The 53,684-nt window shown below is 33.1% G+C and overlaps 6 protein-coding genes and 2 non-coding genes across 9 annotated transcripts; 3 read left to right on the forward strand and 5 right to left on the reverse strand.

Moving 5' to 3' along the window:
* Positions 1-3,256: 3,256 nt before the first annotated feature.
* LOC149497025 (uncharacterized) lies at positions 3,257-4,163 on the reverse strand. The gene is made up of 2 exons (XM_089719995.1): positions 3,522-4,163; positions 3,257-3,436 (listed from the first exon to the last, which is right to left on the reverse strand). The coding sequence occupies exons 1-2, from the start codon at positions 4,161-4,163 to the stop codon at positions 3,257-3,259; spliced, it is 822 nt and encodes a 273-aa protein (XP_089576121.1).
* A 5,656-nt stretch (positions 4,164-9,819) lies between these two features.
* Positions 9,820-15,171, forward strand: LOC105636144 (WD repeat-containing protein PCN). The gene is made up of 11 exons (XM_012219326.4): positions 9,820-10,181; positions 10,272-10,415; positions 10,578-10,884; positions 10,967-11,030; positions 11,207-11,320; positions 11,430-11,592; positions 11,847-11,997; positions 12,162-12,757; positions 13,637-13,818; positions 14,124-14,384; positions 14,564-15,171. The coding sequence occupies exons 1-11, from the start codon at positions 10,017-10,019 to the stop codon at positions 14,871-14,873; spliced, it is 2,457 nt and encodes an 818-aa protein (XP_012074716.1). The 5' UTR covers positions 9,820-10,016; the 3' UTR covers positions 14,874-15,171.
* A 1,310-nt stretch (positions 15,172-16,481) lies between these two features.
* LOC105636145 (putative glutathione S-transferase parC) lies at positions 16,482-18,653 on the reverse strand. Its single transcript, XM_012219327.3, has 2 exons — positions 18,321-18,653; positions 16,482-17,025 (listed from the first exon to the last, which is right to left on the reverse strand). The coding sequence occupies exons 1-2, from the start codon at positions 18,642-18,644 to the stop codon at positions 16,681-16,683; spliced, it is 669 nt and encodes a 222-aa protein (XP_012074717.1). The 5' UTR covers positions 18,645-18,653; the 3' UTR covers positions 16,482-16,680.
* A 1,213-nt stretch (positions 18,654-19,866) lies between these two features.
* LOC119370770 (small nucleolar RNA snoR2/U65) lies at positions 19,867-19,989 on the reverse strand. The gene has a single exon (XR_005178321.1). It is a non-coding gene; the product is annotated as a small nucleolar RNA snoR2/U65 (small nucleolar RNA).
* An 83-nt stretch (positions 19,990-20,072) lies between these two features.
* On the forward strand, positions 20,073-25,577 carry AUG2 (HAUS augmin-like complex subunit). Its single transcript, XM_012219329.4, has 6 exons — positions 20,073-20,654; positions 21,623-21,748; positions 21,893-21,997; positions 22,954-23,022; positions 24,286-24,399; positions 25,053-25,577. The coding sequence occupies exons 1-6, from the start codon at positions 20,532-20,534 to the stop codon at positions 25,422-25,424; spliced, it is 909 nt and encodes a 302-aa protein (XP_012074719.1). The 5' UTR covers positions 20,073-20,531; the 3' UTR covers positions 25,425-25,577.
* Positions 20,207-20,272, reverse strand: LOC119370771 (small nucleolar RNA U49). The gene has a single exon (XR_005178322.1). It is a non-coding gene; the product is annotated as a small nucleolar RNA U49 (small nucleolar RNA).
* A 6,303-nt stretch (positions 25,578-31,880) lies between the features above and the next one.
* Positions 31,881-33,328, forward strand: LOC105636183 (polygalacturonase). Its single transcript, XM_012219382.3, has 4 exons — positions 31,881-32,315; positions 32,406-32,695; positions 32,781-33,009; positions 33,098-33,328. The coding sequence occupies exons 1-4, from the start codon at positions 32,058-32,060 to the stop codon at positions 33,314-33,316; spliced, it is 996 nt and encodes a 331-aa protein (XP_012074772.3). The 5' UTR covers positions 31,881-32,057; the 3' UTR covers positions 33,317-33,328.
* Positions 33,329-34,015: 687 nt separating this feature from the next.
* On the reverse strand, positions 34,016-38,047 carry PYR4 (pyrimidin 4). Of its 2 annotated transcripts, none has more exons than XM_012219330.4 (8): positions 37,705-38,047; positions 37,453-37,610; positions 37,200-37,381; positions 36,360-36,496; positions 35,571-35,736; positions 35,338-35,454; positions 34,807-34,967; positions 34,016-34,348 (listed from the first exon to the last, which is right to left on the reverse strand). In XM_012219330.4, the coding sequence occupies exons 1-8, from the start codon at positions 37,732-37,734 to the stop codon at positions 34,154-34,156; spliced, it is 1,146 nt and encodes a 381-aa protein (XP_012074720.1). In that variant the 5' UTR covers positions 37,735-38,047; the 3' UTR covers positions 34,016-34,153. The 2 variants fall into 2 exon arrangements, with proteins under 2 accessions (XP_012074720.1, XP_012074721.1); XM_012219331.4 differs by having other exon boundaries at positions 37,453-37,572; positions 37,705-38,046.
* Positions 38,048-53,684: the final 15,637 nt, after the last annotated feature.

A 53,684-nucleotide genomic window follows, 5' to 3' on the forward strand; every position in this document is an offset into this window, starting at 1 on the left:
GGCATCTGCCGTCTGGTTCTCCGGGATTGGTCGGTGGGTGTTACAAATTAAAAACAGAAAATGGCTGAAAATATTGAGAAAATGGAAAAAAGTTAAAAAGAAAGAAAGTAATTATATTTATTATTTGATCACCATGAAGTCATCCAAAATTTTTTGTAGTTGCTGTATTTTTCTAACCCCAAAACTTTGATGAAGTAATTATTAAAACTATTTAAATTATCTTTATGACCTTTCTATATGGGTGACACCGTTGCTTTTTCATGGACCTAAAATATAAAAATTGCATAAGATATCAAATATCAAATTAATAATAAATCACCTTAAAAAAAGATAAAAAAATAAAAAATATATAGTTTTTATCTTATCAATTAGAAACAATTTAGTTAAAATAAAACACAATTGTGAAAAATTATCAATTCACACAAAAATAAAAAAAGATAAAAACCAATGAAACCTAAATGAATAAATAAAATATGACAATAAAATTAAAATGAGAAAAAAAATATAATTGGATAGATTATGATTCAAAAATTTATCAACAATTTCAAGCAATCAAAAAAAAAAAAAAAAAAACATAAATTGAGAAAGAGTTTACCTCAAAGAAAGAGAGAGATAATAATCAGAAAGCAGAAGTAGAGAGATAGTTAGTAGGAGATTAAAAATTTTCAAAAGCCTAATTATCTTTAAAATATTTAAAAAAAATTCTAAAAAAAATGCTAAATAGATTATATTAGCTAATTAAATAAGATAAAATTTCAAATTTTATTTTTATCATTACTAAATATTAATTAATTATAAATTAAAAGATATTTAATCTTAAAAATAAAAAAATCAAAAATTTCTAGAAAAAGATAAAATAAAATGCTAAATGAATAAAGTGCTAATTCATATTTTTTACTTCAGCTTCTGTGCTTCATATTTTTTACTCTCAGATATTTGATATTGTTTAAATAATTATTATGCTTAGGTTATATTATTATTTATTTAACAAAAAGTTATTTATAATTTTATGTTGAAATCAATAATAAAAATGCTTGGATAGATTTCCTTTTACTATTCTCTCTTATTTTTATTTTATTTAGATATAATATGATTTAAATTTAAATTAAAAATAGAGTTTGAGTATACACTCCGAATGACCAATAAAATAATAAAAAATATTATTATATCCATACTTATCTCATCATCATGAGTTGCTAAACCTCGCCCATTGATGATATAAAATTCTACGTATTTCAAAAATTATTTCACATAATGAAATCAGCATAAGTCATTGCCTAAAATTGATTTATATTATTATTTATTTAACCAAACACATGAACTAAAATTTTGAATTCAGGAAATTCAAATGAGGATGGAAAATATAATTTTAGTTCGGTTCTGTTGTTTGCATTTTTTTTTTTTTCTTATGATGTGCATGAATGTAAAGGAAAAAGAAAGAAAAGTGCCAACTTTCAGGGAAATCAAAAGGAAATATTCATCAATTGCAGTAGAAAGAAATGGAAAAAGCGTAGCTATCATCAATTATTAATTTTTTTTTTTGTTTGATTAAGCAAAAATATATTAAAATCGAGTGAAAACCATTAAACTGCTAATCAAATAAGAAATTAAAGAGATATTCTTAATGCATAGGAGAGAAAGAAACGATGTAGAAATATAGACATATATGTAAAGATATAGATAAAAATAAAATTATAACTTATTTTAAATGTAATTATCTAGTTAAATAATTTAAAATTTCCAACTCTTAATCATTTAAACATATCTACCAAAATAATTATAAATAAATTTAATTTTGAAAATATATTTAGGGAAAATTATTATTTAGTCCCTTAGGTTTTACATAATTATCTAACTAATCCCCGACGTTTAAGCTAATATATAACTAGTCCCCGAAATTTAACTCCGTCCAATTAAAAGGTCCTTCCATTTGAAAAGTTGGTGTTTTGCCGTTAAAATCAGTTAAAAACAAAGATAGACATTTTATAATGACGAAGTATGCCCTTACTGAACTGTGCATGAAAATAAAGGAGGTTTGACCAAATTTCATTCTCACAAAACGCAGAGAAAGGAAAAAAGGGAAAAAACAAAAGCTCCTCTCCATTTCATTTGCAGGTAACAAGAGACAGCCTACATGTCTTCTTCAAGCGCAGCCGATGGAGCATGGGAAGGAAGGTATGTGAATATGTATTGCAAGTGTGGGAAAAAAGCAGGCATTAGGATCTCAGAGACACAAAAAAATAAAAATCGACTGTATTATTATTGTATTGAAAATGCATGCGGGTCTTTTCTTGGTTGGTGTAAAGCTATAGATTCATCATATCGATCTCAAGGAAGCGATTTCGAAGTGAGGCAAAGAAGTGTAGCTACTGACTTGTTTGAATTTAAGGAAGAGATGTTGTACATGAAGAGGGAGATGATGAAAATGTACAGTGAGATTGTGACGATTGGAGGAAAGGGAGTGGGAGTCGGAGATTGGCAGCTTGAAGAAGTTGATTTTCATATGCTTGATGGCTATCATGATGCTTTTCACCTTACTTGTAATGTTGTTGTTCAAGGGTAACAGAGGATTGTGAATAATAATTTTTTTTTTATGTATTTAGGGTAGTTTGGTTAGTTTTTAGTAGTTTATGTTGTTTTTGTAGTTGGCTATGTTAATGTGGTGGGTTAGTTGTTGAATGTTAGTAACTCAGCTGGGCATAGCCAATTTGAAGATGATTTGAATGTAATATACTTTCTGCAATAAAATGTGTACTTTTTGTTAAGTATAGCAACTGTAAAGCAAAAATATTTATTCAAACTTGGCTCTCATGCAGAAGAGTGGTTACAAATAGTTCCATTGTCATTAGTCAAATGTTTCTAATTCACAAAAGACAAAAACAACATATTTACATAATGTGCATCACAAAAACCCTACTCAAATCAAACTTGGTCCACACTTGCGTGTTTGCTATCAAGAAAAAGACAGACACAATGGAAAAAAAAATTACACATTTGTTCCTGTGCTTGCTAGAAAATCAAAAGATTCCTTATTCTCCCTAACTGTGCAATCTGTTCTCAGCAGCAGCACCTGTTCCCACAAAATGCACATAGCAGGATATCTATACTGCAACATGTGAAGCCCAAAATACCATCTGCAACACCTCAACAACCCAAAAGAACATCCGCATCATATGAGTCCACAAAAAACCATATTCAACATTTGAACCAAAAAACCAAATCTGCAACATATTAACACAGAACAAAAAATATATATTCAAGACATAGGAGGTCCTCTCCCTCTCAAACCAGAAGCACCTCTCTCTCTTATTGCAGCAACACCTCTCCCTCTGGAACCAATAACACCTCTTCCCATAAAAGCAGCAGCACCTCTTTCCACAATACCAGCAGATCCAGATGAATTTTTTCCTCCTCTTTGCACAAGTTGTTTGTTCCTCTAATAAAACAAATGGTACGTAAATTAAAAACAACATACTATAAAACAACATAGTAAGTATTCAGATTGCAAAAGTGAATCTGACCTGAGATATGGCTAGTGGGGCTTGCTCGCATGTTCTCTTATTATGGCCTAGTTGCTTGCATGTCACACACCTAATTGTGCAAGATCTTTTAGCTGTGCTTGGATGAGCTTCTTCCTCTTGAAGTATTCTCCTTTCTTTTGGTCTGCCAAGCTTCCTTTTAACATTTTGAGGCCTTAGGAATGGAAAGTCAGTTTGTGGTGGGATGTCGTAATTTGGAATTGGATGAATGACTCCTTTGCAGGCCTTTACATACTTCTCTATTGTGAAATACTCGTGACAAAAGTCTTCAAGATTGAATCTCATGTATCCAAGTGCAATGTAAGCATGTTTACATGGAAGACCTGAAATGTCCCAATAATTGCAGGTGCATGTCCTTTTCCCAATGTCAATAGCAAAAGCCACAGGCCCCTCTCTCACCTCAAACTCATTATTGTTACTTGGTAGTATCTTGCATTGTCTATGTTCTTTTATCAATCTGTTCAATGCACTCTTGCATTTTGGAGTTACTCTCCCTTCCCAAGCAGTAGCCATTGCAAACCTTTTATGAAGCCTAACCATACATTTCTGCCTAATAGAGTCTATTAGCTCAACAATTGGTTTGTTCCTCAAGTTTCCAAGCCAGCTGTTGAAACTCTCTGTCATGTTATTTGTCACATCAACGCTTTTAGCTGCTGGATGAAAGGCATGTCTACTCTAATGTGAAAGAGGAATATCCAGTAATCATTTTGCAGCCCTTCTCTCATTCTTAGCCTCAACATTCTTCATATGCTGCTTAAATGCATAACTATGGCTAGACTTAGCTGCCATCCAAAATTCCTTCCTCAACATCACCCCTGGAAAGCGCTTCTTGAAGTTCATTAACAAATGTTGACAACAATATCTGTGGATTGAACCTTCAAACTGTGTACTCACAGCCTCAAGCAATCCCTATGTTCAAAAAGAATTCAACATCATTAGCTAAATAGTTGAAAGTGAATTATGAAATACTTTGGAGGAAGTTACCTTTTGTCTGTTTGAAATGAATGTCCATGGCTTTGAATCACATCCCGGTCCAATGCATTGTCTAAGACAGTCAAGGAAAAAGGTCCATGTTGCAGTGCATTCATTTTGAACAATTGCAAAAGCTAGTGGGAACACTCCCTTATTCCCAACTAGTGTAACAACACTCAGTAAACATCCTCCAAAAGGGCCCTTCAGGAAGCATCCATCCAATCCAATGAGAGGCCTATATCCCTCCGAAAATCCCACTTTCATTGCTTCAAAACATATGAAAATGGAGCTAAAGACAAGTGGCTCATCCAAATTGTTCCTTGGCATTGATTCAAATTTTATAAAAGTTCCAGGGTTTGACATTTGAAGTTGTGCAATGTATTCATGCAACTTATTGTAGCTCTCAACGTGTGAACCTACAACTTGCTCTCTAGCAGCTGTCCTTGCCTTATGAAGTTGCCAATATTCAGTCTCAATGCCCATTTTCCCTTCAACTCAGTTGCATTAAAGCATAGCTCATTCCTGGATCAACAGCCAATTGAGATTCCAGTTTCTTCTTCACCCACTTTGTTGTTGCATTTGGATTCTTGTTGTTTAATGGCCTAGTGCATGTACGCTCAGGTTGTAGAGTTTTTACTACAAAACTCACTAAGTCTGGAGCCACACTAGCATGGAACCTAAATGTGCAGCCCTCCCCCTTACATTTTGCTGTCACTCTTCTACTATCATTCTTGATCATCCTTATTATGAACCCTCCCCTAACAGCATAATCCCTTAAAGCTTCCCCTACAACTATCAACACTTAAGAATGCATGCCCAACTCTGAATTCAATATCACCTTCAATTGGTGTTTCAAATATATTGTCATATATTTTCGTCCAAGGATCGCGTGTTTTCTTTTTAGGTCTTCTCCTTATTGGTGCATCAACCTCCATGTCACTACTTGCAGCTGACTGTTCCTTGTCAGTATCAACATCACTGAGACCAGCATCAACATCATCATTGAAGTCAACTTCCTCTTTTGGATCTATTTCCATTCCCTTAGGTGTTTCAGATTCACTACTCTCATCTTCAGTATCAGAAAAGACATAGTCATCATCTGTGGACTGGCTATCAACAACAGTTTTTGTTTCTCCCCCCTCCCACTCCAATGGTTATTGTTGTTGTACCCTATTTCTAAAGTTGTAAGAGGCTCCAACTGCAATTGCTCTTTTCCCCTTCCTGTTGTCCCTATTCACATTGGCCTCATGAACATTTGCCCTTCCTCTACATCGCCCTCTCCCCCTCCCTTTACCCCTGCCTAACTCGTTTACATAGCCTGAATACTCAGTGTTGTCAGCCAACACAATATCCCACATCTGTGATCCTATCAACATTTCTGCCCCCTTCCCCCTACCACTACCTGTACCCTCTGTATTTCCAATCCCAGCACCTACATTTTCTTGCTCAATAATGATCACATCTCCAACATCCCCACTTATCTCAGTTTGTGACCCAATATTACTTTCTGCCTCCCCAACACCATTGCCTGGAACTTCCCTATTAGGCTGCAAACTTTCATTATGTAAACCCATATTATTTGCCACCTGACTGTGAAACACATTTGGCATAACAACACTCGGTTCACCTTGCTTCCTAAACAAATTCAGTTCAATATAATCAGTGTCCTTGAATCTTTCAAACATTAATGTCACGTCTGCATCGTTCTCTATTCTATAATTTTCAGAACATGTAATATCCACATTCCCATCTTTTATCTTGTGAACTTTGCATACGTTTTGTAAGAGAACAATGTAACTCATTCTGTCAGGTTGTGCATCATACAAATACACTGTATCCCCTTCATATATGACCCCAATGGTGTAACTTTCAGGCAAAGTCATCAAATTCAAGTTTTCCTACATTGTAATTTAACACATGTGTTACAAAAAAGGCTAAACCGTTTGCAAAAATCCTAAATACATTATCATTACACACAAAAGAACTCATAAGCATTTCAATATACCAAAAATCATCATCATAAACATCCTCAATAATATTGATTTTCAATTTTTTTTTAAGCAAAAACTGAAGTGGGTCTGAGTTTGTGGTATTTACCTCAAAACGAAGCTTTAAGATTGTGATTGCATGCAAACGAAGCACTACATGCTACGACCACTCATCTCGTTTCGTCAATAAACATCATTTTCTTCAAAAATTCTTCAACACGTGCACTGGAGATGAAGACGTTTTTTGCGTGAGAGAGTTGGGAGAATAGCAGTCTGACCTTTCGTTTTCCTCGCTTGGAAGGTCATACTGGTCCACGTCAGCGAGGGAGGGGTGTTTTAGTATTTTAGTCTTCAATTAACGGCAAAAAACCAACTTTTCGGACGGAAGAACCTTTTAATTAGACGGAGTTAAATGTCGGGGACTAGTTATATATTAGCTTAAATTTCGGGGATTAGTTAGATAATTATGTAAAACCTGAGGGACTAAATAATAATTTTCCCATATATTTAACAACCAATTACATTGTAGAAAGATAAATTAAAATTTTAAAAATTTCTAAAAAATAAAAATAGAAAATTGAATGGAGAAAGAGGGTCGAATTTTTTCTTTGTTTAGTTTTTATATAGATATATAGATAATGAAATAGACTCAAAATAAAGTTTAACCCAATCCCTAAACTTAATCCTTCAGTTCTTAATTTATACATGTAAATTCTTAAAATCTTAATAGATGCCCAAAAAGAAAATCAAGCATCACTCGATCCCCAACCCCTACCCTTAACCTCAAAAGTAATAACTATATATGGTCATAATAAAAAATAATAATAAATGAGAAGGTGATCTGAATTGATAATAGTAATTATTTTGGCTATAATAGTAGTATTGCTTACTTGATGCATTAGAAAAAGGAATATATTCGAGTCCACACAAATTCTTGAAACCCAATAAGTTCTAGTTTTTTTCCGGTTTCTTAAATATTATTTTCTTTTAAGGTAAACAGATATAAGAGAAAAAAAATATCAAGAAAACTAAAAGTATTTAATTATCAAGAGGCCATCTGTTATTTACTAAATTAAAGTGATAGTAGTTACAAACTAATTCAGAAATTAAAAAAATTATTATTAAGAATAAAACTCTTTGCATAACTCAACATATAACAATAAAAAATTATATTAAACATTTACCAATTTGAATTTTAAAAATCAACTCATTCTTCAACTGATGGAACCGTAATTTAATGAAATTTGATGTTGATAGATAAAAAAAAAAAAAAAACTAAAGCCAAGTCAATAAAAAGAAATTACAAAATAAATCATGCTAGAATCCAATATCGGTCAGTTAATGAGTTTATTCAAGTATTATATTTTGTTCTAAATTGCAAATTTTAAATAAATAAATAAGTTAATTAATTAATTACAAAAATTACATATATAAACATTCTATCCTCTTCAAATACACCTTCAATTTTCTCTATAACTATACAGAAAAAAATTTTCTACAATCATTCTCTAGTTTTTTTACTTGTTATTTATACTCATATTTGTTTTTTATATTAACTATTGATTATAATTTTTGTCTTATATTATTTAGATTTTTATAATGTTAAAACAACATTTAATTAATAACATTTAGACAAAATAAAGTGATAATTTATTTGATTATTTTATAAAATTAATTAATTTTATTCTTATATGAGTATGAGTATTCTACAATTTATTTAAAATAAAATTTATCGATATTTTTTAAATGCATTTTAATATTTTTAAAACAAAAATGTAATATTAGAATTTTTTTTTAAAAAAACATATATTGTCAGAAATCATGATTGGAATTAAAAATAAAAATCTTAATTTTAAAATTATATATTTATACTTACGTTGTTTTGAAACTTTTAATTTTTTTTAGCAAAAAACAAAAATCTTCAACCAATTGAAGTAAGACCAATTTCATATTACGCATAAAAATAAATTTGCAATTTTTAAATATACTGTTACTATCGTGAGTAAGGATAGTCTATTTTTGTTTAATGAATTTATTTTTTTTTCTTTTCAAAGTTCATTCCTTTTTGTTTTTTTTAATAAAGTCTATCAACTAAAAAAGGAGAAAGATATTTTCTATGGTTAAGTTTTGAATAAAAAAAATACATAGTAATTATTAGTGTTATCAATCAAAATAAATAACAACAACATTATTTAAACAATGTTTTATAACCGCCCGTGAAGCACGGATTTACGACTAATTGAATAATTATGTATAATATTAACTATTTATCCAAGTAAAGACGGAAGATAACAATATGAAAGGAAAATTTCTATAATAATACTCTAGAATAATATGAGATATTTCAATATCATATATATTAATCCTATAAACTTACATTTATGACACTTATACATTGCCACAAATTATGCAATAATTCATGCTAAAAATAAAAATGACAAGAATTTTAATTATTGTTAAACTCTCAGAAATCGAAGAGTAAGTATTTTTGTGAATTAGCTTTCTGTCCATCGTTATTATCGCCATTAATATAAATTACATCTTGAGCAATACTAAACAATCTCAAAACATGTTAATATTGATTTAGTGAAAAACAAATTTAATTATTGAGAATGCCTAGTTAAAAATCATCATAAACCAATTCCTAAATCATGTTCCGAGATTGAAACGTCTTCGTTTTAACACAAGTTTTAATTGCTATTCATGAGATTATGTCTTAAATTTGATGAATGGCTGTTAATAAAATGGTCACATTTAACTGCCACTACCTTTATCATTATCTTGTTATTATTCAAAATGTATATTTTTTATTTTTGTTATTTACAAAATGTTATTTTAATTATTTTCCCTTAAATGAAAGTTTACATATGTTATTATAATAAATAAATAAATAAATAAAAGAAAACATGTAATATAAAAATAAGTGAAGTTAAAATGGTAAGTTTACAAAAATAACATTTTCTTTTTTTTTTTTAAATTTCCCTTTTATCCAAACATAAAGAGTAATAACAACTAATAAAGGAAATAAAATTAATTATTCTACCTTATTTTCAAAATTTATTTTACTTATTTTATTATTTTCCTTCTTCCTTGCTCCTAATTCCAAACACAGGATTAAAGGTTTTAGAAATAGAACTTTTGACACGTAAACAATGGCCGGTTGGGGGGGAAAATAAAAAACAGACCTGGGTCCAATAGGGTTATGAAGCTACAAAATCTTTCGTCGTTTCGTGCTTTAACGGGTTTAACCCAAACCCTTAACTATCCGGGTCGAACATCCAATTCGGTTCAAGTTCAATATACGCTCCCATCAAAACAGTCAATCGCCGCGCTTAAACCCTGAAAACATTTTGTCTCTGCAGATGTTCTCTTTCTCTTTCTCTTCTTCTGCGTCTCTCTGTGATCTTCATCTACATTCAAAGGGATTGCCATTCAGTTAACAACTTCAATTTATATAGAAAAGAAACGATCTTTTTTGACATAGCTATTGAAGTATAACAGTAAATAACAAAGCGAAATGCTCGAAGCTGCATATAGAAACAGCTCAATAGAGTGGAACCCATCTCCAGTTATAGCCTTAGCCACCAGCATAGACGAGTCTCAAGTTGCTGCGGCTCGTGATGACGGCTCGCTTGAGATATGGCTTGTTTCTCCTGGTTCCGTTGGTTGGCACTGTCAGCTGGTAATTTAATTCTTTGTAATGGAAACTCTTTTTTTTTTTTTTTTTATTGTTAATTGTTTCTTGTATTGATGATTTCGGTTGATTTTGTAGACTATACATGGGGACTCTAATTCAAGAGTTTCTTCACTTGCCTGGTGTCTTGTTGGTTCCAAAGGGTTGGCCAGTGGAAGGTTGTTTTCGTCAAGTATTGATGGTTCAGTTTCTGAGTGGGATCTTTTTAACTTGAAGCAGAAGGTACAATTTTCCTTTTTATTATTTTGTTTGCATTTAGTTTTAGTTTAAATTAGTGTAAATTCTAGGCTGCAGTAGTAGAGCAATGTTATTTTTTTGAGATTGAAGACCCTTAGTTAACCAAATTAAAAGTTTTAATAATTACTTTTCTTTGTATGGTTGTAGACTGTCCTCGAGTCGATTGGGGTGTCAATTTGGCAGATGGCTGTGGCACCGTCTAGTAATATGCCAATTCAAAAGGATCTTGATACCAAAAAACTTAGAAATGGGTTTTTAAATGATAAGCAGAATGAGATTGATGATTCTCAATCCAGTGAAAGTGAAGATGATTCAGACTCGGATGAACTTCATGAGCAACCTGTTGTTGCAGATCCACATGTAGCAATTGCTTGCGATGATGGTTGTGTGCGGATATATACTATTTCTGACGTAGATGAGTTAATATACAATAAAACGTTGCCCAGGGTCAGTGGTGAGACCTCTTTGCCTCTCTGACTGCTCTTTTCGTGTTGTTTTCCCTTTGAGGAGCTTTTTACTTATATAATTATTTGCAGGGCGCATTTTAAGTGTTACATGGAGTTCTGATTCAAGTAAGATATATTCTGGGAGTAGTGATGGGTGAGAGTTTTCTTTTTTTGTCAGATTGATTGTGTCCATTTGCATGTGAGAATCAATTGTGTAGCTAATTGTTTCAGTTAACTATCAGAAACTTGCAACTCTTGCAGCATGAATCTGCTTGTTTTTCTTCCTTATTTTGAAGTTTATACTGTCTCATGACATCTGCCTTCTTGCAGATTTATAAGGTGCTGGGATGCTAAAGTGGGTTATGAGATTTATCGGATTACAGTTGGGCTTGGTGGCTTGGGTAGCGGACCTGAACTGTGTGTATGGTCTTTACTTGCCCTGAGGTAGAAATGGAAGCATTTCTATACACGTTGTATCTCACTTGTGTGTCAATATTCAGATCACTAATATAGTTCTTCCAACACTTTCATAATTAATCCTTTTCAATTTCAGATGCGGGACCCTTGTTAGTGCAGATAGTACTGGAAGTGTTCAGTTTTGGGACTCCCATCATGGGACACTATTGCAGGCACATTCTTCTCACAAGGGTGATGTGAATGCTTTGGCAGCTGCACCTAGTCATAATAGGGTGTTCTCTGCTGGATCTGATGGCCAGGTACAGGTTTTTGTTATATTTGGAGTTGGGACTTGTTAGGATTTTCTTCCTGCATACTGTTGATTTAAGAAATGCAAATAACAAATTCAAATCCTAGTATATAACTTCCTGCATTCTGTTACCATGGAACGTGCATTTTGTTAGGGAGCAGATATGGGCACACGGTTTCTATTCTAGCTTGTATGCTTACATTTTCATTTTAGTTGGGGATGGAGTTAATGATCCTGCTAACATTGAGTTGCTTCTTTTTGTAGGTTATTCTTTATAAGCTTTCTACTGAGACAGTTGGATCTAATGATGGCATGTCTGTTAAAAAGATGAAGAAATGGGTGTATGTTGGTTATGTAAGGGCTCATACACATGATGTTAGGGCATTGACAGTGGCAGTACCAATCAGTCGGGAAGGTCTGCATAAGACTTAGTTTTGTCTTGATTCTCATTGTGTTGTCTTGTTGCATTAGTAAATTAAAATCTAGCATTGACACATGCATATTTGTACACCTTTTGTTGTCATTGATCCTGCATATAGTTTTTTTAAGTTAGTTAAATTTTGTGCATGTAAATGGCAGATCCATTGCCTGATGAGAAGGCAAAACGAATTCGTAGCAGAAAGAAGCCCCTTGATTTTAGTTATCATAAGTGGGCCCATCAGGGGGTCCCCATGCTTATTTCTGCTGGTGATGACACAAAGCTATTTGCCTATTCTGCCAAGGAATTCACGAAGTTCTCTCCTCATGATATCTGCCCTGCGCCACAGAGAGTGCCTGTTCAGTTGGTTCTGAATACTGTATTCAACCAGATTTCTTTGCTTCTGGTTCAAAGCTCTCATTGGTTAGATATTCTTTATGTTCACACGAAAGGGGGAACCATGCCAGATACCAGTCCTGGTCCTTCAAGAGGCCATGCAAATACAAATTTGCTAGCTCGAATTAAAACTAAAGCGTCTCGGAAGATCTTATGCAGTGCCATTTGTAATTCAGGGAGGCTGTTTGCTTATTCAGACCATGTCAAACCCAATCTTTTTGAGTTGAAGAAGCATAGTGGCAAAACTGCATGGACTGTTAATAAAAAGCAACTTCCTCAGAAGTTGCCATATGCACATTCCATGGTTTTCAGTCCTGATTCTTCTCAATTGATGATAGCAGGGCATGATAGAAAAATATATGTAAGTTCTTTTGACCTTTGGCTTTGAACTTTTAATTGTTATTTAATTGTGCACTCTTTTATGTTTTTTCTTGTTTCATAGTTTTTACTAGGGCTGTGTCTTGAGACAGAAGAAGAATTAACTTCTATGTAGCTGGTTGTATGATTTAGATGTTTTATCTGGATATATCTTAGTTTGCCCCCCTACCTTTGTTTTGTGGTTGATAAGCTGTTTGTTATAGAGTATACAAACATATGAACAAAATTTGGGGAAATGTATGTGGGGTTTTAATTTTTTTCCTCTTCATATTAAGAAAAGTCTCTGTGATTTGTTTTTGTTGCAGGATAGTCTATTGCAATAGATGATCCTGTCATTAATGTAGTTCATAGAAAAATACTCTTTCAAGATTTCTCTCCACCTAGTTAAATTTTTTGAGGGGTTTGTGAAGATTGCTTGAGTTTGTTTTTAGTCTCTTTCAGGGTCCAATGTGGTTGCTTCCATTTGCCATGTTTTTTTGTGGCAGTATTTTGGAAGTGAAATTTGTGATATTGATTGAAGGCCTGCCTACACTGATGCCACCTTTCTGATAGTCTCCTTCCTTTCCCAATCAAAGTGGGAATGATTTTATACCGTTTTTTCTATTTGCTACGATGTTGATTGTTATTTTCCAGTCCAGAAAATTAAAGAACATTTAGGTTATACATTTATCATTGTAAAAATATATTAGTTTTCTGAAAACATAGAGATTGATGCAACAGTCACACATGAAAGTTTTTAGCTTCAGTTGAGGCTTTCTTTTCCTTTAAATTGAAACTGAGGTTAAAGGCATAATAAGGACTCTAGATATTCGCAAATCATAGAGAGTCAGTCTGACAGTCTTATTTTTGTTAATTGCTGCAGGTTGTGGATGTGGGCAGCTTGGAATTAGTACATACCTTTACACCTCAGCATGAACACTATAATGAGGAATTACCATCCAGAGAGACTCCCATAACTAAAATGTTTACCAGCTGTGATGGGCAGTGGTTAGCTGCTATTAATTGCTTTGGAGATATATACATATTTAATACGGAGAGCCAAAGGTATTTATGGATACTCTTAATAGTCTTAGGATGCGCATTATTTTCAAATGAATTTTTTCTTTTTTGTGAACTGAAATAAGTACTGGTAACTAGATCATGTTTCTGAAACTTGGTTATAGGATTTTGCAATATTATCAATGTGTTTATTTTGAGACCAAGAATAATTGCATTGATAAAAATCATTAAGCCTTACTCAAAAAGGCTAATAGTTTGGAAATCTCTTTTGAATATAATGCTTTGTATATATTCATTCCGTTGGTGGTCTTCGTTGATATTATTAATAATGTATTATTCTTCTGGAACAGGCAACATTGGTTTGTATCAAGATTGGACAGTGCCTCTGTCACGGCTGGTGGTTTTCCTCCTCAAAACAACAATGTGCTTGTAATCACCACCTCTTCAAATCATGTCTATGCATTTGACGTGGAAGCAAAGCAATTGGGAGAATGGTCTATGCGAGATACAATAGTTCTGCCCAAGAGATACCAAGAATTTCCTGGAGAGGTTATTGGGCTATCATTTTTACCTTCGTCAAGTCCACCTTCAGCTATTATTTATAGTGCCAGGTACTGCTGTCTCCTTATTTGATTGATTTTTATGTTAATTTCTTCAATGGTCAAAGTAGATGATAAGATATACTTGTAGGTATAAATTTCTCACTATTTTTCAAGAAAGCATTGTCTTTGCTATTTGCTGCCTAATTCAAATCAGAAAATCTGAAGCTTGGATTTTTCTTATGGTGTAGGGTTATGTGCTTGATTAATTTTGGGATGCCTGTGGATCGAGAAGAGGACAGTGATATAATAAATTGTCAGTTTTCTCCATCGAAGAAGTTACAAAATAATCTTATTAATGGGAGATTGAAACGTCGGTTGAAAGAATGTGAAATAGATACTAAACATCGAAAGACTTTTGAATTTCTTGCTTTCCGGGATCCTGTTTTATTTATTGGAAATCTTTGTGAAAATTCTATCTTGATCATAGACAAACCATGGATGGATGTCATTAGAACTTTCGAAGCACCTCCTGTACACAGACATATATATGGGACATAACTGCTACGTTGGTCGTTCTTCACAGCCTCAGATGGAGAATGCTGATGTGGCAATGGCCCACAATTTTGACATTAGATTTAAGTTTTCTTAACATAGAATGGGGTTGGAGAGTTAAAGAGTGATATGAAGATCCAAAGCATGTTGTCAATTGTATTCCTAAATGAATCAATTACCTGTTAAAGTTGCAATTTTGTCTTGCAATATTCTCTTTTACCTTGTTCAAGTTCATGTATTTGATCTGTAGTTGCATCGCAGATTCACTCGGGTGATGCAGTGTATGTTCCCTTCTCATTTTTCATTTGTCAATTCTTGTTACTTATATCTGAAATAACCATATTTCTAAAAAGTCAATTTAGTTAGCACTCCTGAAGCTTCCTTCCAAAATTGAAATGGAGACTTTGTCATAGTTTATACCTATATCTGCACGCAATTGTGATTGGTTGTCTTTATATGCTTTTAGTTTGCAGGTATGCTAAATGTGCATTCCCTTTTCACTTCAAAGTGATTATTTCAATGAGATAATTGTCGGGTCATAGCTTGCTTTACTGAGGTTCCATTAGTATTTGTTGTTTGAGTTGTTGAGAGCAGGGGGGTATAAACGAGCCGAGCTGAGTTCGAAATTACCAAACTCGAAGCTTGGCTTGATAGAATTTAGTTTATCTCGAAACTCGACGATCTCGACAATATTTGAATAAATTTAAAATAAATATTATATATATGTATATATAAAAGGTCGATAGGGCTCAATAAGATTCAATGAATTAAACTGAACATCATTAAACTCGAGCGAACTCTGCTCATTTGCTAACAAGCCGATTCGAACTTGAGCTCGATTCAAGTTGAACTTTTTTGAACTCTTTTTGAGTTAGCTTGACTCGTTTACATCCTAATTGAGAGAAGATTTACATTGAAAATGGTAGTTAAATGCACTAAAATATATAAAATTCATGTTTTAATTTAAGTTAGCTACCGCAATCTCTTTTTTAGATTAATCTAAAAAACTGAAAATAAAATACAAAGAACTAAAAATGAAATGAGGTAATATCAAGATTAGCAAAATCCTTAGTAATTCAAATTATAATGCAAATCAATTAATTAAATTTAAGACACTATGACTTTGGCTTAAAACACGGTATTTTTATTTCTAGCTTGTCATCCACGTTAGTTTTCCGGTGAGATTTAGCTTAGAATTTATTAGGATCCACTTTAAGCCTTAATTAGGGTAATATCATCATTTATTCTTTTACTATCAAAAATAATTTTTTTTTTTTTTTTAACATCAGGTTGTGTCCAACTCTTAAGATTGACTAGCGGATAGACGTAGTTTCTGCTCTCCACCTCAGGTTCATGCAAATCTTTAATACATATGAGATTATGATCCATAAGTATTAGTCAGTTTAAGCTCAAATAGGGATTAATTAACTGCTTAGACACCCTCAAAAATCGAACTCAAAACCACTGAAAGTTTGTCCTGTGTGGTTTCTATTAGGCTAACCCTTCAGGGCTAAAAAAAAATTATTATTGATGATACTAAAACCTTAATCCCATCCTTCCATTAACATCTTCCAATAAAAAAAAAACTCAAAATTAAATAAAAAACATTCTAAATTAAAGCAACAATGTAAACATAATCATATTATTTTCTAGATAATGGAAGGAATCATTTCCTTTCTTATTGGAAATACAAGAAGAAGCAGGGCAAACTCGGAAAATGACAATTTTCCTTCATCTTTCAAGATAAAAAAAAAAAAAAAAAGGACCTTAATGGGATTCTTCAAAAGCAAGTGAAGAAAGTGCATTAACTTGACTAATCAATCCCCATCATCTTCCTCATCATAAGCACAAATTCATAGACCTTTTCTGGGTCTGCAAGAACTTTGGCAACACTTTCTCTTTGCAAACATCTTTTGACCCAAGCCGAAAATTTAGGACAATCGTCTTCAACCTTGAATTTCCCGACATTTTCACTGGCCAAAAGCCAACTGGTTAGGGGTATTGCCAAGATATCAACAAATCCAAAAGTTTTCCCTCCAAAGTAATCTTCTTCTCCAAGAGCTCCTTCAAGCACCTTCAATGTCTCTATCAATTCTTTCTTCAATCCTTCTGTAGCTTCTCCTTTGCTCATTGCAACATTGCGAATTGCATCAAATAGCTGTCAAATAACTCTCTAACCGTCAGTAGGGAGAATTACTATTTAGTGCTTGAGATTCATCCTAATTACTATTTAGTCTCTTTTTTTGGTAAATACATTGAATCATTTTGATATTATTCACTCGTTAAACTGTTTAGTTATTCTGTCAAAAATTACAATTGGCTGTTAAATATTAGTAAAAAAAAAAAGATAAAAATACCTTATAATAGTGGAATATTCGGTCCTTCACATTTAAAATAACATCACAATTACTAATCTATTATTTTCACTTGCACTTAATGGCTAAACTATGCCTTTTTTTTTTAAAGGACTTACTGATTTAACGGTTTTATATACTCACAGTTATGGTTCAATAATGTAATTACAAAAAAAAGACTAATAAATGAATTTGTTCAGCAATATTAGCAGCTGTTAGTTGTTTTAGTGACTTATTAGTCGTTAACTCTTATTTTTTAAAGTCTGTTTGTCAAAATTAATTGTTTGATAATCAGTGGCGGAGCTAAAAATTTTTTTCAATGAGATCATTTATTTATTTTGATTTCTAACGCGGGTCAATTAGATTAGAAACTTTAAAATTTTTCACTTAGTATATACTTTTTTTTTAAAAAATTTTGTTTATCATTTGAACCCTATTTTATAAATATTTTTTTAAAAGTTAAGTGGGTCCCACTATAATATAACGTGGCGCCGCGCTGTTCGTAGCTGTTACATGTTTTAGTTGCGTTTATTTGAGCAGCTTTTTATGAAACGCTAAAATTTAACGTTACATGAGTTTACTTTTTTTATAAAACGTTACTTAACTTCACTATAAAAAATAGCAATTAGCATTTTGACTATTTAAAAAAATTGTTGCCCTACGCAACCTTAGCTAGCAGCTACTTATATAGCAATTTAAATTAGTAGTGTTTTGTAAAATTAGTTGTTTAATTTAAAATGATCAAAAAAGAACATTGGTCGTTTAATTAGCTGAATTCAGAGGAAAAAACAATGGGTATGATTGTCAAAAAAATTATTTAATTAAAAGTTAAATGCTAAACATTTAAAAGTTAAATGCTAAACGTTAAAATATTTAAAGTTTTATAAAAAGAACTCTCAATTTCTAAAATCTATTATAAAAACTATGTTATCAATTGTTGTAATCAATAGAAATAGAACTTTGATTTGGCTAAAATGTTTAAAGCTAGCTCAAAAGTTGTTTCCAAACAATAACAATAACTAAGATCAGACCATAGTAATTAAAGAGTAATTCTCACAAAATAAAGAAAGAAAGAAAGAAAGAAATACTAAAACCGAACCTTTTTGTCAATATAATCAGCCCAGAACCGGGCTTGAGCACGCCCATATGGACAAGAAGGAAGTAGTGAAGGTGAAGGCCATGTCTCATCTATATAGCTAACAATTATAGTTGACTCAATTATAGGCTTTCCATTGTGCAAAAGCACAGGAACCTTTTGGTGAATTGGGTTTGATTTTAGTAACAAGTCACTCTTTCCACCAAACAAATTCTCTTCTGCTCTTTCTTCATATTTCAATCCCTTCTCTTCTAATGCAATTTTTGCCCTCATGCAAAAAGGGCTAGCCCAAAAATCAAGAAGAACTAGCTCATCTCCCTTTGACATTTTTTTAGTTTCTTGAATAATATATATTATTTTATTTTGTTTGATGGTAGGAAAATAACGAAGGAATAGCAATTTATATAGGAGGAGGAGTGACACTATCAAAGTTTGTTTCCAATCTTGTTTTGTAGAAGCCTTGTGATTACCATTGCTTGGCCTATGTTCCCACGCCAATTTATGTAATGTAATCAATGGATACGCATTATTTTATGAATGCAAGTTAACAAGTTTGCTCCTATATGTTTTTTTATGATATGACAAATTTCAGTATATACAAAAATTCGAAACAATATTCTATGTCTATATAATATTTTATAATTTATGGGTTTCAGACGAAAGTGACCCTATTGGCATTGTTTCTATAATCGATCCTTTCTGCGCTTTGTGAATTTCAACTTTTAATTTAAGTCTAATTTCTAGGTGGATGCCAACAAGTTCCATGTGAACTAATATAAGAATAGTCCCATTGCAAAATTAGTTCATTTGAAATGAAGAAAGACTTGTTTGAAATGCTAATTAGTTTACTCCCAACTTTTTGAGTAGTTATAATTTTATTTTAAATCGATTTTTATACTCTTGACACCCTGAACTTATCAACTAGTTGTAGTTACATCTTAATTTCAATTAATATCCAACTCATTATTTTTGCATATTAAAATTGATTCATTTTAAAATTAAATATTCAATCTTGATTTAAATTATTTATTATATGTATTATTGATTGTTTAAATACTTGTGTATTGAGTTCATTATTTTGCATTATTTTAATCAAAATTCCAACCTTAGTTTATTTTAGGATACAATTGCAATAAATTGACAAATTCAGAGTGTTGTAATTCACGTTTAAGGTGTCATTGCAATTAGGGTGATAAGTTCAGGGTGCCCCAGATACAAATATCGATTTAAAATGAAATTGCAATTATTCGAAAAGTTCGATATGAAGATTTCGCGAAATTTTTTCTAATCAAATTCTAAGAGAAAAAAATCCATGAATTTCCTGGCACATATTTCTTATTAAGATCTTACTTGCATGTTATTTATATGTAATTATAATTTTACATTTGCCCCATCTAATTTATAAAGTTTTATCATCAATGTTTCTAATTAATTAATTAATTATTATAATTAGAAGCAAATGTAATCTTCTAAACAATACCCTTCAAATCTTGTCTTTTCTTCTAAAAAATTGAAGATTTAAGATTTATTATATAAATAAATGTAATATAAATGTAATCGCCGAAAACGGCTCCGTGGATCAACAGAAACCAGGCGGAATATGAATTTGATTCCGTCCAATCATACCGTCGCCGGTCAACGCCATTGGCCACCGGCTACGTGGCATCGGACGTTACTATTTTTCAAAATAAATAAATAACCCTTTGAAAAGAAAAAAATAATCACAATCACAATAATACCCCCAGAGAGACCCGTTTCAAATCACCCACACAACGGCACACTGTCACCCACAGATCCCGACCAATCAACAATCGAACCAGAAAACGAAACAACAAAGGGAACGAATCAGAAGGACTGGAATTGGCGGATGTGAAAAGTGAGTTTTGAGTATGACCGCTGCTGATTAAAGTGTCATACGGCACTTCCTATCTAACGGGAATTCTTCCTCATCTGGAAATTAGCAAAATTTCTAAAATCAAACTCCTAAAAACGCAAAATCGATGGATCTGTAGATATAAAGCATAAGAAACTATACTCGAAGCTGCTGAAAATAGTACCTGAGACGTAAGGCCGAGGACGAGAGCTGAGCAAGAGAAAAGACTAACGGTTACAGTCTCCGTCAAGCTTTACAATAACTGATTTCGAAAATTTCAAATTGCCGTCCAACGACACGGTCTTCTCTAAAAAGAATAAGGCCGTGTTTGGGTAAATCAAATGTTGATGGGAAGCGACACAACATGGGTTAGCAAAAAGCCTGTCAGACGCATCGGAGGCATGTCCGATGCCCTCTCCATTGCCGCCGATCTTGGTTTTTCCGTTGCACCTCCTCCTTCTCAGGTCTCTCTTTTATGTCCCCCTTTGATGTGGACTGTGATGGCGTGTTGTTATCGACTGATTACTTTTTCTGTTCTATTGCACGCCTAAATTTATATTCTCAGTGATATTTGTTTCAGTTATTGTTTTACATTGCTTGGATGGATTGTTTTGTTATTTTCCTTTTAGGCTAGGTTTATTTTTGAGCAACTGGGATTATAACCGGGGGTAATCTGATTAAAATATTTCACTTTATATATATATATATATATATATATATGTATAATGAGTGTTTACTGAATGGGAATGGAGAAGAAAAGGCTTAGTAGAGATCATACAAGTCGTCATGCACATGGGAATTCATAATTTCTTGTGAAGGATTAGAGACTGGGAAGTGAAGCAAATAGGCTTTATCTGGATTTGAACCCTTGACCTTCTACACTATTAGAGTGGCACTCCATCACTGTAATGTGACTTGATTTTCTTAACTTAACGGTGCTAACTTTGCTCTAATAGATAAATTACTGAATTTGCTTGTTGCATATCTTTTGAGAAGAAGAAAAAGAAACAAACAAACTGCAAAAGTAAACTTAGGATTAATGTAAATGTTTTGACACAGCTTATATTTGTCAATAAGTAAATTGATGTTGGTGATCATCTATGGCATATTATATTCATTCTATATTAAAATCCGCCAAATTTTTCTGTGATGTAAATCCTTAACTAAGTTTTGGTCAAAACTATATACCATTCCTCTTTTAAATGCTTCTTTTTCTTTTAAAAAAAAGTCATTTGATTTTCTAGTCACTGTTATTGCCATTTTTATTTATGAGTTCCAAGTATATTTTCTTTCATCTTTGCAGTGCCTGTTTATCGGCTTACTCAGTAGGTTACTAAAATGCAGTATATATTTGGCTTTATCAATTATACATGTGTGTGGGTGCTAGAAGATTTATTGAGCTCATAATTTTTGTTCTTTTAATTCTGTGCAGGAAGAAATCCAGAACTTATCCACTACTACTGGTGAAAAAGGTGGTGACTTGATAAGGGTTTTAAGAGAATTAACTACTGTACAAAGAAAAATAGCAGATCTACAAGTGGAACTTCAAGGTCGAAAGGTGAAGCATCTTTATTCATGTTGCTCCCCATATCAGTTTACAATCTACAGAGCATTGATAAGAAGAGGAATTTTTACATTGCTAACGGGCTTATGATTTTGTATGTAGTAGTAATTAACATTAACTTTTGCCATGAAAATTTAGGATGACAAAAATGTGGCACATTTGACACATGTGAGTGAAATGGAAAAGAAGATTGAGACTTTGGCAAGGATTACCACTATACTGAAGGATGTTATTCAGAATAAGGTAAGTTATCTGTGTTGATTACTAAGTTGAAACTTCACATGTCATTTAAGCCTCAAAAGGAAGCTGCATTATTAGAATCATATAAACAGCGCATTCATATGTAGATGTGCATGAATTTACCTGGATTCTGTGTTGATTGCTAAATTGAAACTTCACATGTCATTTAAGCCTTGAGAAAGCTGCATTCTCCAGAATCACATATGCAGCACATTCATGCATAGACTTGCATGAATTTACCTGGATTTTCACTCATGCTGTAATTCAAACTTGCATATCTAAAGAACCATATGCAATTTGATCGATTTTTATTCCCAACAATTTAAATACAAAATGAATTACTTCAGATATATAATATGGTTCTAACATACTCTTGTTGACTTATTGCTATCTATTGTGGAATATCTGATTTGTGACATAGTTTGTTTGAGTGAATTTTAGTATTACACATACTTAATTGTTTTAACCACCTGATTTGGGAGTAGGGGGATGGTGATTGAGGTTTCTGATTGTCAAAAGCATTTTAGGGGGAAAAGAATTACAAGAACCGACAAAGGTTGCCTAGGAGCAACTTTTTTGATGTGTCATATTTGTTTTTGCTGGAAACTATTCCAAAGACATAGACTAAGCCTATTCATGCTGCAGAGACTTTATGCTTAAAGGAGGAAAGTTTTGAAAACATTTTGTAGGATAATTTATCAATAACTTATTTGGGACATCCATGATAGAGGGTTCCTTTGCTCCAAGTATTATGGTTAGAACTAGGTACGTACTGGTTTGTGTTTGTACCAGTTTTGTAATTCAGAGTGATTATGAATTAATTTTGCCTTTATTATCATTTTGCACAACCTTCTTGTCAAAGCAGTAGTCTTTCTTTAGCTGTTTCAATTTTTTTCTGGCAATTCTGTTTGCATTAATGACATTCTTTTTGTATTTTTTGTTCTCCCAAATGTTGGCAGGACCGAATTATAGCTCGTCTCCAACAACCATATTCACTAGATTGTATTCCAGTTGAAGCAGAATACCAGGTTGTTCATCCAATGATAATGTAGTCTTGAGTAAGCATTTAGGTTTTCTATATTGATTTTTCATTTGCATTGTATATCAAAATCCATGTTCACTTGCACTGAGAGTAGAAATGTTTAAACTCTAGTAATTAATATCATGGGCTTGTTGTTTCGAGGGTGCATATTGTGTTTGGTGCTTGGCCTGAAAACCTTGATTATATTGATGATTTGTGGCTTTCAATGGAAAAGCCTTTGAAGTCCATCATCTGCCAATCAAATGTGGGAAATGATGCTTGTCCTTAATCGGTAGTTATAGAGCACATCCAACCATGATGATAAAGAACAGTAATGATGGTTCACATCCAACTGGCATGATTTGCAGTCTAAAAGGCTAGAGTACAGTTTTTTATGTTACTTCTAAGTGCTACATGATTTTTGTATCATTGATTGACTGAACTTTGTCTTAATAATTTCATAGCTGTGACTGTGAGACCATCTAGGAAACTTAAATTGGGATTCAAATGTCAAATTCTTAGGTTAGATGAAACGCTGACACTTTTAATAGGCTTTAAGATTAACCTTTGCTGAATGAATTTTTCAAATTTATCAAGATCCATTACATGAGAACTCCTCTTCTACATATTTCTGGTATTATGTTTTGCTTGTGCTTACAGCTCTAGGTCAAACAGTATTTGTCACTGACATGAAAAATGTGCAAAGTTGATGTTTGGTATACTATGAACTTTCTAGGAATGATTTAAAAAGAAAATAAGTGTACATTAGTATATGCTGCGCAGAATAGGACCAGTTAATAAAATAGCTTTCTTTGACATTGAAATTTATTGCTTAATGGATCTGGCATTTCTCCTTTGAATCATCATAATGCATGTTAACCAAGTTTGAAATAGTGTAATAAATAAAGAATTTGGAGAATGAACAGTAATATTGTATTGCCATATATACCTATCCAGATAAGATGAGGGAAGTAAAGTTAGTAACTACAATGTAGAAATTTTATTAGTTGGAAGGTCATTGGTCCATCAAATATGCAAATAATAAATTCAGCTGCTACTATTGATGAAATATAAAATTAATCACAATACTGCAGATAGTGAATATATGCAAAAAAAGAAAAAAAAAAAATTCAGCTGCTATTATTGATGATATATAAATTAATCACAATACTGCAAACAATGAATTTTGAGTTTAATTTTACATTATACTTCAGTCAGGGCTATTGAATGGTTAATTGGTGTTCCTTGGTCATTCGCATTTAATATGCAGAAGCAATTTTCAGAACTACTGATGAAGGCTGCAAGTGATTATGGTGCCTTGACAGCATCTGTTTCAGATTTCCAATGGAGTCAGAACTTTAAGGAGTCTCCTTCAGTTTGGGGGGTATGCTTGTCGAAACATTGTGCATTATTTTGCATTTATTCATTCTTTTGACATGTTGTATGCCTTTAGCATATGTTTGTGGTGATCTTAGGTTTATTGCCAAATATGTTCTTCCATCAGTTGCACTTTCTTAGTATTAACTAAATCCGACTATATTGCTCTATGTGAGATGATATAATCATGGGAGAAATTGGTATCTTTAAGAAACCATGTAGAACTATTGCATTCTGGTATTCAATAGCCTAAGTGTGAAGTAATTTATAGCATGGAATTGTAAACACAGGAAAAGAGGTGGCCAATTACAATAATTAAGGTCTTTTTATTGTATACTTAGTTTTGCTTTAGATTTTGTAAGTACGAGCTCTATTCATTAAATTTTTTTCAGGATGTCAAACTCAAACTTTATAGTTACTTAAGAGGATTTTCCTGAAGCATTATTAATTATATTTATGTTATTTTAGAGAGGATCTTATTTCTGATATACACAAACTCAACATGTCATGAAATGTCATATCAATATCCTTCTATATATGATAGCAAACTTTTTACAGTGTCACCAAAATTATAATTTTTCATGAAAACATTGAAGTATATGTTATGCATGGAATATTTTGCCTCCCATTTTACATATTCTTTTGGCTGTTTTCATTCAGGAAATGCTACGTCCAATTCCTGTTGCCTTAGCGTCCTGTACCCGTTTCTTCGAAGCAATGTCTGCCATGAGAGAATCATTTGCTACACTGCAAAGTTTAAGAGTTGGCCCTTCAGATTCCTCTTTGCCAACAACACCAGCAAATGATCTCTCGCATAGACTGCCAGGGGATTCAGATTGTATAACTCCACCTCCTTGGAAAAATGAATCTAGTTTTGATGACTTGGCAATCAAAAGCCATAAGAAACAAGAATTTAAGGGGCAAGAAGCAGATGATGAAAGTAGCGAAGTGGGCGACCTTCATCAAGTTGATGGCACAAGTCACAGGAGATTGTCCTGGCCTCCGTCCATTAAAAAGAATGGTACACAGTAAATCCCTTGTCTTTTGTATTATGTTTTCCTTGGATTGAAATTCTCGCATTAGAAGTATTAAATAACTTGAAATCTTCATTTGCTTGTGTAGTTAAGTAGCGGAAATTCTTGTGGGAATTATATATCAATATATATATTGTCACTGTTTGTTGAATGTTGCCAGTGATCATTTTGTAGCAAGCTTTTCTTTTTTTCTGCATATTGATTGTGGTTTACTTTTCTTAGATTTTTTAATGTTATGCTTTATTTTGATTTGAAACATTAGTTCAGTAGCATGGTGCGGATAGAGATGAGAGAAGTGATTCTAAGGGGACATTTTTTTGGTCATTGCTTTCTTGCCTGGCCTGTTCTAAACGGCATGAAAAGAAAGGCATATGATATTTTTAGCTATTTGTTTGATAAAATATGGGTATAAAATGCCATTTCCAGCTTAACAGTCAGTTGTTTTGCTCGTTGGATTATTTTTTAATGCAGCCAGTAGTATCTGGAGTAATCATTCAGTACTGTTAATTTGGGTTAAATCATTAAAAAAAAAAATCCTAAAATAGTTTTCATTGTATTATAAATTCAATTTTTTTCTCTTAATACTCTGAATTTAACTCTAATTTCAAATTGCATCCAATTTAACGAGTAAAATATTATTTTGTACCTAATATTAAAATAAAAAATAATTTATTCTTCTTGAAAATAAAATATTTATTTATTTATATAATATTGACAACAAGTAATGATTCAATATGAATAAAATTACGCTGTAATGAATAACATTTATTTTTATAAGAGATCTCATTGCAATATAATTTTAATAAATCCTAACTACAATTCCATGCGTAAAAAATGACAAAATAAAAAGTTAAATTAATATTCTATACTGATAACTAACTAAAATTTATTATTTTACTGGACTTTTTATCAATTTTAAAAGAATTACTGAGGAATATTTATCAAATTCTAATTAATTGCAGAAGCTTGCTTCGACAGTCACAAATGTCTTTTACTCCACAATATTTCATCTGCAATTATGAGGAATTCTATTTAGGCCTTAAACTACATATTCACGGTTTTGCTTTGGTAGGAATCATTATCCATCCAATACTGCAAAAACTTCTTCGCAGTAAGCATCCTGCTAAACCAACGATCTAACAACTATTATACAAGGAGATTTTAGAAAATAAATGCAAATGAATTTTCAACAGTGAATTTATTCCAAACATAAAAATTTTTTTTACAAATGAATTCTATATTTTGAATTCATTTTAGAGTTTTGAAAACTAAAATTTCTCAATATGATAGAACATATTTGGATGTGTTGTGGATGACTGTAAGTCATTTCTTAGAGAATTATTGCAAATTTGCAATGTTCTGTGTGTTTTATCTCCAAGTCAGAACAACACGTACTTATTCCATTCCTGACCTTAAAGAATGGGTCCTATCTAAGTATGGCCAACGGTTGATTTTGAACCGAAATTGAACCGTATTGTAGATGAACTAGAACCGTCGATTTAAAGTTTTGAACTGGAACCGACGGTTCAAGGGCGGTTAAAGTTTATGTGAATGTTAAAATCTGAATCTAAACTGACCCTGAATCGGCGGTTCCGGTCCGGTTCGAATCGAAAATTTTCTATTTTTATTTTCAAAATGATAATCAGTTAACCTATTTTATACATCTCTAAAAGTCTCAATAATATTTTAATACATGATATACTTTATGTAATATACTTTTTTAAATACACTTTACTTTAAAAGTTAAAAATCTAAAAACTAAAATGGTAAAAAAAGAGATAAATATTTAGTCTAAACTTATATTAATTTTAACTTTTTTTTTACCCTTTTAAATTGTTTACTAAGTTTAAAATTACATTCGTTTGAAGCATTTTTCAAAATTTTCTTATAATTTATTTAATTAATAACATTTAAACAAAATAAAGTGATAATGTATTTGATTATTTTGTAAAATTAATTAATTTTATTCTTATATGAGTATGAGCATTCTAAAATTTATTTAAAATAAAATTTACCAATATTTTTTAAACTCATATTCAAAGAAAGATGTAACGTTTGAACCAATTTTTTTTTTTTTAAAAAAAAAAATATATTGTAGGAAATCGTAATCGGAACCGTCGGTTCAATAGAACCCCACCGGAATCGGCTGGAACCGGAGTCGGACAGGAACCGGCAAGGGTTTGTTCAGGTTCAACATTTTAAAAATTTTGATCTGTCGGTTCTGTTAACCGGAACCGGTGATTCAATGAATCGGTCAGGCCGCTATCCCTCCCTATTTCATTTTAAATACTTTCTTTCTTGATTCTCTTTAATGCAATTTGGTATGTTCCCTTCAATAAAAAATTGTACATTGTTTTTGTTAATGGTGTCTGAAAATTTTTAATTAGTAAAAAAAAAGTATTAAGAACAATTTTTTTTTTTTTAGAAAAGAAAAAATTTGATGAGCTATGAACTCTAACACCATTAGAGCTAACCAACCTAATTTTATTTTGGTTTTGTCTGAGCATATTTTTGTTGAACCATATAGTTTCATTTCATTTAATTGTTGAATTACATTAAAGTATAAAATGAAGATTAAGAATATAATTATTTTTATATATTATATTGTATAATATATTTTTTAATTTTTAAAGTGATAATATTCTTTATTATTTTAATGTGTTATAAAACTGAAAATACTAATTAAATTTGAAAATAGTATTAATACTTTCTTATGTTCTAAAATTATAGTTTCAATTTCTTTTTTGCATATCCCAAAATAATAATCTCATTTGTATTTTTAGAAATATTTTTTTTTTTCACTTTCCCATAATATCTTTATATAATAATCCATATAAATATTTGATGTTGATGATATATACTTTTCAGACAGTGGAAAAAGAGTCTTAAAACAATTAATTATGAAATTTTGATATACTAACCACCTATCCTATTTTAAAAGTCTTAAAGAATCATTAATATATGATATTTAGAATCTCTAAGGGACATATAAAAAGATAAGGAAAAAAATTATAGCTAAAATAATTATTCTTAAAATGTGTAATAAAATTGGGTTTATTATTTTTGGGAGGAGTAGAAATTTATTACTTTTAACTAATTATAAATAAATTAAACTTGAAAAAGATAATTTTATTAATAATTATTTTATAAAATTAAAAAAGTCAAATAGTCTTTCCGTCTCAAAATATAAGACATTTTGAATTTTTTAAGAAATAATAAATAAATGTATGTTTTTAAAAAATGCTTTTTGCCCGTCTTTCTACAGGATATATATATATATATGGTCAACAAGAGGAGATTAGAAGGAAGTTGGGGGTCAAAGCCGTTGCTCAACATTTGAAGTATTTAGGGCTACCAAAAATTATTGGGAGAAAAAAGAAGTAGATGTTTAGCAACCTTGTTGATAGAGTTGCCAAAAAAAATTTAAGAGCTAGAAGGAAAAAACTCTTTCAAGAGTAGCAAGGAAATTTTGCTCAAAGCGGTAATCCAGGCAATCCTACTTATATTATGAGCCGTTTTTTACTTCCTAACGATATTTTGCTCAAAGGGCTACTTTTTATTGCTGGAATTTCAAGGAAGTAAGGAGAGCTTAAGCCAGACCCAGCAAAGGAAATCCAATCAGATTCTGCAGTGGCAACCGCCGGAGGAAGGCTTATATAAGATTAATACTAATGCTGCAGCCAGGCTTGATGAGTGTGGGGTTGGTATGGTTGTGCGAAATAATCATGGGGAGGTTATGGCCTCAGGTTGTGCTTTGTGACCAATGTCCCTTTCGGAGGAAAATGCTGAGGCAGAATCTATTCTTTTTGGACTAAGACGAGCCAGGGATCTTGGTTTTGCGGCTGTGAATATTGAATCCGACTGTCAGAGTGTGGTAAAGCTTCTTCGAGAGAGGGACACTCCTTTGTCTGAGCTAGGTACCCGCATTCTCCAAATTCATGCTGTCGCAGCTGAATTTCCTTCTTTTTCATATAGTTTTATTAGTAGGACATGCAATTGGCCTATGGATTGACACAATATGCTCTCTCTTCTACTGTGTTAGAGCAAATTTGGATTGAAGATATTCCTTAACCTTTTCATCAACTTGTATTGGCTGATTTAGCCCCTTATTTCTCATAATGAGATTCAGTTTTTATCCAATATATATATATATATATATATATAAAGAAAGAAAGAAAAAGGAAACCAAAAATTTTACTTTCCTTTTTTTTTACATAGTCTGTCTTCTTTTTTCTTTTTTTTTTTTAACTTTATTACTTTCTTGAGTTTCTATTGCTTTGTATGTTCATTCAAAGAGGGGCCCGCAGATCCATCCGGTTCGGCCCAGTCCGCACGAGCTTTGGTTAAAAATGGACCAGGTAAAAAAAAGCTCATTTTAAAAACGAGTCTCAATTCCTCTATTTAGATTCATAAAAATTACGGATAATTCCGGACAATTTACGAGTTTAGGCCCATTTTAATAGTAGTAATTTTGATATGAATGATAATTTGTTCAATTACCATTGATTTTGTTATAATTTAAAAGAATTAATTAATTCCTTAATTGCCATTAAAAAATTTTAAATGATTTATATTTGGAGACTGAGACTATGATATAAATATAGATTAGCTACCACCAAATACTAAAGTTTTACCAAATACCTGCAACATACAAACTTATAAATTAGCTAATTTTAGTTATCAAGTACTGATTAAAATTCTTATCAAATCTCTATAACCTTGTTATTGAATACAAATCAGTTATCAGCTATATGAATCAGTCAAAATGATGTTGGACGTATCAACTAATTTAACAATGAAGAATTTAGTAGTAGATATAAAATAGCAGTGGATTTAGTAATGGATTCTCATTCAGTAGTATATTTAGCTACAGATTTAGAAATGGATTTCTTCAAATTAATAATCACGGTTCACATTCACAACATATTTTCGGTTGCTAACTAGTACAAAAATTAATAATGGAAAAATACGTTTTAAACTGTTTTTTTTTTAGTCATATCATCATTATCATCATATATATATATATATATATATATATAAAAAGAGAATCATGATCACTCTCACGTGTGCTTATGTGACATCTCCACTAAACAGAGAGTTTATAGAATTTGAGTATTTAATTTTTAGTTGGGTAGGAAAAATTTGGCTCTTAAAATTAAATTGCATAAGTGGTAAATTAGAAAATGAAACTCCCTTATTTAAGATAATATGTCTTTTTTAAGATATATATCACTAAAATTAAAATTCAAATAAGAAAAATATGCCTTCATCAAATTAAAAATTAACTAAAACCTTTCTTTTTATGATCTGTTTACAAATTAGCTTCTATAAATATTTTAATTTATAATTTCTCTACTCGTAATTTTCCCACATTTCATTTTTTTGTCTTGCTTGAATATATAAACTCTCTTTTCTTTATCTATCACGTTTTTTTACCTTACATTGATTATCGGTTCAATTTATTTTTCTAAATAAAGCATACTTTTATTTTTTTTATTGTGTATTATGTTTTATTATATTACTATATTTTTCGTGTTGTTTGAAATCTTTAAAATTTGATTTTCAAGTTATAGAATTTGAATGAATTCTTCTCCGAACAAATAAGAAATTAAGTAATATATATATATATTCTTAAAAAAAAGTAATTTACATATAAAAAAATGCAGTGTTAGATTATTAGTAGTTCATTTTATTGTTTTTTTTTAAATAATTATTATTATTAATATTTATATTTTCTTATTACATATTTTATAATTCAAATAAAATAAAAATATCACACGAGTTCCCGTGTAGTTCATATCAAAACTCATGAAGATAGAAGTGCAAGTTTGGGTTCCTAGAAGTTTGAAGTTTTGCATTAAAATTTAAAATAGTCTGAAACTGATAAATGTGAATACAAAGTTTCTTTGCAAGCTGGACTTAAAAACTTTATTTTCCATCGTTACCCTCACATCCTTTGCAACTCAGGAAGCTTGATTTGTAAGTGATGATGAGGGCTCTGTATCTATTACACACGTACGCTTATGTACTAATTATCAACATTAATTTAACTTTTATATTGTCCAATCGGATAATGATGATTAGATTAAAAAACTTAGCTTTTAATTAGTATTTGTATATTTAACCTAATTAAGTTGACTTTTATTAACGCTGTCAATTTAAAAACAAGCAATACATGTACGGTCACCGGAGTTTACCTGTGTTATATTCCGGCGCTGCTTTCTTGCACTTTAATTCCATTTTTAATAATACTCTCTCTCTTAAATTCTACTTTATTTATAATTTATTTTATTATATATAAATACCCTATTAAGCATTAAACCTCCACACAAACTCTCTTTCTTTCAACTTCCCACCACTTCCTGTCATTAACCGTTACCGTTAATTACTATACCAATTAGCTTATTCGAATTTCCTTTCTCATTTACCAAATAATTAATTAATCATGGCAAAACTAATCTACTGCTTCTTCTTCTTCTTCATTTTCTTTGCCCTGCTGAATATCAACCCGTCATTTGCCAGAACCAGCTTTAACGTTTTAAGCTATGGAGCCAAACCTAATGGCGTAACAGACTCCACCAATGCTTTTCTTGATGCATGGACTGCAGCCTGTGGCTCTAATGATTCAACTATGATATATATACCTAAAGGGAGGTATTTGGTCGGCGCTATGGTTTTTAAAGGTTCCTGCAAAAGCTCTGATATCACCATTCGCATTGATGGGACACTGGTGGCTCCAGGAGATTATCGCATTCTAGGTCAAGTTGATGACTGGCTTAGCTTTAAAGGAGCCAATGGTGTTTCCATTGTTGGTGGAGCATTGGATGCTAACGGGTCACCTTTGTGGGCTTGCAAAGCCAAAGGCAGTAACTGCCCTGATGGCGCTACGGTAGGTTTATATCTTTTTTTGTTTGAATCATTACTATCCAGATTTAAGATTATATTTTTGTTTAATGGGTTTCTGAATTAATTCTTGCAGACACTGAGGTTTACAAACTCCAACAATATAAAGATCAGTGGGTTGTTATCATTAAACAGCCAAATGTTCCACATAGCCATTAATGGCTGCCAAAATGTGAGTGTTGAAGGAGTTAAAGTGATAGCTTCTGGAGATAGCCCAAACACAGATGGCATTCATGTTCAACACTCCACCAATGTTGTGATCATCAACTCTGTAATTAAAACTGGTGATGACTGTATCTCCATTGGCCCTGGCGCTAAGAACTTGTACATTGAACGGATTAGATGCGGACCTGGTCATGGCATTAGGTCCGTCAGATACATTATTATACACGTATAGTTAATTTTATATACTATTTATAAAAATTAATATTATTTTTCATTATATTTACAGCATTGGAAGCTTAGGTTGGGACTTGGAAGAAGAAGGGGTTCGAAATGTGACTGTTAACAGTACCATTTTTGCAGACACTCAAAATGGATTTAGGATAAAGTCTTGGGCTAGACCAAGCAATGGATTTGTTCAAGGAGTTCAGTTCGTTGGTGCCATTATGCGTAATGTCCAAAATCCCATTGTCATCGATCAACATTATTGTCCTCACAATATAGATTGTCCTACTCAGGTTAATAAATAAGAAATATTATAGTATGATCTCAATAAATATAATCTTTTTATATTTTCTTACGAATATAACTTTTTGTTATATGCAGGTGTCAGGAATAAAAATTAGCGATGTACTATATCAAGGCATTCGGGGAACTTCAGCTAAATCAGTTGCTATAAAATTTGATTGCAGCTCTAAATTTCCATGTAATGGGATAAGATTGCATGATGTGAATTTGACTTACTCAAATCAGGTAGCTCAATCGTTTTGTGCTAATGTGATTGGAAAGACAGTTGGTCTAGTTCAACCCGACGGTTGTTTGTGATTAAAAAATATATATGTAAATATAAATGTAATTTACATTTATTTATTTATTGTATTAATTCTCATTAGTTTATAAGCTAATATTGATTATTCTTTTTTTTTTTTTTCTTCCCACAATTATATGCCTAGGATTAGTGCATTACTCGATTAAAATAAAATAAAAACAAAAAATCAAACTGAATACTAAACATTTTATGTTCTAGCAAGGTGTTTGCTGAGTGAGAAAAGAGACAAAATGAGTTAAATTATAGAGAGAACGGAAGATATAGAAAGAAAAAGATTTATTTGTTCTATTTCTATTGCTTAATGGCTAATACATCTCTTATATATTTAATTATTTATGAATTGAACCATTAACAAACTCTTAGCACATTATTGAACTAATAACGTTCCAACTTCGCCTAACTATAGTGTAGTTGATAACCTACGAATGCACACACATGATTGCATCTCTTTCAAACAACAGCAAACACTTATATCATCTCTTTCAAATGATAGGACATGCTTGAATTCCGCAGACAATTTTTGTGAAGGTAGGTAAGTTTGATTCGAGGAACGAATTCCAAAATAAAATTAGTCTCAAATACAAACAGGGCGAACGTATCATCATTATGGTCTAACATGATTGTATTTTGTTATTGTTATTAAAATGGGAACTTATGTTAATCCACGATGAAAATAAATCAGGTAATAGTCAATGTTTGTGCTTTCCATCACAGTATAAATTTATATTGAATGGAACATTCATGAAACTACAAAAAGCCATCTATCAATTTATGCAATAAGATTGACAAGGAACAAAAACAGAGACTACTTTTCTTACTGTAAACAATGTAAATCAGATAGATTCTGGCTGCCAATCAAGTGTCTCTCCTGCAGACATTGGAACGATATCTCCGAACGGAAATGAGAAAGACTCTGGCACCTTCCACTGGGCCTTGGTCAACTTGATCTTTGATATGTTCCTTGGAAGTCCGTAAAAGTCTGGTCCGTTAAAGCTTGTAAATGCCTCTAACTTATCAAGTGCGCCAGCCTAGAACAAGCAAACTACCATATAAGATACTGTGAAGACAGAATGTTTAAGACAAAACTTGTTGATATGGACGTGAAAATAGCTGGAGTTATGTATGTAATATGGCATAAAAAGGCAAGGAAGCAGTAAAATATTTGGTCCATGACATGACAAGTTATGATAATAACAGACAGAATAAAAGATAAAATTTTCTGTCAATAACAACAGCAAATTTAATGCACTGGTTAGGTCTAAATATTAGATGATTCCTCTCAGCATTGTTAGAACATCCATTGTTTCCTTCACCAGAAACGAGAACTGAAAGAAATCAAATATTGGTTTTATATTGGGATGCATCCATAAAAAGTTGAGGTTGAATAGCTTCTAATGCATAAGCTCACACTGATGCAGCTAAGAGAAAAGGAAGGTACCATTAACAACGGGCACTTGGTAAGCAGATGGATAACAAAAGAAGTTACCTCTTCAAAAACCTTGGTATATAGTGACAAGGCAACAGGGGCATTATAAATTCCAGCACATCCACAAGGACATTCCTTTCTCTTTCTTTCATGAGGAGCACTATCGGTCCCAAGAAAAAATCTTTTACTTCCACTAGTAACAGCTGAAACAATTGCTTGTCCTAGAAAAGACAAACAAATAAGCTCACAACAAAGAGGAAACATAATGGCGATAACTCGTTACGGACTCCTCTGTATACTATTTATTAATAATAACTAAATGAAATGTATATTCCTATATCAAAACAGATAAAAAATAATTTCAGGAACAATCATTCTCAGGGTTTTTTTTTTAATTCAGAAAACTTACTGAATGCATGGTCTATGAGTGCTAATTGCTAAATACCCTATCAGCCTCAACATTGTTTAATATTTAGAAAACTATCAACTTTAAATTGTCAGGGTGAATTGACGATAAAGAAAGAGATTAACTATGGGTTCTTTTCATTGTAAAGGGCAATTCATATTCTAAAAGATGGTAATAAGACCTACTGTGGGTTTCTCTTTTGAGTACTGGAAGGCAATAACTGTGTGGTTGCAGTCCTCCTTGGAATAGAGCATTTCTATTCAGAACAAGATGCTGAGGAGTAACAGTTGCTGCCACAGATCCTAAAAGATTAAAATAAGTTAGATATGAATCTAAATATAATATGTAAGAAGCTAAAAGAAAATGAATACTGGGAAGGAAAATGGCAACACTTCTCCATGGGAGACATTAACAGTACCATTATCACAAGACTCGACAAACCTAACAGCATCCATTGTAGTGATATGCTCCATCACAACCTTTAGTTGTGGAAGCCTTTGGATTAAGGGTTGCAAAACAGTGTCAATGAAGACCTTCTCACGATCAAATATGTCAACATTTGGATCTGTAACCTCCCCATGTACCTGTAGCAAGAATTCCGTATGTATATGAAAGATATGAGTGAACACAATAAGTAATATTCTACCAAAAGCCATGTTAGGCTAGTTATGGCTCATTAGCATAAATGGAAAATTTAAGAGCAAATTTGTTTTGGGTTCTAGAAATACATTTTTGAGTCATGAAGCATTTCTTTCCAAAAATAAGTAATGTAATGAAGCATTTAACTTGTTGAGCTACAATGCCAATAGTGAGCCAAATAGTAACATTTATCCACTTTACCAGTACATACATTGCCGGACCACCTTTATTATTAACTATTTTTACTGAAACAGTATAATTAAATCCTAAATTCATTAATACAATTTGCTATTCCATCATTTACTATTCAAGCTTTAATAATCCATTTACAACTACTAAATTATTAAGTACCAGAATTATCCAGATAATAAATTTTGAGTTTCATCAAATTCCACAATTGTTTAGCCCAAATAGTTTGGAAAATTTACCTGCAAAGAATTATCAAATTCATCATGCTCTTATTAAAGTGTACAGAAAAAAAAGGATTCCATGAAATTTTAACACTCCTAACACAAGGAAAGGGAGAACAAAAGGAAATTTGAATGCCAAACCAATATGGTAAAATTACCAGTAAAGGCATATTTTGCTCAACCATCTCCTCAAGCACCGGGAGACATTTCCCAAAAAGATCAGTAACACCAGCTTGAGAATTTGTTGTAGCACCAGCTGGGTACAACTTAACAGCAAAAACGACTCCACTCTTTCCTGTTTATGTAATCAGCCTTAACTTTGACATGATAAAATTCAAAAAAAGAGGATATAGGGAAAAGTTATTTTTTGAAAAAAAATGACAAAAAACTGAATCAAAGGAATCTTCCCCATCAATTATAATTTACTTCATGCTAATCCAACAAATGCCAAGGAAAAACTGGCCCATCCAAAGAATCCAAACCAAGTCAATCAAACCTTTATAGAGAATAATTTCTCAACAAAGAGACGTTTATTACAATTTACAAAATATTAGTAAGGTGGACCAAAAACCAATTCCTATCTTTTTTCAAAATTTTGAAATTGCTAGTCTCACAACCAACATTCTACCATGGAAAATAAAAACTTTATTCCCCATCAACATTTTAAGTCATTCCATGATCAGGCAATTCTGAACCATCAAACAAGTCATCAAGAAAAATAGGCTACTTTGATAGTTCAAAATTTAGAATTCTTTCACGAAATTTTAACTGTGATTTTAGCCATTTAGTGGCACATTCGTTAGAGTTCTAGGCTTCAAATAAAACAGGAGAAACCAGTACTTATAGTTATAGCAGCCCAACTATATGCATATTAGTTTATTCAGTCAGACCATAAACCAATAGAAAAAAAAACTAAATAAAAAGGATGGTGTTATCTTATCTTCTAAATGTGCAGCAATAAAAAAGTATCCTAGATCCTTCTTCTAACTTGGACTTACTTGCAAGCTTGATCTCTTCCGGACTTGTTGAATCTGTCAAATAAAGTGTCATAAGTGGAGTAAAGTTGCTATTGGCAGGCAGTGCCTTCAATATAGATTCTCGGTAAGCCACAGCAGCAGCAGTAGTGGTAATAGGAGGTTTCAAATTTGGCATCACAATTGCCCTTTCAAAATGACTTGCACTGCAGGCAAAACAAGCATTAGAAAGCAAAATATACAAATCTCAGACTCCAGAGTTGCGAGAGAATATTACCTGTGAGGAACAACGGCTTCAAGAAGGTCACCATCGCGAAGGTGAAGATGCCAATCATCAGGACGCGTTAGAGTAAGCTCCATATCCATAGTAGATGCTTTGCACTTTAATCGCCTAACTCTTCGAATATTAGAAGATGGGAATGGGAGAGGCAATGTCTAATTAAGAAACCAAAAAAAAAAAAAAAAAAAAAAAAAAAGATATAAATCTGGATCAAGAAAGTGGACGCCGATAACAGAGAAAGAGACACACCTTGCAAAGAAGAACTGAAGTCTTTATCATTGCCGAATCCAGAAGATTTCTTTAGCTTTTTTTTTTTTTTTTTTATTCGGACAATTTGTCGAACAGGTTGTACGCATTAACTGCACGTATATGTTTTTCACATACCGAGTTATTATTTAGTTCGTCATTACAGTGAACTACAACTCAGTGATTAAATAAAAATCTATCCTTTCCATAATATATATATCCTCTTTAATATGATTGATAAATTATAAATTTCTGAAGAGCATCAGATTCGAAGCTGCCTGTTGTTTGATTCAACATGTGTGTGCCCACTTGTTTCTTTGATTCCTGCCAATCAAATAAAGTATCCCTTCATTGCGGCTTCTGTGAACTGCCGTAGATAAAATTGGGGAAAATTATTATTTAGTCCCTCAGGTTTTATATAATTATCTAAGTAATTGCCGACGTTTAATATAATATATAACTAGTCCCCGACATTTTACTCATTCTAATTAAAAGGTCCTTCCACCCAAAAACTCGGTGTTTTGCCGTTAAAATCAGTTAAAAATAAAGAGAAACATTTTATAAGGACACAATATGCCCTTATTGTACTGTGCATGAAAATAAAGGAGGTTTGACCATATTTTATTCTTACAAAACGCAGAGAAAGGAACAAAAAGGGGAAAACACCCAAACCCAAAAAAGGATTTGCAGGTAACTAGAGAAAGACAACCTACATGTCTTCTTCAAGCACAGACGATGGAGCATGGGAAGGAAGGTATGTGAATATGTATTGCAAGTGTGGGAAAAAAGCATGCATTAGGATCTCAGAGACACAAAAAAATAAAAATCGACTGTATTATTACTGTATTGAAAATGCATGCAGGTCTTTCCTTGGATGGTGTAAAGCTATAGATTCATCAGATTGATCTCAAGGAAGCGATTTGGAAGTGAGGCAAAGAAGTGTAGCTACTGACTTGTTTGAATTGAAGGAAGAGATGTTGTATCTGAAGAGGGAGATGATGAAAATGTACAGTGAGATTGTGACGATTGGAGGAAAAAAGGAGTGCTTGGAGTTGGAGATTGGCAGCTTGAAGAAGTTAATTTTGCTCTACAAGGGTAATTAAGGATTGTGATTATTTTTTTTTATTATTTTTTATTTTTTTTTGTATTTAGGGTAGTTTGGATAGTTTTTGTAGTGGGATGTGTTAATGTGGTGGGTTAGTTGTTGAATGTTAGTAACTCAGGTGGGCACAGCCAATTTGCAGATGATTTGAATGTAATATACTTTCTGCAATAAAATTTGTACTTATTAACTCCAAAGTCATTTGGTGTTAAGTATAACAACTGCAAAGCAAAAATAATATAGAATATTTTTCTAGTTTTAAATATTTCCAATACAGAAAAGACAAAAGACAAAAACATTAACGTCTACATAATGTGCATTACGAAAAAATATGAATTCAAACTTGGCTCCCATGCAGAAGAGTGGTTACAAATAGTTCCATTGTCATTAGTCAAATGTTTCCAATTCACAAAAGACAAAAATAATATATTTACATAATGTGCATCACAAAAAAGAACTCAAATCAAACTTGGTACACATGCAATGGAGTGTTTTCTATAACACACTTGTGTGTTTGCTGTTAAGAAAAAGACAGACATAAAGAGGAAAAAAAAAAGTGACACATTTGTTCCTGTGCTTGCTAGAAAATCAAAAGATTCCTTATTCTCCCTAACTGTGCAATATGTTCTCAGCAGCAGCACCTGTTCCTAGAAAATGCACATAGCATGATCTCCATACTACAACATGTGAAGCCCAAAATACTATCTGCAATACCTCAACAACCCAAAAGAACGTCTGCATCATATGAGTCCACAAAAAATTATCTTCAACATTTGAACAAAAAAACCAAGTCTGCAACATATTAACACAAAACAAAAAATCTCTATTCAAGACATAGGAGCTCCTCTCCCTCTCAAACCAGAAGCACCTCTCTCTCTTGTTGCAGCAACACCTCTCCCTCTGGAACCAATAACACCTCTTCCCATAGCAGCATCAGCACCTCTTTCCACAATAACAGCATATCCAGATGATTTTTTTCCTCCTCTTTGCACAAGTTGTTTGTTCCTCTAATAAAACAAATGGTACGTACATTAAAAACAACATACTATAAAACAACATAGTAAGTATTCAAATTGCAAAAGTAAATCTGACCTGAGATATGGCTGGTGGGGCTTGCTCGCATGTTCTTTTATTATGGCCTAGTTGCTTGCATGTCACACACCTAACTGTTCAAGATCTTTTTGCTGTGCTTGGATGAGCTTCTTCCTCTTGAAGTATTCTCCTTTCTTTTGGTCTACCAGGCTTCCTTTTAACATTTGGAGGCTTTAGGACTGGAAATTCAGTTTGTGGTGGGATGTTGTAATTTGGAATTGAATGAATGACTCCTTTGTAGGCCTTTATATACTTCTCTACTGTGAAATACTCATGACAAAAGTCTTCAAGATTGAGTCTCATGTATCCACATCACTGAGACCGCATCAACATCATTATTGAAGTCAACTTCCTCTTCTGGATTTGTTTCCATTCCCTCAGGTGTTTCAGATTCACTACTCTCATCTTCAGTATCAGAAAAGACATAGTCATCATCTGTGGACTGGCTATCAACAACAGTTTCTGTTTCTCCCCCCCTCCCCCTCCAATGGTTGTTCTTGTTGTACCCTATCTTTAAAGCTGTAAGAGGCTACAACTACAATTGCTCTTTTCCCCTTCCTATTGTCCCTATTCACATTTGCCTCATGAACATTTGCCCTGCCTTTACATCGCCCTCTCCCCCTCCCTAACTCGTTTACATAGCCTGAATACTCAGTGTCGTCAGCCAACACAATATCCCACATCTGTGATCCTATCAAAATTTCTGCCCCCTTCCCCCTACCACTACCTGTACCCTCTGTATTTCCAATCCCACAACCTAAATTTTCTTGCTCAATAATGATCACATCTCCAACATCCCCACTTATCTCAGTTTGTGACCCAATATTACTTTCTTCCTCCCCAACACCATTGCCTGGAACTTCCCTATTAGGCTGCAAATTTTCATGATGTAAACCCATATTATCTGCCACCTGACTATGGAACACATTTGGCATAACAACACTCGGTTCACCTTGCTTCCTAACCAAATTCAGTTCAATATAAGCAGTGTCCTTGAATCTTTCAAACATTAAAGTCACGTCTGCATTGTTCTCTATTCTATAATTTTCAGAACATGTAATATCCACATTCTTATCTTTTATCTTGGAACTTTGCATACGTTTTGTAAGAGAACAATGTAACTCATTCTATCAAGTTGTGCATCATACAAATATACTGTATCCCCTTCATATATGACCCCAATAGTGTAACTTTCAGGCAAAGCCATCAAATTCAAGCTTTCCTACATTGTAATTTAACACATGTGTTACAAAAAAAACATTAATGTCTGCAAAGGGAATTTTCTCTAAATAAAGAGAACGGAGGGAGTAATTCATTAAAAACTAAAACAAAGGGAAAAAAGAGAGAATCCAAATTCAAAAACAGCCCAAAGCACAAAAACCCCACATTCTAATATCTCTCTTCATTAGTTTTAATTTTGTTTATTTTTTTTCTTTCGAATTAACCCTTGAATCCATATATGTAAATATAATCATATATATATATATATATATATATATATATATATATATATATATATAAATTGCTATAAATGTTCACACCTAGCATATATATTTAATTACTACCATATATAAAAATTAGTACTTGAGGCACAATTATTTGTATAATAAGATAGTTTTATAAAAACTAAAACAAAGGGAAAAAAAAAGAGAGAGAACCCAAAGTCGACAACAGTCCAAAGCACAAAAACCGCACATTTTAATGTCTCTTTTTATTGGTTTTGATTTTGTGTTCATTTTTGTTGTTCTTTCAAATTAACCCTTGAATCATATATGTAAATAAACTCACACACACGCGCACACACACACACACATATATATAGCTATAAATGTTCACACCTAGCATATTTATTTAATTACTACCATATATAAAAGTTAGTACCTATGCCATAATTTTTTGTATAATGAGATAGTTTTATTAGGGAGTAGTGGAAGAGAACAGAGGGTGTAATTCATTAAAAACTAAAACAAAGGGAAAAAAAAAAAGAGAGAGAACCCAAAGTCGACAACAGCCCAAAGCACAAAAACCCCACATTCTAATATCTCTCTTTATTGGTTTTGATTTTGTGTTCATTTTTATTTTTCTTTCGAATTAACCCTTGAATCCATATATGCAAATAAACTCATATATATATTACTATAAATGGTCACAACTAGCATATATATTTAATTACTACCATATATAAAAATTAGTACCTATGACATAATTCTTTGTATGATAAGGTAGTTTTATTAGAGACTAGTGGAAGAGAAAATGGATTTTTCAATTGCTAGTGGTAGTGGCGTTGTTGCTTCTAGTGACGAACAAGAAGCATCTAATAACAGTAGAAAGAAAAGAAAAAGCATATTTTCGCCATTCTACCTGCCAAATACAATAACTTGATGCGTATGTAAGATTATCCCTATATATATATGTGTGTGTGTGTGTGTGTGTGTTAATTTTTATATTTTTTTTCTTTATCAATGATTATGTTTGTAAATTATATTTATTATTGTCTTCTTTACTCTTTTTTATTTAGTCTATTTATGTGAAAATTAGTGCAGTTATATATTTTAGATATTCTATTCTATTATAATTATTAAAAAATGAGTAACTATTCACGTGCAATCCATATTCTTAAAAAATAATCCACTAAAAACTAAAATAAAAGGAAATAAAAAAAAAGAAAAAAAATATGCAAAGTCGATGATAGCCTAAAACTGGAAAACTCTACATTCAGATATCTCTCTTTATTAGTTTTGGTTTTGTGTTCTTTTTTGTCTTTATTTCGAATGAGCCCTTTAACCTATATATGTAATTAAACTCATATATTGTCATAGATGTTCACACCTAGAATATATAATGACTACATATATAAAAATTAGTACATAGTAGAGAATTATTTGTATGATAAGATAATTTTATTAGACAGTATAATGAAAGAGAAAATGGATATTTCAATTGTTATTAGTAGTAGTGTTGGTACTTCTAGTGATGGACAAGAAGCATCTAATAACACTAAAAAGGGAAAGAAAGTGTGTCATTGCCATACAACTAGCCAAACACAACAGCTTAAAACATATATAAGATTATCCTTTGTATGTATTTATGTATGTATGTACACATATTAATTTTCTTTTTTTTTCTTTTTTTTTTTTTTTTTTTTTTGTTTTTTCCCTATATTGATGATCGTGGATCTTATTTGAGTAGACATCTTTCTCGTTGAGCGATAAACATTCTTTTTTTTTCTTGAATTTTATTAATCTTTTACTTCCTTTTCTTTGGAAAAAAGTTTTTGAGCCGACATCTCAAATGTATGAGATATTTATCAATTGAGTTTATTTCAATTGTGCCATTTTCTGTAGCTTGTCGGCAAATGGAAGTCATATTTGTTCTATGTTAGTTTAATTATTATGCATATAAATATATCCCATTTGTAATTCTTTTGATCAAGCTAGCTTTGCTTCAATTGGTATGACAATTTGTTTATAGTTTATTACACATAAATCTCCTTAATTTATTTGTGTTTTGTGTCTTTTTGTTATTTGTGTTTTATTAATTTTTGAGTTCCTTTTCTTTGGAAAAAAAAGAGAATATATGGCATATCAATCAAATGAATTAACTTTGATTGTGTCATTTACTTTAGCTTGTTGATAAATCAAAATCATGTTTATTGTTATGTTAATTATTATGCTAGAAGCAGTGATGGTTATGGTGAATGATCAGACTGAAGGTAATTGTCATATTCATTATTATTGATGATCAATGAATGATTAACATGTGTGTTTGTGTGTGTCCCCTATGTTAATGAAAAATTCGAGGATGAATATACATTCTTGTGATTTGTATCTAAAATCATGTTTGTTGTTATGTTAACTTAATTATTGTGCTAGAAGCCAATGACGGTTATGGTGAGTGATCAGAGTGATGGTAATGGTAATATATCATTATTATTGATGATTAATGAATGATTAACATGTGTGTTTGTGTGTGCCCCCTATGTTAATAAAAAATTTGAGGATGAATATATATTCTCGTGATTTGTATCCAAAAGTCAATTAGAAATTGAACAATTAAATTATAAATTATAAAACATAATTTTTTTGTATCTGATCAATTCTTTAAAATGAATGAGTACTCGACTAGTTGTAAGATCACCCTAATTTTACCTTTGTAACATCTATACCCTAATTATTTACTATATCTGCAGTCCCAAATGCAATTTAAAGCTAGAATTTAGGCTTAATTTCAACTGGTGTCTGTCACTTTAGGGAGTAATCCATTTACTATCCTCATCTTTCATTTTGTCTCTTAAAACTCCATAACCTTAATAATTTGTAATGGTAAAAAGACTATGGCTGGAGAATACGTCAGACATGTGACATGGCATGCCGTAGTTAAGAAAATATTAATATTTTTGCCACTTAAGTAATAACTTGTCAAAAAATTATTTTCTTTCTCTTACCTCTCTCCTGTGTTTAAAACCTCACACTGCCAGAACTCGTGCGACCTTGTCTTCGGCCACCCGCATCCATTGTGAGAGCATAACCTCAAGTTTGGCCCAAGAACCCTGCGTCCCAAATCAAACCACTCTCTCAAAACATTGGTTCGCCAGATGCCCCTCCCACACTAGCACATTACACCCAAAGTTGCTTAGCAATGAACAACCCATGCTTCCCATGATCACATAAGAAGTATATTGGAGATTCTATGATTGTCGGTGCTCCTGCAGGTGGAGCTGCTGGCATTGTGGTTGCACATCAGTGTTGAGGCAATGGCCTAGCTCCCGAAGCACATGGATGTGACCCAAGACGATTGACAGTGGTTTTCGCAAATATACGAAATCGCAACAAGTAATACATAATGAGTAGAGTATCGTTCCCTCGAGGATTGTATACCAAGTACCAAAATTATATCAACCTATTATTATTTAAACGACAATTTAGGGAAATTATTTTAAGAAACTAAATTCAACAAATAAAAGATAATAAAAAGAAATCAAGCAAGTAATTTTTGATTAAAAGAAATCAAGGATTAAAAGCTATTAGGGATTTTGACTTCACTTAATTCTTCCAATTTATTTTATTAGTTCGTTAATCAATTTTAATTGTTCAAGTAGGGGAAACAACCTTAAAATCACTAACAAGCTCTCCCGATGTATTGTTAGCTATTTTAACCCGGTCTAAATACCTATCTTCCAATAGTGCAATCAAACATGAATTAAATCATTAAATTTTATAGTTTGTTTATGAATTCATAACCTAAACAAAGTTAACTTATGAAAACCCGCCATGAGTCAAACCATATAGCTTCCATATCAGGTTATTATTCTCATGTAATTGATTACCTTTTTCATATCAAAAATATTTCTCCCGATAGTGATTAATGAAATAAATCAATCCAGGGGAGAAATTCTAACTGGAGGCATTAAGCTCAATAATACATTATACTTTGAACAAAGAAAAACAAATCTATTATTATAAATTGGAAAAGAAATTAAGCTACATCAAATCCCTAGTATGAGAGTTTAGTTCGACATAGTAATTAAATAAAACTCAATTAAACTTGATAATAATTCCATAATCAATCTGAAAATGAAAAGTAAAAAAAAAAAAAAAATAAGATTAAGAGTTTAGAGATAAAAACTAGTCAAATAACGTGGACAGCTTCCTTGAATTTTGACACAATGCTTGATCACTTGAAGTCTTAAAGAGAGAAAAATAATTGAACAAAAGATTATAGAACCAGAGATGCCTTTCTAATGAATTGGTTCTCTCTTTATATAGACTTACTGGAAGAAAATCCGACTTCATTTAGGAAATAGAGTCTTCATTAAGTAAGAAACTTTTTAGAAATAGGAAGTTCTTTGGGCTTTGGATTTCTTCTCAATTAGGACTCCCCTATGCGCCTAAATAGGATTAGAAGTTGATCTGCATGTCAAGAAATCATCCTATGTGGGCCCATGTAGGTACTAGGGATTGGTTGGCATTTGCAAGCCAGAATAAAACTTGATTCGCAGCACGGACGTGCTGTTCGATATGGTCAGGGCGTGCCGGAGCCTGAGTTCTAAGGATGGTTCAGCATGGGCCGTGCTCAGGGGCACGTCTTGAGAAGAAACTGTGGCATGGGTGTGCCACAAAGCACAGCTTGGGCGTGCTAGGCTCTGAGTCTTTATGATGGAATGCAGCACAGTTCGTGCTCAAGTAAGCTTACCTTTGGATTAAAGTCCTTTTGCGGCACGGGCGTGCCAAATAGCACGGCTTGGGCGTGGTCAAGCCTGAGTCTCCACAATGATTTTCCTTTATTCTAGTATGGGCGTGCTGAGTTGCACGGCTTGGGCATGCCAGAGCCTGGTTCAGCATGGGCCGTGCTCAGGGGCACGTCTTGAGAAGAAACTGTGGCATGGGTGTGCCACAAAGCACAGCTTGGGCGTGCTAGGCTCTGAGTCTTTATGATGGAATGCAGCACGGTTCGTGCTCAGGTAAGCTTACCTTTGGATTAAAGTCCTTTTGTGGCACGGGCGTGCCAAATAGTATGGCTTGGGCGTAGTCAAGCCTGAGTCTCCACAATGATTTTCCTTTATTCCAGTATGGGCGTGCTGAGTTGTATGGCTTGGGCATGCCAGAGCCTGAGTGTTATGCTTTATTTTTGCTCTTTTTTGTGCAAAAATCCTATAATTTTCCTTAAAATCAAGCGAATTATATTTCAAGAAAGCTTTAAACAAAAATATAAATAAAATTAAATAAAAATTAATTAAAGTAATTAGTTTTCCTTTATTTCAGTATGGGAGTGCTGAGTTGCACGGCTTGGGCATGCCAGAGCTTGAGTGTTATGCTTTATTTTTGCTCTTTTTTGTGCAAAAATCCTATAATTTTCCTTAAAATCAAGCGAATTATATTTCAAGAAAGCTTTGAACAAAAATATAAATAAAATTAAATAAAAACTAATTAAAGTAATTAAAAATATTAAAAATCCTAATAAAAACTATATTAAAAATACCATAAAAATAAAATCTATCAACGATGACCCAAGACGATAGCTCGAGCATATAAAGTCACACTGGCTCGGAGACCTTTGTCGTTTTTAGAGCCACTGCTTCCATTGAATTGCATAATAGCAAGAGAATAAAGAGTCGGCCCGTGGGATTTGATGACGGCCTTTGCCATCAATGTCGCTCCACTTCTTTAGTTTTGCAAGCAATAAAATCAAATCGAGAACGAAGAAAAAAAATTTTCCACAATAAATAGGATAGTCAATTAATTATTTGGTGTGGAGAGAGAGAAAATAAATTTTGACAAATTATTGCTTGGATGGCAAAAATATTAATATTTTATTAGCTCCTGCATGCCATGTCACATGTTGGACATGTTCTCCGGCCATAGTCCTTTTACTATTATAAGTTGTTAAGGTTAGTGAGTTTTAAGAGACAAAATGAAAATGTGGGACAATAAAGGGATTCTCCCCCCTAAAGTGAGGGACACCAAGTGAAATTAATCCCTAGAATTTATTATTAAAAATAAAAAAGTGGGCCTCATTATCCAATTTCATTTATACCCTTATACTAACCTCCTAGTGGCTCCTCCTCCACATCATTGTCTGTTTGCCCTACCACTCACAAACCCTAACCATGAAACTTCGTAAATCGAAGCTATTATCAAGAATTCCCCACAATAAAAAATTGGTAAATAAGAAAATAAAAAAATCCACAATATGCAGAACCACCATATATCTTGTCCTTTCATTCAATCTAATTGCCTAATATCTTGTCATTTTGTTTAAATAGGCAAATTTCACAATTAGATCAAAATTCTTCAGTGCAGTGTAAATCCTTAATAGCCTCGGTAAATTTTCGGTCTTCTCTCTTATGCTTTTGCTATGATAATTAAATTTGCTTCACTCAATAGGCTAATTTGAAGCTTGTTATTCACAATAATGATATAAACCAAAATTTGCTGATTTAGGAGAGAGTGGGAAATAGACCAAATAAAATAGATTTAAGCTCATTTTAGGATGGGTCATTCAAATTTAAGCTGGATTTTAAGAAATTGACCTTAGAAGCTCAAAACACTTTTTTTTTTTTTTTAGATTTGAAACCCAAAAAATAAAAAAGAAAAAACTTATTGCAATGCAGGATAGTGGGTTGTGATGATAGACGATGATTGAAAGCATGTTGGAGGCGACATCAAATGGCGACGGGCTTCTGAGATGGTTCTCATCCAGTGGTTGGAGAGAGAGAGAAGAAGAAGAAGAAGAAGAAGAAGAAGAAGAAGAAGAAAGAGAGGTTGTGTTGCGGGTGTATGGGGAAGGAGAAAATATATTATTTGTAGTGCTCTGTGTTGTGCGGTGCCCACTCAAATGGGACCCACATTTGAAACAAAAAAAAAAAAAAAAGAAATGGAAAACGTGGTAGGATCCACACGTAGTTGAAAAAGGAAGAGGAAAATTTATTTTCGGTGGACGCGTTAGGATTCGGTGGACGCGTTATAGTTTCGGTGGACGCGTAATTAACGCGTCCACCCTCTCCTATAAATAGGAGATGGCTCAGCCATCTCAATACACACAATCGAGCGAAGAGAGTTTTTGAGAGAGTTTGAGTTTTAGAATTGGGTTCTAAAACTCGGGTAGAGAGAATAGTGAGGATAATTTGGGAAACACTTTTGAGTGTCACTATTTTGTATTACTCTCTTTGTAAGCCTACTCTTTTTTAATAGTAGAAGAATTATTCGATTTTTTGTCCCGTGGACGTAGCCCTAACAGTTAAAGGGTGAACCACGTAAATATCTGTGTCATATTTTAATTTTTCTGCTGTGTTATTATTCTCGTAATTTTATTGCCGGGACCCCAACAAGTGGTATCAGAGCCGAAGGTTTACCGGATCCGTGGATAAATTTTGAAAATAAATATACCACGACGACGAGAAAATTACGCCGAGTCCATTGGTGCAGTCCGTTGAGAAAGAAGTTGGAGATTCGACTTAGTGATGAATAGTAAAATATTAACTCAAAGTTGATGGTGAACAGTACTATTGGCGTTACTGTTGCTGAGTCCGTTTCAAGTAAGCCAGCACTATTCACGTGTACAGTTATTATTCACGCATACAGGTACTGTTTACGTATACTGTTACTATTCAGTCATACGGTCACTATTCACGTATACTACGGTTTTTGTTGGTGATAATATTCTGCACAAGTCAAAAATGAACAACAAAACAACAGGCACAATGGTTAGGCTCAACTCATCAAACTATACAGTATGGAAGATATTAATGGAAGATCTTCTATGCTGTAAAGATCTTTTTGAAACAATTGAGTTGAAAGGGGTCAGACCAGCTTCAATAAATGAGAGTGATTGGAAGTCGATTAACAGAAAAGCAGTCGCAACCATCAGGCAGTCTGTTGAAATGAGCGTCATAAATCATATTGCTCATGAGAAAGATGCCTATTCAATTTGGAAGAAGTTGGAGGACATGTACGAGCGGAAGAATGCCCAGAACAAAGCCTTTTTAATTAAAAGGCTTGTAAATCTAAAGTACAGAGACGGTGAAAGTGCTTCAGATCACTTGGGCAAATTTCAAGAAATAGTGAACCAACTGACGACGTCAAAAATAGTGTTTGACGACCAGGTGCAGGCACTATTCTTATTGAGTTCCTTGCCGGACAGTTGGGAGACGCTGACTGTTACGCTCAGTAATGTGTCAGAGGGGAATCTGACCTTAACCACAGTCAAGGAAAGCATTCTGAATGAAGAAACCAGACGGAAGGAGAATGCTACGAGTAGCAACTCAGATGCACTCATCACAGTTACAGAAAGGAGGGGGAGAAGCAAAACCAGATACCCCCAAAATCCAGACAAGCGTGACCATTCACGGAGAAGATCCAAGTCAAGAAAAGGAGTCACTTGCTATCATTGTGGCAAGCCCGGTCACGTCCAAAGGCACTGCAGAAAGTGGAAAAAGGAACGAGCCAAAGAAAATGATGAGGAAAAAGACGATACGGAGGTAGCTTCAGTAGCTATTGATGCTGAAGCACTTGGTGATGGAAGTGCGCTGATTTCTCATGCTGGTCTCAGTGAGTATTCCACTAGTCAACAATCTCTATGGATTATTGACTCTGCATGTTCTTATCATATTTCTTCAAAGAAGGAATATTTCTCATCACTTACCCTCGGAGATTACGGCCATGTCAAGACTTTGAATGGCACATATGTGGAAAATTGCGGCATTGGAACAATATGCATCAAAACCAATGCTGGTCATGATCTCTGGTTGGAAGATGTGAGATACACTCCTACAGCAAACTTCAATCTGATCTCAGTTCATTGTCTTGATGAATTGGGCTATGCAAATCTGTTTGTTAACAGAACGTGGAAGCTTTCCAAAGGTAACTTGGTGTTCGGTCGAGGAAGAAAGTTCAACACCCTCTACTACACCCAGGCTAAAGTTTGCACAGGAGTAGTGAATGCAGTTGAAGATTCATCTGCTGAGTTATGGCATAAACGACTTGGGCATTTGAGTGAGAAAGGAATGGAGACTCTCACCAAGAAGAAAATGCTATCTTTGAAAGGTTTGCCTCTGAAAATATGCACTGATTGTTTGTCTGGTAAACAACATAGAGTTTTCTTTCAAAGATCTCCTTCTCCATCTAGAAAACCTGGTATTCTAGAATTGGTACACACTGATATTTGCTCAATGGGTGACAAATCCTTGAGTGGTTGCTCATATTATGTTAGCTTTATTGATGATCATTCTAGAAAAATGTGGGCTTTTCCAATAAAGTCAAAAGACCAGGTGTTGGATATGTTTAAAGTCTTCCATGTCAGTGTTGAAAGACAAACGGGAAGAAAGCTAAAATGTGTTAGAGCTGATAATGGTGGTGAGTACAGAGGTCCATTTGAGAAGTATTGCTCAGAACACGGCATCAGACTTCAGAAGACAGTTCCCAAAACTCCACAGCAGAATGGAGTTGCAGAGAGAATGAACAGGACCATTGTTGAAAGGGTTCGATGCATGCTCTCTCATGCTAAACTTCTTAAAACCTTTTGGGCTGAAGTAATGAATACTGCAGTTTACTTGATCAACCTTTCACCTTCAACCTTCCTCAAAGGAGATGTTCCAGAAAAGGTGTGGTCAAGGAAAAATATTTCTTACGATCATCTTAGAATATTTGGCTGCAGGGCTTTTGCTCATGTTCCAAAAGATGAAAGATCCAAGCTTGATTCGAAGTCAAAACAGTGTATCTTCTTGGGTTATGGAAATGATGATTTTGGGTACAGATTATGGGATCCAGTTGAAAAGAAGCTCATCAGAAGCAGAGATGTAGTATTCCTGGAAGACCAAACCATTGAAGACTTTGAGAAAAATGAAAAGCCAAAGTCTATCAATGAGTTTCCTGTTAGTCTTGATGCAGAACCTCATATAGAACCACAAAATGATGAAGAAGATGATGATGAACCTGTTCAGAATGATGCTGAACCAGCTCCAATAGAAGAATTGCCTCAATTGAGAAGATCTGTGAGAGGCAAGATACCTTCCCAGAGATATTCTCCTAATGAGTATGACTTATTGACTCAAGGGGGAGAACCAGAGAACTACCAGGAGGCAATGGAAGATTGTAAAAAGAATGAGTGGTTGAAAGCCATGCAAGATGAGATGGAGTCCTTGCATGAGAACCAGACTTATGAGTTGGTGAAACTGCCTCAAGGTAAGAAGGCACTGAAGAACAAATGGGTGTTCAGGTTGAAGACTGAACAGAACAACTCACAGCCAAGGTACAAGGCGAGACTGGTTGTGAAGGGATTTGGTCAGAAGAAGGGAGTTGACTTTGAAGAAATTTTCTCACCCGTAGTCAAGATGTCTTCTATCAGAGTTGTGCTTGGATTAGCAGCTAGCCTGAATTTGGAGATCGAGCAACTTGACGTAAAGACTGCTTTCCTCCATGGTGACTTAGAGGAGGAAATTTATATGGAGCAACCAGAAGGGTTCAGAGTCAAAGGCAAAGAACACTTGGTGTGTAAATTGCAGAAAAGCTTGTATGGCCTCAAACAAGCTCCCAGGCAGTGGTACAAAAAGTTTGACTCTTTCATGGTGAATCACGGGTATGAGAAAACTACTTCTGATCATTGTGTATTTGTGAAAAAGTTCACAGAAGGCGACTTTATTATTCTCTTGTTATATGTGGATGATATGCTTATTGTGGGCCAAGATGCCAAGAAAATTGAGAGCTTGAAAAAGGAACTTGGAAAATCCTTTGCCATGAAGGATTTGGGATCGGCAAAACAGATACTGGGAATGAAGATCTCCAGAGATAGGAAAAAGAGAAAGTTGTGGCTGTCTCAAGAAAAGTATATCGAGAAAGTTCTCAGCAGATTCAACATGAGCAATGCGAAACCAGTTAGTACTCCACTTGCTGGTCATTTCAAATTAAGTCTCAATCAATGTCCTTCAAGTGAGAAAGAAAAAGAAGAACTGAAGAAGATTCCTTATGCATCCGCCGTTGGCAGCTTGATGTACGCCATGGTATGCACAAGACCAGATATTGCTCATGTTGTTGGTGTTGTTAGCCAATTTCTTTCAAATCCAGGTAAAGAATACTGGAATGCAGTAAAGTGGATTCTCAGGTATCTTAAGGGCACTTCCAAAATGTGCCTATGTTTTGGTGATAATAGACCTGTGTTAGATGGTTACACAGATGCAGACATGGGTGGTGATGTTGATTCGCGCAAATCAACTTCTGGATATCTGATGACTTTTGCAGGAGCAGCAGTTTCTTGGCAATCAAAATTGCAAAAATGTGTTGCACTCTCATCCACTGAGGCAGAATATATCGCCATTACAGAAGCTAGCAAAGAACTCTTGTGGATGAAGAAATTCCTACAAGAATTGGGTGTAGAATAAGAGAAGTACATTCTGCTATGTGATAGTCAAAGCGCGATACATCTCAGCAAGAATTCGACCTTTCATTCAAGGTCAAAGCACATTGATGTGAGGTATCATTGGATACGCGATGCGCTGGAGATGAAGTTATTTCAGATTGAAAAGATTCACACTGATGATAATGGCGCTGATATGATGACTAAAGCTTTACCTACGGAGAAACTTGTCACTTGCAGAAAGATAGCCGGTATGGCTAACGTCCCCACTTGAGTGTGCAGGGGGAGATTTGTTGTGCGGTGCCCACTCAAATGGGACCCACATTTGAAACAAAAAAAGCAAAAAAAAAAAAAAAAAGAAATGGAAAACGTGGTAGGATCCACACGTAGTTGAAAAAGGAAGAGGAAAATTTATTTTCGGTGGACGCATTAGGATTCGGTGGACGCGTTATAGTTTCGGTGGACGCGTAATTAACGCGTCCACCCTCTCCTATAAATAGGAGATGGCTTAGCCATCTCAATACACACAATCGAGCGAAGAGAGTTTTTGAGAGAGTTTGAGTTTTAGAATTGGGTTCTAAAACTCGGGTAGAGAGAATAGTGAGGATAATTTGGGAAACACTTTTGAGTGTCACTATTTTGTATTACTCTCTTTGTAAGCCTATTATTTTTTAATAGTAGAAGAATTATTCGGTTTTTTGTCCCGTGGACGTAGCCCTAACAGTTAAAGGGTGAACCACGTAAATATCTGTGTCATATTTTAATTTTTCCGCTGTGTTATTATTCTCGTAATTTTATTGCCGGGACCCCAACACTCTGCTATGGTTCTCATCTGGTGAGTATGGATTTGATCTCCATCAAGCATAGCTAGAGGAGCAGAGATTAGTAGAAAGGCAAAAATGGATTGTTTTTAATTTTTAATGTTAATCCTATATTGCATTTG

This window comes from Jatropha curcas, chromosome 4 (assembly GCF_041381405.1).
Source record: "Jatropha curcas cultivar XTBG-Jc1 chromosome 4, XTBG_Jcur_1.0, whole genome shotgun sequence".
NCBI classification, from domain to species: domain Eukaryota; kingdom Viridiplantae; phylum Streptophyta; class Magnoliopsida; order Malpighiales; family Euphorbiaceae; genus Jatropha; species Jatropha curcas.

Bases quoted from the DNA above. Each gene is read 5' to 3' on its own strand.
- AUG2 (XM_012219329.4), top strand. From the start codon at position 20,532: ATGTTGATGGGAAGCGACACAACATGGGTTAGCAAAAAGCCTGTCAGA. The intron at 20,655-21,622 runs GTCTCTCTTTTA...AATTCTGTGCAG, and splicing joins TTGCACCTCCTCCTTCTCAG to GAAGAAATCCAGAACTTATC. The intron at 21,749-21,892 runs GTGAAGCATCTT...ATGAAAATTTAG, and splicing joins TGGAACTTCAAGGTCGAAAG to GATGACAAAAATGTGGCACA.
- PYR4 (XM_012219330.4), bottom strand. From the start codon at position 37,734: ATGATAAAGACTTCAGTTCTTCTTTGCAAG. The intron at 37,382-37,452 runs GTAATATTCTCT...TTTTGCCTGCAG, and splicing joins GAAGCCGTTGTTCCTCACAG to TGCAAGTCATTTTGAAAGGG. The intron at 34,349-34,806 runs GTAACTTCTTTT...TGCTTGTTCTAG, and splicing joins ATACCAAGGTTTTTGAAGAG to GCTGGCGCACTTGATAAGTT.
- LOC105636144 (XM_012219326.4), top strand. From the start codon at position 10,017: ATGCTCGAAGCTGCATATAGAAACAGCTCAATAGAGTGGAACCCATCT. The intron at 10,182-10,271 runs GTAATTTAATTC...TTGATTTTGTAG, and splicing joins TTGGTTGGCACTGTCAGCTG to ACTATACATGGGGACTCTAA. The intron at 10,416-10,577 runs GTACAATTTTCC...GTATGGTTGTAG, and splicing joins TTTTTAACTTGAAGCAGAAG to ACTGTCCTCGAGTCGATTGG.
- LOC149497025 (XM_089719995.1), bottom strand. From the start codon at position 4,163: ATGACAGAGAGTTTCAACAGCTGGCTTGGAAACTTGAGGAACAAACCA. The intron at 3,437-3,521 runs GTCAGATTCACT...TTGTTTTATTAG, and splicing joins CCCCACTAGCCATATCTCAG to AGGAACAAACAACTTGTGCA.
- LOC105636145 (XM_012219327.3), bottom strand. From the start codon at position 18,644: ATGTCAAAGGGAGATGAGCTAGTTCTTCTTGATTTTTGGGCTAGCCCT. The intron at 17,026-18,320 runs GTTCGGTTTTAG...GTTATTTGACAG, and splicing joins CTGATTATATTGACAAAAAG to CTATTTGATGCAATTCGCAA.
- LOC105636183 (XM_012219382.3), top strand. From the start codon at position 32,058: ATGATATATATACCTAAAGGGAGGTATTTGGTCGGCGCTATGGTTTTT. The intron at 32,316-32,405 runs GTAGGTTTATAT...TAATTCTTGCAG, and splicing joins ACTGCCCTGATGGCGCTACG to ACACTGAGGTTTACAAACTC. The intron at 32,696-32,780 runs GTCCGTCAGATA...TTATATTTACAG, and splicing joins GGACCTGGTCATGGCATTAG to CATTGGAAGCTTAGGTTGGG.